The sequence below is a fragment of the Haematobia irritans genome, chromosome 3 (genome assembly GCF_050003625.1).
Source record: "Haematobia irritans isolate KBUSLIRL chromosome 3, ASM5000362v1, whole genome shotgun sequence".
Classification (NCBI taxonomy): Eukaryota; Metazoa; Arthropoda; class Insecta; order Diptera; family Muscidae; genus Haematobia; species Haematobia irritans.
The window spans coordinates 93144207-93216295 of NC_134399.1; positions in this window are offsets into that span (position 1 = coordinate 93144207).

Consider the following 72089-nt stretch of genomic DNA (forward strand, 5'->3'; position numbering starts at 1 on the left):
TCCTTAAATATGCGTCCTAGAGCGAAAAGGACTTTAATTCGTGACCACCCCCAAAAAATTGAAAAATCCACCCAAAACCTAAAAAAATTGAAATTTTTATATGAAAAACTTCTTTTGCCCATATCTCCTTAAATATGCGTCCTAGAGCGAAAAGGACTTTAATTCGTGACCACCCCCAAAAAATTGAAAAATCCACCCAAAACCTACAAAAATTGAAATTTTTATATGAAAAACTTCTTTTGCCCACATCTCCTTAAATATGCGTCCTAGAGCGACAAGGACTTTAATTCGTGACCACCCCCAAAAAATTGAAAAATCCACCCAAAACTTAAAAAAATTGAAATTTTTATATGAAAAACTTCTTTTGCCGATATCTCCTTAAATATGCGTCCTAGAGCGAAAAGGACTTTAATTCGTGACCACCCCCAAAAAATTGAAAAATCCACCCAAAACCTAAAAAAAATTGAAATTTTTATATGAAAAACTTCTTTTGCCCATATCTCCTTAAATATGCGTCCTAGAGCGAAAAGGACTTTAATTCGTGACCACCCCCAAAAAATTGAAAATCCACCCAAAACCTAAAAAAATTGAAATTTTTATATGAAAAACTTCTTTTGCCCATATCTCCTTAAATATGCCTCCTAGAGCGAAAAGGCCTTTAATTCGCGACCACCCCCAAAAAATTGAAAAATCCGCCCAAAACCTACAAAAATTGCAATTTTTATATGAAAAACTTCTTTTGCCCATATCTCCTTAAATATGCGTCCTAGAGCGAAAAGGACTTTAATTCGTGACCACCCCCAAAAAATTGAAAAATCCACCCAAAACCTAAAAAAATTGAAATTTTGCCCATATCTCCTTAAATATGCGTCCTAGAGCGAAAAGGACTTTAATTCGTGACCACCCCCAAAAAATTAAAAAATCCACCCAAAACCTAAAAAAAATTAAATTTTTATATGAACAACTTCTTTTGCCCATATCTCCTTAAATATGCGTTCTAGAGCGAAAAGGACTTTAATTCGTGACCACCCCCAAAAAATTGAAAAATCCACCCAAAACCTAAAAAAATTTAAATTTTTATATGAAAAACTTCTTTTGCCCATATCTCCTTAAATATGCGTCCTAGAGCGAAAAGGACTTTAATTCGTGACCACCCCCAAAAAATTGAAAAATCCACCCAAAACCTACAAAAATTGAAATTTTTATATGAAAAACTTCTTTTGCCCATATCTCCTTAAATATGCGTCCTAGAGCGAAAAGGACTTTAATTCGTGACCACCCCCAAAAAATTGAAAAATCCACCCAAAACCTACAAAAATTGAAATTTTTATATGAAAAACTTCTTTTGCCCATATCTCCTTAAATATGCGTCCTAGAGCGAAAAGGACTTTAATTCGTGACCACCCCCAAAAAATTGAAAAATCCACCCAAAACCTAAAAAAATTGACATTTTTATATGAAAAACTTCTTTTGCCCATATCTCCTTAAATATTCGTCCTAGAGCGAAAAGGACTTTAATTCGTGACCACCCCAAAAAATTGAAAAATCCACCCAAAACCTAAAAAAATTTAAATTTTTATATGAAAAACTTCTTTTGCCCATATCTCCTTAAATATGCGTCCTAGAGCGAAAAGGACTTTAATTCGTGACCACCCCCAAAAAATTGAAAAATCCACCCAAAACCTAAAAAAATTGACATTTTTATATGAAAAACTTCTTTTGCCCATATCTCCTTAAATATGCGTCCTAGAGCGAAAAGGACTTTAATTCGTGACCACCCCCAAAAATTTGAAAATCCTCCCAAAACCTAAAAAAATTGACATTTTTATATGAAAAACTTCTTTTGCCCATATCTCCTTAAATATGCGTCCTAGAGCGAAAAGGACTTTAATTCGTGACCACCCCCAAAAAATTGAAAAATCCACCCAAAACCTACAAAAATTGAAATTTTTATATGAAAAACTTCTTTTGCCCATATCTCCTTAAATATGCGTTCTAGAGCGAAAAGGACTTTAATTCGTGACCACCCCCAAAAAATTGAAAAATCCACCCAAAACCTAAAAAAATTTAAATTTTTATATGAAAAACTTCTTTTGCCCATATCTCCTTAAATATGCGTCCTAGAGCGAAAAGGACTTTAATTCGTGACCACCCCCAAAAAATTGAAAAATCCACCCAAAACCTACAAAAATTGAAATTTTTATATGAAAAACTTCTTTTGCCCATATCTCCTTAAATATGCGTCCTAGAGCGAAAAGGACTTTAATTCGTGACCACCCCCAAAAAATTGAAAAATCCACCCAAAACCTACAAAAATTGAAATTTTTATATGAAAAACTTCTTTTGCCCATATCTCCTTAAATATGCGTCCTAGAGCGAAAAGGACTTTAATTCGTGACCACCCCAAAAAATTGAAAAATCCACCCAAAACCTAAAAAAATTGAAATTTTTATATGAAAAACTTATTTTGCCCATATCTCCTTAAATATGCGTCCTAGAGCGAAAAGGACTTTAATTCGTGACCACCCCCAAAAAATTGAAAAATCCACCCAAAACCTACAAAAATTGAAATTTTTATATGAAAAACTTCTTTTGCCCATATCTCCTTAAATATGCGTCCTAGAGCGAAAAGGACTTTAATTCGTGACCACCCCCAAAAAATTGAAAAATCCACCCAAAACCTAAAAAAACTGAAATTTTTATATGAAAAACTTCTTTTGCCCATATCTCCTTAAATATGCGTCCTAGAGCGAAAAGGACTTTAATTCGTGACCACCCCCAAAAAATTGAAAAATCCACCCAAAACCTACAAAAATTGAAATTTTTATATGAAAAACTTCTTTTGCCCATATCTCCTTAAATATGCGTCCTAGAGCGAAAAGGACTTTAATTCGTGACCACCCCAAAAAAGTGAAAAATCCACCCAAAACCTACAAAAATTGAAATTTTTATATGAAAAACTTCTTTTGCCCATATCTCCTTAAATATGCGTCCTAGAGCGAAAAGGACTTTAATTCGTGACCACCCCCAAAAAATTGAAAAATCCACCCAAAACCTACAAAAATTGAAATTTTTATATGAAAAACTTCTTTTGCCCATATCTCCTTAAATATGCGTCCTAGAGCGAAAAGGACTTTAATTCGTGACCACCCCCAAAAAATTGAAAAATCCACCCAAAACCTAAAAAAACTGAAATTTTTATATGAAAAACTTCTTTTGCCCATATCTCCTTAAATATGCGTCCTAGAGCGAAAAGGACTTTAATTCGTGACCACCCCCAAAAAATTGAAAAATCCACCCAAAACCTAAAAAAATTGCAATTTTTATATGAAAAACTTCTTTTGCCCATATCTCCTTAAATATGCGTCCTAGAGCGAAAAGGACTTTAATTCGTGACCACCCCCAAAAAATTGAAAATCCACCCAAAACCTAAAAAAATTGAAATTTTTATATGAAAAACTTCTTTTGCCCATATCTCCTTAAATATGCCTCCTAGAGCGAAAAGGCCTTTAATTCGTGACCACCCCCAAAAAATTGAAAAATCCACCCAAAACCTACAAAAATTGCAATTTTTATATGAAAAACTTCTTTTGCCCATATCTCCTTAAATATGCGTCCTAGAGCGACAAGGACTTTAATTCGTGACCACCCCCAAAAAATTGAAAAATCCACCCAAAACTTAAAAAAATTGAAATTTTTATATGAAAAACTTCTTTTGCCGATATCTCCTTAAATATGCGTCCTAGAGCGAAAAGGACTTTAATTCGTGACCACCCCCAAAAAATTGAAAAATCCACCCAAAACCTAAAAAAAATTGAAATTTTTATATGAAAAACTTCTTTTGCCCATATCTCCTTAAATATGCGTCCTAGAGCGAAAAGGACTTTAATTCGTGACCACCCCCAAAAAATTGAAAAATCCACCCAAAACCTACAAAAATTGAAATTTTTATATGAAAAACTTCTTTTGCCCATATCTCCTTAAATATGCGTCCTAGAGCGACAAGGACTTTAATTCGTGACCACCCCCAAAAAATTGAAAAATCCACCCAAAACTTAAAAAAATTGAAATTTTTATATGAAAAACTTCTTTTGCCGATATCTCCTTAAATATGCGTCCTAGAGCGAAAAGGACTTTAATTCGTGACCACCCCCAAAAAATTGAAAAATCCACCCAAAACCTAAAAAAAATTGAAATTTTTATATGAAAAACTTCTTTTGCCCATATCTCCTTAAATATGCGTCCTAGAGCGAAAAGGACTTTAATTCGTGACCACCCCCAAAAAATTGAAAATCCACCCAAAACCTAAAAAAATTGAAATTTTTATATGAAAAACTTCTTTTGCCCATATCTCCTTAAATATGCCTCCTAGAGCGAAAAGGCCTTTAATTCGTGACCACCCCCAAAAAATTGAAAAATCCGCCCAAAACCTACAAAAATTGCAATTTTTATATGAAAAACTTCTTTTGCCCATATCTCCTTAAATATGCGTCCTAGAGCGAAAAGGACTTTAATTCGTGACCACCCCCAAAAAATTGAAAAATCCACCCAAAACCTAAAAAAATTTAAATTTTTATATGAATAACTTCTTTTGCCCATATCTCCTTAAATATGCGTCCTAGAGCGAAAAGGACTTTAATTCGTGACCACCCCCAAAAAATTGAAAAATCCACCCAAAACCTAAAAAAATTGAAATTTTTATATGAAAAATTTCTTTTGCCCATATCTCCTTAAATATGCGTCCTAGAGCGAAAAGGACTTTAATTCGTGACCACCCCCAAAAAATTGAAAAATCCACCCAAAATCTACAAAAATTTAAATTTTTATATGAAAAACTTCTTTTGCCCATATCTCCTTAAATATGCGTCCTAGAGCGAAAAGGACTTTAATTCGTGACCACCCCCAAAAAATTGAAAAATCCACCCAAAACCTAAAAAAATTGAAATTTTTATATGAAAAACTTCTTTTGCCCATATCTCCTTAAATATGCGTCCTAGAGCGAAAAGGACTTTAATTCGTGACCACCCCCAAAAAATTGAAAAATCCACCCAAAACCTAAAAAAATTTAAATTTTTATATGAAAAACTTCTTTTGCCCATATCTCCTTAAATATGCGTCCTAGAGCGAAAAGGACTTTAATTCGTGACCACCCCCAAAAAATTGAAAAATCCACCCAAAACCTAAAAAAATTGAAATTTTTATATGAAAAACTTCTTTTGCCCATATCTCCTTAAATATGCGTCCTAGAGCGAAAAGGACTTTAATTCGTGACCACCCCCAAAAAATTGAAAAATCCACCCAAAACCTAAAAAAATTTAAATTTTTATATGAAAAACTTCTTTTACCCATATCTCCTTAAATATGCGTTCTAGAGCGAAAAGGACTTTAATTCGTGACCACCCCCAAAAAATTGAAAAATCCACCCAAAACCTAAAAAAATTTAAATTTTTATATGAAAAACTTCTTTTGCCCATATCTCCTTAAATATGCGTCCTAGAGCGAAAAGGACTTCAATTCGTGACCACCCCCAAAAAATTGAAAAATCCACCCAAAACCTACAAAAATTGAAATTTTTATATGAAAAACTTCTTTTGCCCATATCTCCTTAAATATGCGTCCTAGAGCGAAAAGGACTTTAATTCGTGACCACCCCCAAAAAATTGAAAAATCCACCCAAAACCTAAAAAAATTGAAATTTTTATATGAAAAACTTCTTTTGCCCATATCTCCTTAAATATGCGTCCTAGAGCGAAAAGGACTTTAATTCGTGACCACCCCCAAAAAATTGAAAAATCCACCCAAAACCTAAAAAAATTGAAATTTTTATATGAAAAACTTCTTTTGCCCATATCTCCTTAAATATGCGTCCTAGAGCGAAAAGGACTTTAATTCGTGACCACCCCCAAAAAATTGAAAAATCCACCCAAAACCTACAAAAATTGAAATTTTTATATGAAAAACTTCTTTTGCCCACATCTCCTTAAATATGCGTCCTAGAGCGACAAGGACTTTAATTCGTGACCACCCCCAAAAAATTGAAAAATCCACCCAAAACTTAAAAAAATTGAAATTTTTATATGAAAAACTTCTTTTGCCGATATCTCCTTAAATATGCGTCCTAGAGCGAAAAGGACTTTAATTCGTGACCACCCCCAAAAAATTGAAAAATCCACCCAAAACCTAAAAAAAATTGAAATTTTTATATGAAAAACTTCTTTTGCCCATATCTCCTTAAATATGCGTCCTAGAGCGAAAAGGACTTTAATTCGTGACCACCCCCAAAAAATTGAAAATCCACCCAAAACCTAAAAAAATTGAAATTTTTATATGAAAAACTTCTTTTGCCCATATCTCCTTAAATATGCCTCCTAGAGCGAAAAGGCCTTTAATTCGTGACCACCCCCAAAAAATTGAAAAATCCGCCCAAAACCTACAAAAATTGCAATTTTTATATGAAAAACTTCTTTTGCCCATATCTCCTTAAATATGCGTCCTAGAGCGAAAAGGACTTTAATTCGTGACCACCCCCAAAAAATTGAAAAATCCACCCAAAACCTAAAAAAATTGAAATTTTGCCCATATCTCCTTAAATATGCGTCCTAGAGCGAAAAGGACTTTAATTCGTGACCACCCCCAAAAAATTAAAAAATCCACCCAAAACCTAAAAAAAATTAAATTTTTATATGAACAACTTCTTTTGCCCATATCTCCTTAAATATGCGTTCTAGAGCGAAAAGGACTTTAATTCGTGACCACCCCCAAAAAATTGAAAAATCCACCCAAAACCTAAAAAAATTTAAATTTTTATATGAAAAACTTCTTTTGCCCATATCTCCTTAAATATGCGTCCTAGAGCGAAAAGGACTTTAATTCGTGACCACCCCCAAAAAATTGAAAAATCCACCCAAAACCTACAAAAATTGAAATTTTTATATGAAAAACTTCTTTTGCCCATATCTCCTTAAATATGCGTCCTAGAGCGAAAAGGACTTTAATTCGTGACCACCCCCAAAAAATTGAAAAATCCACCCAAAACCTACAAAAATTGAAATTTTTATATGAAAAACTTCTTTTGCCCATATCTCCTTAAATATGCGTCCTAGAGCGAAAAGGACTTTAATTCGTGACCACCCCCAAAAAATTGAAAAATCCACCCAAAACCTAAAAAAATTGACATTTTTATATGAAAAACTTCTTTTGCCCATATCTCCTTAAATATTCGTCCTAGAGCGAAAAGGACTTTAATTCGTGACCACCCCAAAAAATTGAAAAATCCACCCAAAACCTAAAAAAATTGAAATTTTTATATGAAAAACTTCTTTTGCCCATATCTCCTTAAATATGCGTCCTAGAGCGAAAAGGACTTTAATTCGTGACCACCCCCAAAAAATTGAAAAATCCACCCAAAACCTAAAAAAATTGACATTTTTATATGAAAAACTTCTTTTGCCCATATCTCCTTAAATATGCGTCCTAGAGCGAAAAGGACTTTAATTCGTGACCACCCCCAAAAATTTGAAAATCCACCCAAAACCTAAAAAAATTGACATTTTTATATGAAAAACTTCTTTTGCCCATATCTCCTTAAATATGCGTCCTAGAGCGAAAAGGACTTTAATTCGTGACCACCCCCAAAAAATTGAAAAATCCACCCAAAACCTACAAAAATTGAAATTTTTATATGAAAAACTTCTTTTGCCCATATCTCCTTAAATATGCGTTCTAGAGCGAAAAGGACTTTAATTCGTGACCACCCCCAAAAAATTGAAAAATCCACCCAAAACCTAAAAAAATTTAAATTTTTATATGAAAAACTTCTTTTGCCCATATCTCCTTAAATATGCGTCCTAGAGCGAAAAGGACTTTAATTCGTGACCACCCCCAAAAAATTGAAAAATCCACCCAAAACCTACAAAAATTGAAATTTTTATATGAAAAACTTCTTTTGCCCATATCTCCTTAAATATGCGTCCTAGAGCGAAAAGGACTTTAATTCGTGACCACCCCCAAAAAATTGAAAAATCCACCCAAAACCTACAAAAATTGAAATTTTTATATGAAAAACTTCTTTTGCCCATATCTCCTTAAATATGCGTCCTAGAGCGAAAAGGACTTTAATTCGTGACCACCCCAAAAAATTGAAAAATCCACCCAAAACCTAAAAAAATTGAAATTTTTATATGAAAAACTTATTTTGCCCATATCTCCTTAAATATGCGTCCTAGAGCGAAAAGGACTTTAATTCGTGACCACCCCCAAAAAATTGAAAAATCCACCCAAAACCTACAAAAATTGAAATTTTTATATGAAAAACTTCTTTTGCCCATATCTCCTTAAATATGCGTCCTAGAGCGAAAAGGACTTTAATTCGTGACCACCCCCAAAAAATTGAAAAATCCACTCAAAACCTAAAAAAACTGAAATTTTTATATGAAAAACTTCTTTTGCCCATATCTCCTTAAATATGCGTCCTAGAGCGAAAAGGACTTTAATTCGTGACCACCCCCAAAAAATTGAAAAATCCACCCAAAACCTACAAAAATTGAAATTTTTATATGAAAAACTTCTTTTGCCCATATCTCCTTAAATATGCGTCCTAGAGCGAAAAGGACTTTAATTCGTGACCACCCCAAAAAAGTGAAAAATCCACCCAAAACCTACAAAAATTGAAATTTTTATATGAAAAACTTCTTTTGCCCATATCTCCTTAAATATGCGTCCTAGAGCGAAAAGGACTTTAATTCGTGACCACCCCCAAAAAATTGAAAAATCCACCCAAAACCTACAAAAATTGAAATTTTTATATGAAAAACTTCTTTTGCCCATATCTCCTTAAATATGCGTCCTAGAGCGAAAAGGACTTTAATTCGTGACCACCCCCAAAAAATTGAAAAATCCACCCAAAACCTAAAAAAACTGAAATTTTTATATGAAAAACTTCTTTTGCCCATATCTCCTTAAATATGCGTCCTAGAGCGAAAAGGACTTTAATTCGTGACCACCCCCAAAAAATTGAAAAATCCACCCAAAACCTAAAAAAATTGCAATTTTTATATGAAAAACTTCTTTTGCCCATATCTCCTTAAATATGCGTCCTAGAGCGAAAAGGACTTTAATTCGTGACCACCCCCAAAAAATTGAAAATCCACCCAAAACCTAAAAAAATTGAAATTTTTATATGAAAAACTTCTTTTGCCCATATCTCCTTAAATATGCCTCCTAGAGCGAAAAGGCCTTTAATTCGTGACCACCCCCAAAAAATTGAAAAATCCGCCCAAAACCTACAAAAATTGCAATTTTTATATGAAAAACTTCTTTTGCCCATATCTCCTTAAATATGCGTCCTAGAGCGACAAGGACTTTAATTCGTGACCACCCCCAAAAAATTGAAAAATCCACCCAAAACTTAAAAAAATTGAAATTTTTATATGAAAAACTTCTTTTGCCGATATCTCCTTAAATATGCGTCCTAGAGCGAAAAGGACTTTAATTCGTGACCACCCCCAAAAAATTGAAAAATCCACCCAAAACCTAAAAAAATTGAAATTTTTATATGAAAAACTTCTTTTGCCCATATCTCCTTAAATATGCGTCCTAGAGCGAAAAGGACTTTAATTCGTGACCACCCCCAAAAAATTGAAAAATCCACCCAAAACCTACAAAAATTGAAATTTTTATATGAAAAACTTCTTTTGCCCATATCTCCTTAAATATGCGTCCTAGAGCGACAAGGACTTTAATTCGTGACCACCCCCAAAAAATTGAAAAATCCACCCAAAACTTAAAAAAATTGAAATTTTTATATGAAAAACTTCTTTTGCCGATATCTCCTTAAATATGCGTCCTAGAGCGAAAAGGACTTTAATTCGTGACCACCCCCAAAAAATTGAAAAATCCACCCAAAACCTAAAAAAAATTGAAATTTTTATATGAAAAACTTCTTTTGCCCATATCTCCTTAAATATGCGTCCTAGAGCGAAAAGGACTTTAATTCGTGACCACCCCCAAAAAATTGAAAATCCACCCAAAACCTAAAAAAATTGAAATTTTTATATGAAAAACTTCTTTTGCCCATATCTCCTTAAATATGCCTCCTAGAGCGAAAAGGCCTTTAATTCGTGACCACCCCCAAAAAATTGAAAAATCCGCCCAAAACCTACAAAAATTGCAATTTTTATATGAAAAACTTCTTTTGCCCATATCTCCTTAAATATGCGTCCTAGAGCGAAAAGGACTTTAATTCGTGACCACCCCCAAAAAATTGAAAAATCCACCCAAAACCTAAAAAAATTGAAATTTTGCCCATATCTCCTTAAATATGCGTCCTAGAGCGAAAAGGACTTTAATTCGTGACCACCCCCAAAAAATTAAAAAATCCACCCAAAACCTAAAAAAAATTAAATTTTTATATGAACAACTTCTTTTGCCCATATCTCCTTAAATATGCGTTCTAGAGCGAAAAGGACTTTAATTCGTGACCACCCCCAAAAAATTGAAAAATCCACCCAAAACCTAAAAAAATTTAAATTTTTATATGAAAAACTTCTTTTGCCCATATCTCCTTAAATATGCGTCCTAGAGCGAAAAGGACTTTAATTCGTGACCACCCCCAAAAAATTGAAAAATCCACCCAAAACCTACAAAAATTGAAATTTTTATATGAAAAACTTCTTTTGCCCATATCTCCTTAAATATGCGTCCTAGAGCGAAAAGGACTTTAATTCGTGACCACCCCCAAAAAATTGAAAAATCCACCCAAAACCTACAAAAATTGAAATTTTTATATGAAAAACTTCTTTTGCCCATATCTCCTTAAATATGCGTCCTAGAGCGAAAAGGACTTTAATTCGTGACCACCCCCAAAAAATTGAAAAATCCACCCAAAACCTAAAAAATTGACATTTTTATATGAAAAACTTCTTTTGCCCATATCTCCTTAAATATTCGTCCTAGAGCGAAAAGGACTTTAATTCGTGACCACCCCCAAAAAATTGAAAAATCCACCCAAAACCTACAAAAATTGAAATTTTTATATGAAAAACTTCTTTTGCCCATATCTCCTTAAATATGCGTCCTAGAGCGAAAAGGACTTTAATTCGTGACCACCCCCAAAAAATTGAAAAATCCACCCAAAACCTAAAAAAATTGACATTTTTATATGAAAAACTTCTTTTGCCCATATCTCCTTAAATATGCGTCCTAGAGCGAAAAGGACTTTAATTCGTGACCACCCCCAAAAATTTGAAAATCCACCCAAAACCTAAAAAAATTGACATTTTTATATGAAAAACTTCTTTTGCCCATATCTCCTTAAATATGCGTCCTAGAGCGAAAAGGACTTTAATTCGTGACCACCCCCAAAAAATTGAAAAATCCACCCAAAACCTACAAAAATTGAAATTTTTATATGAAAAACTTCTTTTGCCCATATCTCCTTAAATATGCGTTCTAGAGCGAAAAGGACTTTAATTCGTGACCACCCCCAAAAAATTGAAAAATCCACCCAAAACCTAAAAAAATTTAAATTTTTATATGAAAAACTTCTTTTGCCCATATCTCCTTAAATATGCGTCCTAGAGCGAAAAGGACTTTAATTCGTGACCACCCCCAAAAAATTGAAAAATCCACCCAAAACCTACAAAAATTGAAATTTTTATATGAAAAACTTCTTTTGCCCATATCTCCTTAAATATGCGTCCTAGAGCGAAAAGGACTTTAATTCGTGACCACCCCCAAAAAATTGAAAAATCCACCCAAAACCTACAAAAATTTAAATTTTTATATGAAAAACTTCTTTTGCCCATATCTCCTTAAATATGCGTCCTAGAGCGAAAAGGACTTTAATTCGTGACCACCCCAAAAAATTGAAAAATCCACCCAAAACCTAAAAAAATTGAAATTTTTATATGAAAAACTTCTTTTGCCCATATCTCCTTAAATATGCGTCCTAGAGCGAAAAGGACTTTAATTCGTGACCACCCCCAAAAAATTGAAAAATCCACCCAAAACCTACAAAAATTGAAATTTTTATATGAAAAACTTCTTTTGCCCATATCTCCTTAAATATGCCTCCTAGAGCGAAAAGGCCTTTAATTCGTGACCACCCCCAAAAAATTGAAAAATCCGCCCAAAACCTACAAAAATTGCAATTTTTATATGAAAAACTTCTTTTGCCCATATCTCCTTAAATATGCGTCCTAGAGCGAAAAGGACTTTAATTCGTGACCACCCCCAAAAAATTGAAAAATCCACCCAAAACCTAAAAAAATTGAAATTTTGCCCATATCTCCTTAAATATGCGTCCTAGACGCGTCCTAGAGCGAAAAGGACTTTAATTCGTGACCACCCCCAAAAAATTAAAAAATCCACCCAAAACCTAAAAAAAATTAAATTTTTATATGAACAACTTCTTTTGCCCATATCTCCTTAAATATGCGTTCTAGAGCGAAAAGGACTTTAATTCGTGACCACCCCCAAAAAATTGAAAAATCCACCCAAAACCTAAAAAAATTTAAATTTTTATATGAAAAACTTCTTTTGCCCATATCTCCTTAAATATGCGTCCTAGAGCGAAAAGGACTTTAATTCGTGACCACCCCCAAAAAATTGAAAAATCCACCCAAAACCTACAAAAATTGAAATTTTTATATGAAAAACTTCTTTTGCCCATATCTCCTTAAATATGCGTCCTAGAGCGAAAAGGACTTTAATTCGTGACCACCCCCAAAAAATTGAAAAATCCACCCAAAACCTACAAAAATTGAAATTTTTATATGAAAAACTTCTTTTGCCCATATCTCCTTAAATATGCGTCCTAGAGCGAAAAGGACTTTAATTCGTGACCACCCCCAAAAAATTGAAAAATCCACCCAAAACCTAAAAAATTGACATTTTTATATGAAAAACTTCTTTTGCCCATATCTCCTTAAATATTCGTCCTAGAGCGAAAAGGACTTTAATTCGTGACCACCCCCAAAAAATTGAAAAATCCACCCAAAACCTACAAAAATTGAAATTTTTATATGAAAAACTTCTTTTGCCCATATCTCCTTAAATATGCGTCCTAGAGCGAAAAGGACTTTAATTCGTGACCACCCCCAAAAAATTGAAAAATCCACCCAAAACCTAAAAAAATTGACATTTTTATATGAAAAACTTCTTTTGCCCATATCTCCTTAAATATGCGTCCTAGAGCGAAAAGGACTTTAATTCGTGACCACCCCCAAAAATTTGAAAATCCACCCAAAACCTAAAAAAATTGACATTTTTATATGAAAAACTTCTTTTGCCCATATCTCCTTAAATATGCGTCCTAGAGCGAAAAGGACTTTAATTCGTGACCACCCCCAAAAAATTGAAAAATCCACCCAAAACCTACAAAAATTGAAATTTTTATATGAAAAACTTCTTTTGCCCATATCTCCTTAAATATGCGTTCTAGAGCGAATAGGACTTTAATTCGTGACCACCCCCAAAAAATTGAAAAATCCACCCAAAACCTAAAAAAATTGAAATTTTTATATGAAAAACTTCTTTTGCCCATATCTCCTTAAATATGCGTCCTAGAGCGAAAAGGACTTTAATTCGTGACCACCCCCAAAAAATTGAAAAATCCACCCAAAACCTACAAAAATTGAAATTTTTATATGAAAAACTTCTTTTGCCCATATCTCCTTAAATATGCGTCCTAGAGCGAAAAGGACTTTAATTCGTGACCACCCCCAAAAAATTGAAAAATCCACCCAAAACCTACAAAAATTTAAATTTTTATATGAAAAACTTCTTTTGCCCATATCTCCTTAAATATGCGTCCTAGAGCGAAAAGGACTTTAATTCGTGACCACCCCAAAAAATTGAAAAATCCACCCAAAACCTAAAAAAATTGAAATTTTTATATGAAAAACTTCTTTTGCCCATATCTCCTTAAATATGCGTCCTAGAGCGAAAAGGACTTTAATTCGTGACCACCCCCAAAAAATTGAAAAATCCACCCAAAACCTACAAAAATTGAAATTTTTATATGAAAAACTTCTTTTGCCCATATCTCCTTAAATATGCGTCCTAGAGCGAAAAGGACTTTAATTCGTGACCACCCCCAAAAAATTGAAAAATCCACCCAAAACCTAAAAAAACTGAAATTTTTATATGAAAAACTTCTTTTGCCCATATCTCCTTAAATATGCGTCCTAGAGCGAAAAGGACTTTAATTCGTGACCACCCCCAAAAAATTGAAAAATCCACCCAAAACCTACAAAAATTGAAATTTTTATATGAAAAACTTCTTTTGCCCATATCTCCTTAAATATGCGTCCTAGAGCGAAAAGGACTTTAATTCGTGACCACCCCAAAAAAGTGAAAAATCCACCCAAAACCTAAAAAAATTGAAATTTTTATATGAAAAACTTCTTTTGCCCATATCTCCTTAAATATGCGTCCTAGAGCGAAAAGGACTTTAATTCGTGACCACCCCCAAAAAATTGAAAAATCCACCCAAAACCTACAAAAATTGAAATTTTTATATGAAAAACTTCTTTTGCCCATATCTCCTTAAATATGCGTCCTAGAGCGAAAAGGACTTTAATTCGTGACCACCCCCAAAAAATTGAAAAATCCACCCAAAACCTAAAAAAACTGAAATTTTTATATGAAAAACTTCTTTTGCCCATATCTCCTTAAATATGCGTCCTAGAGCGAAAAGGACTTTAATTCGTGACCACCCCCAAAAAATTGAAAAATCCACCCAAAACCTAAAAAAATTGCAATTTTTATATGAAAAACTTCTTTTGCCCATATCTCCTTAAATATGCGTCCTAGAGCGAAAAGGACTTTAATTCGTGACCACCCCCAAAAAATTGAAAAATCCACCCAAAACCTAAAAAAATTGAAATTTTTATATGAAAAACTTCTTTTGCCCATATCTCCTTAAATATGCGTCCTAGAGCGAAAAGGACTTTAATTCGTGACCACCCCCAAAAAAATTGAAAAATCCACCCAAAACCTACAAAAATTGAAATTTTTATATGAAAAACTTCTTTTGTCCATATCTCCTTAAATATGCGTCGTAGAGCGAAAAGGACTTTAATTCGTGACCACCCCCAAAAAATTGAAAAATCCACCCAAAACCTACAAAAATTGAAATTTTTATATGAAAAACTTCTTTTGCCCATATCTCCTTAAATATGCGTCCTAGAGCGAAAAGGACTTTAATTCGTGACCACCCCCAAAAAATTGAAAAATCCACCCAAAACCTAAAAAAATTTAAATTTTTATATGAAAAACTTCTTTTGCCCATATCTCCTTAAATATGCGTCCTAGAGCGAAAAGGACTTTAATTCGTGACCACCCCCAAAAAATTGAAAAATTCACCCAAAACCTACAAAAATTGAAATTTTTATATGAAAAACTTCTTTTGCCCATATCTCCTTAAATATGCGTCCTAGAGCGAAAAGGACTTTAATTCGTGACCACCCCCAAAAAATTGAAAAATCCACCCAAAACCTAAAAAAATTTAAATTTTTATATGAAAAACTTCTTTTGCCCATATCTCCTTAAATATGCGTCCTAGAGCGAAAAGGACTTTAATTCGTGACCACCCCCAAAAAATTGAAAAATCCACCCAAAACCTAAAAAAATTGAAATTTTTATATGAAAAACTTCTTTTGCCCATATCTCCTTAAATATGCGTTCTAGAGCGAAAAGGACTTTAATTCGTGACCACCCCCAAAAAATTGAAAAATCCACCCAAAACCTAAAAAAATTGAAATTTTTATATGAAAAACTTCTTTTGCCCATATCTCCTTAAATATGCGTCCTAGAGCGAAAAGGACTTTAATTCGTGACCACCCCCAAAAAATTGAAAAATCCACCCAAAACCTAAAAAAATTGAAATTTTTATATGAAAAACTTCTTTTGCCCATATCTCCTTAAATATGCGTCCTAGAGCGAAAAGGACTTTAATTCGTGACCACCCCCAAAAAATTGAAAAATCCACCCAAAACCTAAAAAAATTGAAATTTTTATATGAAAAACTTCTTTTGCCCATATCTCCTTAAATATGCGTCCTAGAGCGAAAAGGACTTTAATTCGTGACCACCCCCAAAAAATTGAAAAATCCACCCAAAACCTAAAAAAATTGAAATTTTTATATGAAAAACTTCTTTTGCCCATATCTCCTTAAATATGCGTCCTAGAGCGAAAAGGACTTTAATTCGTGACCACCCCCAAAAAATTGAAAAATCCACCCAAAACCTAAAAAAATTTAAATTTTTATATGAAAAACTTCTTTTGCCCATATCTCCTTAAATATGCGTCCTAGAGCGAAAAGGACTTTAATTCGTGACCACCCCCAAAAAATTGAAAAATCCACCCAAAACCTAAAAAAATTGAAATTTTTATATGAAAAACTTCTTTTGCCCATATCTCCTTAAATATGCGTCCTAGAGCGAAAAGGACTTTAATTCATGACCACCCCCAAAAAATTGAAAAATCCACCCAAAACCTAAAAAAATTTAAATTTTTATATGAAAAACTTCTTTTACCCATATCTCCTTAAATATGCGTTCTAGAGCGAAAAGGACTTTAATTCGTGACCACCCCCAAAAAATTGAAAAATCCACCCAAAACCTAAAAAAATTTAAATTTTTATATGAAAAACTTCTTTTGCCCATATCTCCTTAAATATGCGTCCTAGAGCGAAAAGGACTTTAATTCGTGACTACCCCCAAAAAATTGAAAAATCCACCCAAAACCTAAAAAAATTGAAATTTTTATATGAAAAACTTCTTTTGCCCATATCTCCTTAAATATGCGTCCTAGAGCGAAAAGGACTTTAATTCGTGACCATCCCCAAAAAATTGAAAAATCCACCCAAAACCTAAAAAAATTGAAATTTTTATATGAAAAACTTCTTTTGCCCATATCTCCTTAAATATGCGTCCTAGAGCGAAAAGGACTTTAATTCGTGACCACCCCCAAAAAATTGAAAAATCCACCCAAAACCTAAAAAAATTGAAATTTTTATATGAAAAACTTCTTTTGCCCATATCTCCTTAAATATGCGTCCTAGAGCGAAAAGGACTTTAATTCGTGACCACCCCCAAAAAATTGAAAAATCCACCCAAAACCTACAAAAATTGAAATTTTTATATGAAAAACTTCTTTTGCCCACATCTCCTTAAATATGCGTCCTAGAGCGAAAAGGACTTTAATTCGTGACCACCCCCAAAAAATTGAAAAATCCACCCAAAACCTAAAAAAATTGAAATTTTTATATGAAAAACTTCTTTTGCCCATATCTCCTTAAATATGCGTCCTAGAGCGAAAAGGACTTTAATTCGTGACCACCCCCAAAAAATTGAAAAATCCACCCAAAACTTAAAAAAAATTGAAATTTTTATATGAAAAACTTCTTTTGCCCATATCTCCTTAAATATGCGTCCTAGAGCGAAAAGGACTTTAATTCGTGACCACCCCCAAAAAATTGAAAATCCACCCAAAACCTAAAAAAATTGAAATTTTTATATGAAAAACTTCTTTTGCCCATATCTCCTTAAATATGCCTCCTAGAGCGAAAAGGCCTTTAATTCGTGACCACCCCCAAAAAATTGAAAAATCCACCCAAAACCTACAAAAATTGCAATTTTTATATGAAAAACTTCTTTTGCCCATATCTCCTTAAATATGCGTCCTAGAGCGAAAAGGACTTTAATTCGTGACCACCCCCAAAAAATTGAAAAATCCACCCAAAACCTAAAAAAAATTGAAATTTTGCCCATATCTCCTTAAATATGCGTCCTAGAGCGAAAAGGACTTTAATTCGTGCCACCCCCAAAAAATTAAAAAATCCACCCAAAACCTAAAAAAATTTAAATTTTTATATGAAAAACTTCTTTTGCCCATATCTCCTTAAATATGCGTTCTAGAGCGAAAAGGACTTTAATTCGTGACCACCCCCAAAAAATTGAAAAATCCACCCAAAACCTAAAAAAATTGAAATTTTTATATGAAAAACTTCTTTTGCCCATATCTCCTTAAATATGCGTCCTAGAGCGAAAAGGACTTTAATTCGTGACCACCCCCAAAAAATTGAAAAATCCACCCAAAACCTACAAAAATTGAAATTTTTATATGAAAAACTTCTTTTGCCCATATCTCCTTAAATATGCGTCCTAGAGCGAAAAGGACTTTAATTCGTGACCACCCCCAAAAAATTGAAAAATCCACCCAAAACCTAAAAAAATTGAAATTTTTATATGAAAAACTTCTTTTGCCCATATCTCCTTAAATATGCGTCCTAGAGCGAAAAGGACTTTAATTCGTGACCACCCCCAAAAAATTGAAAAATCCACCCAAAACCTAAAAAAATTGACATTTTTATATGAAAAACTTCTTTTGCCCATATCTCCTTAAATATTCGTCCTAGAGCGAAAAGGACTTTAATTCGTGACCACCCCAAAAAATTGAAAAATCCACCCAAAACCTAAAAAAATTGAAATTTTTATATGAAAAACTTCTTTTGCCCATATCTCCTTAAATATGCGTCCTAGAGCGAAAAGGACTTTAATTCGTGACCACCCCCAAAAAATTGAAAAATCCACCCAAAACCTAAAAAAATTGACATTTTTATATGAAAAACTTCTTTTGCCCATATCTCCTTAAATATGCGTCCTAGAGCGAAAAGGACTTTAATTCGTGACCACCCCCAAAAATTTGAAAATCCACCCAAAACCTAAAAAAATTGACATTTTTATATGAAAAACTTCTTTTGCCCATATCTCCTTAAATATGCGTCCTAGAGCGAAAAGGACTTTAATTCGTGACCACCCCCAAAAAATTGAAAAATCCACCCAAAACCTACAAAAATTGAAATTTTTATATGAAAAACTTCTTTTGCCCATATCTCCTTAAATATGCGTTCTAGAGCGAAAAGGACTTTAATTCGTGACCACCCCCAAAAAATTGAAAAATCCACCCAAAACCTAAAAAAATTTAAATTTTTATATGAAAAACTTCTTTTGCCCATATCTCATTAAATATGCGTCCTAGAGCGAAAAGGACTTTAATTCGTGACCACCCCCAAAAAATTGAAAAATCCACCCAAAACCTACAAAAATTGAAATTTTTATATGAAAAACTTCTTTTGCCCATATCTCCTTAAATATGCGTCCTAGAGCGAAAAGGACTTGAATTCGTGACCACCCCCAAAAAATTGAAAAATCCACCCAAAACCTACAAAAATTGAAATTTTTATATGAAAACTTCTTTTGCCCATATCTCCTTAAATATGCGTACTAGAGCGAAAAGGACTTTAATTCGTGACCACCCCCAAAAAATTGAAAAATCCACCCAAAACCTACAAAAATTGAAATTTTTATATGAAAAACTTCTTTTGCCCATATCTCCTTAAATATGCGTCCTAGAGCGAAAAGGACTTTAATTCGTGACCACCCCAAAAAAGTGAAAAATCCACCCAAAACCTACAAACATTGAAATTTTTATATGAAAAACTTCTTTTGCCCATATCTCCTTAAATATGCGTCCTAGAGCGAAAAGGACTTTAATTCGTGACCACCCCCAAAAAATTGAAAAATCCACCCAAAACCTACAAAAATTGAAATTTTTATATGAAAAACTTCTTTTGCCCATATCTCCTTAAATATGCGTCCTAGAGCGAAAAGGACTTTAATTCGTGACCACCCCCAAAAAATTGAAAAATCCACCCAAAACCTACAAAAATTGACATTTTTATATGAAAAACTTCTTTTGCCCATATCTCCTTAAATATGCGTCCTAGAGCGAAAAGGACTTTAATTCGTGACCACCCCCAAAAATTTGAAAATCCACCCAAAACCTAAAAAAATTGACATTTTTATATGAAAAACTTCTTTTGCCCATATCTCCTTAAATATGCGTCCTAGAGCGAAAAGGACTTTAATTCGTGACCACCCCCAAAAAATTGAAAAATCCACCCAAAACCTAAAAAAAGTGAAATTTTTATATGAAAAACTTCTTTTGTCCATATCTCCTTAAATATGCGTCGTAGAGCGAAAAGGACTTTAATTCGTGACCACCCCCAAAAAATTGAAAAATCCACCCAAAACCTACAAAAATTGAAATTTTTATATGAAAAACTTCTTTTGCCCATATCTCCTTAAATATGCGTCCTAGAGCGAAAAGGACTTTAATTCGTGACCACCCCCAAAAAATTGAAAAATCCACCCTAAACCTAAAAAAATTTAAATTTTTATATGAAAAACTTCTTTTGCCCATATCTCCTTAAATATGCGTCCTAGAGCGAAAAGGACTTTAATTCGTGACCACCCACAAAAAATTGAAAAATTCACCCAAAACCTACAAAAATTGAAATTTTTATATGAAAAACTTCTTTTGCCCATATCTCCTTAAATATGCGTCCTAGAGCGAAAAGGACTTTAATTCGTGACCACCCCCAAAAAATTGAAAAATCCACCCAAAACCTACAAAAATTGAAATTTTTATATGAAAAACTTCTTTTGCCCATATCTCCTTAAATATGCCTCCTAGAGCGAAAAGGCCTTTAATTCGTGACCACCCCCAAAAAATTGAAAAATCCACCCAAAACCTACAAAAATTGAAATTTTTATATGAAAAACTTCTTTTGCCCATATCTCCTTAAATATGCGTCCTAGAGCGAAAAGGACTTTAATTCGTGACCACCCCCAAAAAATTGAAAAATCCACCCAAAACCTAAAAAAATTGAAATTTTTATATGAAAAACTTCTTTTGCCCATATCTCCTTAAATATGCGTCCTAGAGCGAAAAGGACTTTAATTCGTGACCACCCCCAAAAAATTAAAAAATCCACCCAAAACCTAAAAAAAATTAAATTTTTATATGAAAAACTTCTTTTGCCCATATCTCCTTAAATATGCGTCCTAGAGCGAAAAGGACTTTAATTCGTGACCACCCCCAAAAAATTGAAAAATCCACCCAAAACCTAAAAAAATTTAAATTTTTATATGAAAAACTTCTTTTGCCCATATCTCCTTAAATATGCGTCCTAGAGCGAAAAGGACTTTAATTCGTGACCACCCCCAAAAAATTGAAAAATCCACCCAAAACCTACAAAAATTGAAATTTTTATATGAAAAACTTCTTTTGCCCATATCTCCTTAAATATGCGTCCTAGAGCGAAAAGGACTTTAATTCGTGACCACCCCCAAAAAATTGAAAAATCCACCCAAAACCTAAAAATATTTAAATTTTTATATGAAAAACTTCTTTTGCCCATATCTCCTTAAATATGCGTCCTAGAGCGAAAAGGACTTTAATTCGTGACCACCCCCAAAAAATTGAAAAATCCACCCAAAACCTACAAAAATTGAAATTTTTATATGAAAAACTTCTTTTGCCCATATCTCCTTAAATATGCGTCCTAGAGCGAAAAGGACTTTAATTCGTGACCACCCCCAAAAAATTGAAAATCCACCCAAAACCTAAAAAAATTGAAATTTTTATATGAAAAACTTCTTTTGCCCATATCTCCTTAAATATGCCTCCTAGAGCGAAAAGGCCTTTAATTCGTGACCACCCCCAAAAAATTGAAAAATCCACCCAAAACCTAAAAAAATTGAAATTTTTATATGAAAAACTTCTTTTGCCCATATCTCCTTAAATATGCGTCCTAGAGCGAAAAGGACTTTAATTCGTGACCACCCCCAAAAAATTGAAAAATCCACCCAAAACCTACAAAAATTGAAATTTTTATATGAAAAACTTCTTTTGCCCATATCTCCTTAAATATGCGTCCTAGAGCGAAAAGGACTTTAATTCGTGACCACCCCAAAAAATTGAAAAATCCACCCAAAACCTACAAAAATTGAAATTTTTATATGAAAAACTTCTTTTGCCCATATCTCCTTAAATATGCGTCCTAGAGCGAAAAGGACTTTAATTCGTGACCACCACCAAAAAATTGAAAAATCCACCCAAAACCTACAAAAATTGAAATTTTTATATGAAAAACTTCTTTTGCCCATATCTCCTTAAATATGCGTCCTAGAGCGAAAAGGACTTTAATTCGTGACCACCCCCAAAAAATTGAAAAATCCACCCAAAACCTAAAAAAACTGAAATTTTTATATGAAAAACTTCTTTTGCCCATATCTCCTTAAATATGCGTCCTAGAGCGAAAAGGACTTTAATTCGTGACCACCCCCAAAAAATTGAAAAATCCACCCAAAACCTACAAAAATTGAAATTTTTATATGAAAAACTTCTTTTGCCCATATCTCCTTAAATATGCGTCCTAGAGCGAAAAGGACTTTAATTCGTGACCACCCCCAAAAAATTTAAAAATCCACCCAACACCTACAAAAATTGAAATTTTTATATGAAAAACTTCTTTTGCCCATATCTCCTTAAATATGCGTCCTAGAGCGAAAAGGACTTTAATTCGTGACCACCCCCAAAAAATTGAAAAATCCACCCAAAACCTACAAAAATTGAAATTTTTATATGAAAAACTTCTTTTGCCCATATCTCCTTAAATATGCGTCCTAGAGCGAAAAGGACTTTAATTCGTGACCACCCCCAAAAAATTGAAAAATCCACCCAAAACCTAAAAAAACTGAAATTTTTATATGAAAAACTTCTTTTGCCCATATCTCCTTAAATATGCGTCCTAGAGCGAAAAGGACTTTAATTCGTGACCACCCCCAAAAAATTGAAAAATCCACCCAAAACCTACAAAAATTGAAATTTTTATATGAAAAACTTCTTTTGCCCATATCTCCTTAAATATGCGTCCTAGAGCGAAAAGGACTTTAATTCGTGACCACCCCCAAAAAATTTAAAAATCCACCCAAAACCTACAAAAATTGAAATTTTTATATGAAAAACTTCTTTTGCCCATATCTCCTTAAATATGCGTCCTAGAGCGAAAAGGACTTTAATTCGTGACCACCCCCAAAAAATTGAAAAATCCACCCAAAACCTAAAAAAATTGAAATTTTTATATGAAAAACTTCTTTTGTCCATATCTCCTTAAATATGCGTCGTAGAGCGAAAAGGACTTTAATTCGTGACCACCCCCAAAAAATTGAAAAATCCACCCAAAACCTACAAAAATTGAAATTTTTATATGAAAAACTTCTTTTGCCCATATCTCCTTAAATATGCGTCCTAGAGCGAATAGGACTTTAATTCGTGACCACCCCCAAAAAATTGAAAAATCCACCCAAAACCTAAAAAAATTTAAATTTTTATATGAAAAACTTCTTTTGCCCATATCTCCTTAAATATGCGTCCTAGAGCGAAAAGGACTTTAATTCGTGACCACTCCCAAAAAATTGAAAAATTCACCCAAAACCTACAAAAATTGAAATTTTTATATGAAAAACTTCTTTTGCCCATATCTCCTTAAATATGCGTCCTAGAGCGAAAAGGACTTTAATTCGTGACCACCCCCAAAAAATTGAAAAATCCACCCAAAACCTACAAAAATTGAAATTTTTATATGAAAAACTTCTTTTGCCCATATCTCCTTAAATATGCCTCCTAGAGCGAAAAGGCCTTTAATTCGTGACCACCCCCAAAAAATTGAAAAATCCACCCAAAACCTACAAAAATTGAAATTTTTATATGAAAAACTTCTTTTGCCCATATCTCCTTAAATATGCGTCCTAGAGCGAAAAGGACTTTAATTCGTGACCACCCCCAAAAAATTGAAAAATCCACCCAAAACCTAAAAAAAATTGAAATTTTTATATGAAAAACTTCTTTTGCCCATATCTCCTTAAATATGCGTCCTAGAGCGAAAAGGACTTTAATTCGTGACCACCCCCAAAAAATTGAAAAATCCACCCAAAACCTACAAAAATTGAAATTTTTATATGAAAAACTTCTTTTGCCCATATCTCCTTAAATATGCGTCCTAGAGCGAAAAGGACTTTAATTCGTGACCACCCCCAAAAAATTGAAAAATCCACCCAAAACCTAAAAATATTTAAATTTTTATATGAAAAACTTCTTTTGCCCATATCTCCTTAAATATGCGTCCTAGAGCGAAAAGGACTTTAATTCGTGACCACCCCCAAAAAATTGAAAATCCACCCAAAACCTAAAAAAATTGAAATTTTTATATGAAAAACTTCTTTTGCCCATATCTCCTTAAATATGCCTCCTAGAGCGAAAAGGCCTTTAATTCGTGACCACCCCCAAAAAATTGAAAAATCCACCCAAAACCTACAAAAATTGCAATTTTTATATGAAAAACTTCTTTTGCCCATATCTCCTTAAATATGCGTCCTAGAGCGAAAAGGACTTTAATTCGTGACCACCCCCAAAAAATTGAAAAATCCACCCAAAACCTAAAAAAATTGAAATTTTGCCCATATCTCCTTAAATATGCGTCCTAGAGCGAAAAGGACTTTAATTCGTGACCACCCCCAAAAAATTAAAAAATCCACCCAAAACCTAAAAAAATTTAAATTTTTATATGAAAAACTTCTTTTGCCCATATCTCCTTAAATATGCGTTCTAGAGCGAAAAGGACTTTAATTCGTGACCACCCCCAAAAAATTGAAAAATCCACCCAAAACCTAAAAAAATTGAAATTTTTATATGAAAAACTACTTTTGCCCATATCTCCTTAAATATGCGTCCTAGAGCGAAAACGACTTTAATTCGTGACCACCCCCAAAAAATTAAAAAATCCACCCAAAACCTAAAAAAAATTAAATTTTTATATGAAAAACTTCTTTTGCCCATATCTCCTTAAATATGCGTCCTAGAGCGAAAAGGACTTTAATTCGTGACCACCCCCAAAAAATTGAAAAATCCACCCAAAACCTAAAAAAAATTGAAATTTTTATATGAAAAACTTCTTTTGCCCATATCTCCTTAAATATGCGTCCTAGAGCGAAAAGGACTTTAATTCGTGACCACCCCCAAAAAATTGAAAAATCCACCCAAAACCTAAAAAAATTGAAATTTTTATATGAAAAACTTCTTTTGTCCATATCTCCTTAAATATGCGTCGTAGAGCGAAAAGGACTTTAATTCGTGACCACCCCCAAAAAATTGAAAAATCCACCCAAAACCTACAAAAATTGAAATTTTTATATGAAAAACTTCTTTTGCCCATATCTCCTTAAATATGCGTCCTAGAGCGAATAGGACTTTAATTCGTGACCACCCCCAAAAAATTGAAAAATCCACCCAAAACCTAAAAAAATTTAAATTTTTATATGAAAAACTTCTTTTGCCCATATCTCCTTAAATATGCGTCCTAGAGCGAAAAGGACTTTAATTCGTGACCACTCCCAAAAAATTGAAAAATTCACCCAAAACCTACAAAAATTGAAATTTTTATATGAAAAACTTCTTTTGCCCATATCTCCTTAAATATGCGTCCTAGAGCGAAAAGGACTTTAATTCGTGACCACCCCCAAAAAATTGAAAAATCCACCCAAAACCTACAAAAATTGAAATTTTTATATGAAAAACTTCTTTTGCCCATATCTCCTTAAATATGCCTCCTAGAGCGAAAAGGCCTTTAATTCGTGACCACCCCCAAAAAATTGAAAAATCCACCCAAAACCTACAAAAATTGAAATTTTTATATGAAAAACTTCTTTTGCCCATATCTCCTTAAATATGCGTCCTAGAGCGAAAAGGACTTTAATTCGTGACCACCCCCAAAAAATTGAAAAATCCACCCAAAACCTAAAAAAATTGAAATTTTTATATGAAAAACTTCTTTTGCCCATATCTCCTTAAATATGCGTCCTAGAGCGAAAAGGACTTTAATTCGTGACCACCCCCAAAAAATTAAAAAATCCACCCAAAACCTAAAAAAAATTAAATTTTTATATGAAAAACTTCTTTTGCCCATATCTCCTTAAATATGCGTCCTAGAGCGAAAAGGACTTTAATTCGTGACCACCCCCAAAAAATTGAAAAATCCACCCAAAACCTAAAAAAATTTAAATTTTTATATGAAAAACTTCTTTTGCCCATATCTCCTTAAATATGCGTCCTAGAGCGAAAAGGACTTTAATTCGTGACCACCCCCAAAAAATTGAAAAATCCACCCAAAACCTACAAAAATTGAAATTTTTATATGAAAAACTTCTTTTGCCCATATCTCCTTAAATATGCGTCCTAGAGCGAAAAGGACTTTAATTCGTGACCACCCCCAAAAAATTGAAAAATCCACCCAAAACCTAAAAATATTTAAATTTTTATATGAAAAACTTCTTTTGCCCATATCTCCTTAAATATGCGTCCTAGAGCGAAAAGGACTTTAATTCGTGACCACCCCCAAAAAATTGAAAAATCCACCCAAAACCTACAAAAATTGAAATTTTTATATGAAAAACTTCTTTTGCCCATATCTCCTTAAATATGCGTCCTAGAGCGAAAAGGACTTTAATTCGTGACCACCCCCAAAAAATTGAAAATCCACCCAAAACCTAAAAAAATTGAAATTTTTATATGAAAAACTTCTTTTGCCCATATCTCCTTAAATATGCCTCCTAGAGCGAAAAGGCCTTTAATTCGTGACCACCCCCAAAAAATTGAAAAATCCACCCAAAACCTAAAAAAATTGAAATTTTTATATGAAAAACTTCTTTTGCCCATATCTCCTTAAATATGCGTCCTAGAGCGAAAAGGACTTTAATTCGTGACCACCCCCAAAAAATTGAAAAATCCACCCAAAACCTACAAAAATTGAAATTTTTATATGAAAAACTTCTTTTACCCATATCTCCTTAAATATGCGTTCTAGAGCGAAAAGGACTTTAATTCGTGACCACCCCCAAAAAATTGAAAAATCCACCCAAAACCTAAAAAAATTTAAATTTTTATATGAAAAACTTCTTTTGCCCATATCTCCTTAAATATGCGTCCTAGAGCGAAAAGGACTTTAATTCGTGACCACCCCCAAAAAATTGAAAAATCCACCCAAAACCTAAAAAAATTGAAATTTTTATATGAAAAACTTCTTTTGCCCATATCTCCTTAAATATGCGTCCTAGAGCGAAAAGGACTTTAATTCGTGACCATCCCCAAAAAATTGAAAAATCCACCCAAAACCTAAAAAAATTGAAATTTTTATATGAAAAACTTCTTTTGCCCATATCTCCTTAAATATGCGTCCTAGAGCGAAAAGGACTTTAATTCGTGACCACCCCCAAAAAATTGAAAAATCCACCCAAAACCTAAAAAAATTGAAATTTTTATATGAAAAACTTCTTTTGCCCATATCTCCTTAAATATGCGTCCTAGAGCGAAAAGGACTTTAATTCGTGACCACCCCCAAAAAATTGAAAAATCCACCCAAAACCTACAAAAATTGAAATTTTTATATGAAAAACTTCTTTTGCCCACATCTCCTTAAATATGCGTCCTAGAGCGAAAAGGACTTTAATTCGTGACCACCCCCAAAAAATTGAAAAATCCACCCAAAACCTAAAAAAATTGAAATTTTTATATGAAAAACTTCTTTTGCCCATATCTCCTTAAATATGCGTCCTAGAGCGAAAAGGACTTTAATTCGTGACCACCCCCAAAAAATTGAAAAATCCACCCAAAACTTAAAAAAAATTGAAATTTTTATATGAAAAACTTCTTTTGCCCATATCTCCTTAAATATGCGTCCTAGAGCGAAAAGGACTTTAATTCGTGACCACCCCCAAAAAATTGAAAATCCACCCAAAACCTAAAAAAATTGAAATTTTTATATGAAAAACTTCTTTTGCCCATATCTCCTTAAATATGCCTCCTAGAGCGAAAAGGCCTTTAATTCGTGACCACCCCCAAAAAATTGAAAAATCCACCCAAAACCTACAAAAATTGCAATTTTTATATGAAAAACTTCTTTTGCCCATATCTCCTTAAATATGCGTCCTAGAGCGAAAAGGACTTTAATTCGTGACCACCCCCAAAAAATTGAAAAATCCACCCAAAACCTAAAAAAAATTGAAATTTTGCCCATATCTCCTTAAATATGCGTCCTAGAGCGAAAAGGACTTTAATTCGTGCCACCCCCAAAAAATTAAAAAATCCACCCAAAACCTAAAAAAATTTAAATTTTTATATGAAAAACTTCTTTTGCCCATATCTCCTTAAATATGCGTTCTAGAGCGAAAAGGACTTTAATTCGTGACCACCCCCAAAAAATTGAAAAATCCACCCAAAACCTAAAAAAATTGAAATTTTTATATGAAAAACTTCTTTTGCCCATATCTCCTTAAATATGCGTCCTAGAGCGAAAAGGACTTTAATTCGTGACCACCCCCAAAAAATTGAAAAATCCACCCAAAACCTACAAAAATTGAAATTTTTATATGAAAAACTTCTTTTGCCCATATCTCCTTAAATATGCGTCCTAGAGCGAAAAGGACTTTAATTCGTGACCACCCCCAAAAAATTGAAAAATCCACCCAAAACCTACAAAAATTTAAATTTTTATATGAAAAACTTCTTTTGCCCATATCTCCTTAAATATGCGTCCTAGAGCGAAAAGGACTTTAATTCGTGACCACCCCCAAAAAATTGAAAAATCCACCCAAAACCTAAAAAAATTGACATTTTTATATGAAAAACTTCTTTTGCCCATATCTCCTTAAATATTCGTCCTAGAGCGAAAAGGACTTTAATTCGTGACCACCCCAAAAAATTGAAAAATCCACCCAAAACCTAAAAAAATTGAAATTTTTATATGAAAAACTTCTTTTGCCCATATCTCCTTAAATATGCGTCCTAGAGCGAAAAGGACTTTAATTCGTGACCACCCCCAAAAAATTGAAAAATCCACCCAAAACCTAAAAAAATTGACATTTTTATATGAAAAACTTCTTTTGCCCATATCTCCTTAAATATGCGTCCTAGAGCGAAAAGGACTTTAATTCGTGACCACCCCCAAAAATTTGAAAATCCACCCAAAACCTAAAAAAATTGACATTTTTATATGAAAAACTTCTTTTGCCCATATCTCCTTAAATATGCGTCCTAGAGCGAAAAGGACTTTAATTCGTGACCACCCCCAAAAAATTGAAAAATCCACCCAAAACCTACAAAAATTGAAATTTTTATATGAAAAACTTCTTTTGCCCATATCTCCTTAAATATGCGTTCTAGAGCGAAAAGGACTTTAATTCGTGACCACCCCCAAAAAATTGAAAAATCCACCCAAAACCTAAAAAAATTTAAATTTTTATATGAAAAACTTCTTTTGCCCATATCTCATTAAATATGCGTCCTAGAGCGAAAAGGACTTTAATTCGTGACCACCCCCAAAAAATTGAAAAATCCACCCAAAACCTACAAAAATTGAAATTTTTATATGAAAAACTTCTTTTGCCCATATCTCCTTAAATATGCGTCCTAGAGCGAAAAGGACTTTAATTCGTGACCACCCCCAAAAAATTGAAAAATCCACCCAAAACCTACAAAAATTGAAATTTTTATATGAAAAACTTCTTTTGCCCATATCTCCTTAAATATGCGTACTAGAGCGAAAAGGACTTTAATTCGTGACCACCCCCAAAAAATTGAAAAATCCACCCAAAACCTACAAAAATTGAAATTTTTATATGAAAAACTTCTTTTGCCCATATCTCCTTAAATATGCGTCCTAGAGCGAAAAGGACTTTAATTCGTGACCACCCCAAAAAAGTGAAAAATCCACCCAAAACCTACAAACATTGAAATTTTTATATGAAAAACTTCTTTTGCCCATATCTCCTTAAATATGCGTCCTAGAGCGAAAAGGACTTTAATTCGTGACCACCCCCAAAAAATTGAAAAATCCACCCAAAACCTACAAAAATTGAAATTTTTATATGAAAAACTTCTTTTGCCCATATCTCCTTAAATATGCGTCCTAGAGCGAAAAGGACTTTAATTCGTGACCACCCCCAAAAAATTGAAAAATCCACCCAAAACCTACAAAAATTGACATTTTTATATGAAAAACTTCTTTTGCCCATATCTCCTTAAATATGCGTCCTAGAGCGAAAAGGACTTTAATTCGTGACCACCCCCAAAAATTTGAAAATCCACCCAAAACCTAAAAAAATTGACATTTTTATATGAAAAACTTCTTTTGCCCATATCTCCTTAAATATGCGTCCTAGAGCGAAAAGGACTTTAATTCGTGACCACCCCCAAAAAATTGAAAAATCCACCCAAAACCTAAAAAAAGTGAAATTTTTATATGAAAAACTTCTTTTGTCCATATCTCCTTAAATATGCGTCGTAGAGCGAAAAGGACTTTAATTCGTGACCACCCCCAAAAAATTGAAAAATCCACCCAAAACCTACAAAAATTGAAATTTTTATATGAAAAACTTCTTTTGCCCATATCTCCTTAAATATGCGTCCTAGAGCGAAAAGGACTTTAATTCGTGACCACCCCCAAAAAATTGAAAAATCCACCCTAAACCTAAAAAAATTTAAATTTTTATATGAAAAACTTCTTTTGCCCATATCTCCTTAAATATGCGTCCTAGAGCGAAAAGGACTTTAATTCGTGACCACCCACAAAAAATTGAAAAATTCACCCAAAACCTACAAAAATTGAAATTTTTATATGAAAAACTTCTTTTGCCCATATCTCCTTAAATATGCGTCCTAGAGCGAAAAGGACTTTAATTCGTGACCACCCCCAAAAAATTGAAAAATCCACCCAAAACCTACAAAAATTGAAATTTTTATATGAAAAACTTCTTTTGCCCATATCTCCTTAAATATGCCTCCTAGAGCGAAAAGGCCTTTAATTCGTGACCACCCCCAAAAAATTGAAAAATCCACCCAAAACCTACAAAAATTGAAATTTTTATATGAAAAACTTCTTTTGCCCATATCTCCTTAAATATGCGTCCTAGAGCGAAAAGGACTTTAATTCGTGACCACCCCCAAAAAATTGAAAAATCCACCCAAAACCTAAAAAAATTGAAATTTTTATATGAAAAACTTCTTTTGCCCATATCTCCTTAAATATGCGTCCTAGAGCGAAAAGGACTTTAATTCGTGACCACCCCCAAAAAATTAAAAAATCCACCCAAAACCTAAAAAAAATTAAATTTTTATATGAAAAACTTCTTTTGCCCATATCTCCTTAAATATGCGTCCTAGAGCGAAAAGGACTTTAATTCGTGACCACCCCCAAAAAATTGAAAAATCCACCCAAAACCTAAAAAAATTTAAATTTTTATATGAAAAACTTCTTTTGCCCATATCTCCTTAAATATGCGTCCTAGAGCGAAAAGGACTTTAATTCGTGACCACCCCCAAAAAATTGAAAAATCCACCCAAAACCTACAAAAATTGAAATTTTTATATGAAAAACTTCTTTTGCCCATATCTCCTTAAATATGCGTCCTAGAGCGAAAAGGACTTTAATTCGTGACCACCCCCAAAAAATTGAAAAATCCACCCAAAACCTAAAAATATTTAAATTTTTATATGAAAAACTTCTTTTGCCCATATCTCCTTAAATATGCGTCCTAGAGCGAAAAGGACTTTAATTCGTGACCACCCCCAAAAAATTGAAAAATCCACCCAAAACCTACAAAAATTGAAATTTTTATATGAAAAACTTCTTTTGCCCATATCTCCTTAAATATGCGTCCTAGAGCGAAAAGGACTTTAATTCGTGACCACCCCCAAAAAATTGAAAATCCACCCAAAACCTAAAAAAATTGAAATTTTTATATGAAAAACTTCTTTTGCCCATATCTCCTTAAATATGCCTCCTAGAGCGAAAAGGCCTTTAATTCGTGACCACCCCCAAAAAATTGAAAAATCCACCCAAAACCTAAAAAAATTGAAATTTTTATATGAAAAACTTCTTTTGCCCATATCTCCTTAAATATGCGTCCTAGAGCGAAAAGGACTTTAATTCGTGACCACCCCCAAAAAATTGAAAAATCCACCCAAAACCTACAAAAATTGAAATTTTTATATGAAAAACTTCTTTTGCCCATATCTCCTTAAATATGCGTCCTAGAGCGAAAAGGACTTTAATTCGTGACCACCCCAAAAAATTGAAAAATCCACCCAAAACCTACAAAAATTGAAATTTTTATATGAAAAACTTCTTTTGCCCATATCTCCTTAAATATGCGTCCTAGAGCGAAAAGGACTTTAATTCGTGACCACCCCCAAAAAATTGAAAAATCCACCCAAAACCTACAAAAATTGAAATTTTTATATGAAAAACTTCTTTTGCCCATATCTCCTTAAATATGCGTCCTAGAGCGAAAAGGACTTTAATTCGTGACCACCCCCAAAAAATTGAAAAATCCACCCAAAACCTACAAAAATTGAAATTTTTATATGAAAAACTTCTTTTGCCCATATCTCCTTAAATATGCGTCCTAGAGCGAAAAGGACTTTAATTCGTGACCACCCCAAAAAAGTGAAAAATCCACCCAAAACCTACAAAAATTGAAATTTTTATATGAAAAACTTCTTTTGCCCATATCTCCTTAAATATGCGTCCTAGAGCGAAAAGGACTTTAATTCGTGACCACCCCCAAAAAATTGAAAAATCCACCCAAAACCTACAAAAATTGAAATTTTTATATGAAAAACTTCTTTTGCCCATATCTCCTTAAATATGCGTCCTAGAGCGAAAAGGACTTTAATTCGTGACCACCCCCAAAAAATTGAAAAATCCACCCAAAACCCAAAAAAACTGAAATTTTTATATGAAAAACTTCTTTTGCCCATATCTCCTTAAATATGCGTCCTAGAGCGAAAAGGACTTTAATTCGTGACCACCCCCAAAAAATTGAAAAATCCACCCAAAACCTACAAAAATTGAAATTTTTATATGAAAAACTTCTTTTGCCCATATCTCCTTAAATATGCGTCCTAGAGCGAAAAGGACTTTAATTCGTGACCACCCCCAAAAAATTTAAAAATCCACCCAAAACCTACAAAAATTGAAATTTTTATATGAAAAACTTCTTTTGCCCATATCTCCTTAAATATGCGTCCTAGAGCGAAAAGGACTTTAATTCGTGACCACCCCCAAAAAATTGAAAAATCCACCCAAAACCTAAAAAAATTGAAATTTTTATATGAAAAACTTCTTTTGTCCATATCTCCTTAAATATGCGTCGTAGAGCGAAAAGGACTTTAATTCGTGACCACCCCCAAAAAATTGAAAAATCCACCCAAAACCTACAAAAATTGAAATTTTTATATGAAAAACTTCTTTTGCCCATATCTCCTTAAATATGCGTCCTAGAGCGAAAAGGACTTTAATTCGTGACCACCCCCAAAAAATTGAAAAATCCACCCAAAACCTAAAAAAATTTAAATTTTTATATGAAAAACTTCTTTTGCCCATATCTCCTTAAATATGCGTCCTAGAGCGAAAAGGACTTTAATTCGTGACCACTCCCAAAAAATTGAAAAATTCACCCAAAACCTACAAAAATTGAAATTTTTATATGAAAAACTTCTTTTGCCCATATCTCCTTAAATATGCGTCCTAGAGCGAAAAGGACTTTAATTCGTGACCACCCCCAAAAAATTGAAAAATCCACCCAAAACCTACAAAAATTGAAATTTTTATATGAAAAACTTCTTTTGCCCATATCTCCTTAAATATGCCTCCTAGAGCGAAAAGGCCTTTAATTCGTGACCACCCCCAAAAAATTGAAAAATCCACCCAAAACCTACAAAAATTGAAATTTTTATATGAAAAACTTCTTTTGCCCATATCTCCTTAAATATGCGTCCTAGAGCGAAAAGGACTTTAATTCGTGACCACCCCCAAAAAATTGAAAAATCCACCCAAAACCTAAAAAAAATTGAAATTTTTATATGAAAAACTTCTTTTGCCCATATCTCCTTAAATATGCGTCCTAGAGCGAAAAGGACTTTAATTCGTGACCACCCCCAAAAAATTGAAAAATCCACCCAAAACCTACAAAAATTGAAATTTTTATATGAAAAACTTCTTTTGCCCATATCTCCTTAAATATGCGTCCTAGAGCGAAAAGGACTTTAATTCGTGACCACCCCCAAAAAATTGAAAAATCCACCCAAAACCTAAAAATATTTAAATTTTTATATGAAAAACTTCTTTTGCCCATATCTCCTTAAATATGCGTCCTAGAGCGAAAAGGACTTTAATTCGTGACCACCCCCAAAAAATTGAAAAATCCACCCAAAACCTACAAAAATTGAAATTTTTATATGAAAAACTTCTTTTGCCCATATCTCCTTAAATATGCGTCCTAGAGCGAAAAGGACTTTAATTCGTGACCACCCCCAAAAAATTGAAAATCCACCCAAAACCTAAAAAAATTGAAATTTTTATATGAAAAACTTCTTTTGCCCATATCTCCTTAAATATGCCTCCTAGAGCGAAAAGGCCTTTAATTCGTGACCACCCCCAAAAAATTGAAAAATCCACCCAAAACCTACAAAAATTGCAATTTTTATATGAAAAACTTCTTTTGCCCATATCTCCTTAAATATGCGTCCTAGAGCGAAAAGGACTTTAATTCGTGACCACCCCCAAAAAATTGAAAAATCCACCCAAAACCTAAAAAAATTGAAATTTTGCCCATATCTCCTTAAATATGCGTCCTAGAGCGAAAAGGACTTTAATTCGTGACCACCCCCAAAAAATTAAAAAATCCACCCAAAACCTAAAAAAATTTAAATTTTTATATGAAAAACTTCTTTTGCCCATATCTCCTTAAATATGCGTTCTAGAGCGAAAAGGACTTTAATTCGTGACCACCCCCAAAAAATTGAAAAATCCACCCAAAACCTAAAAAAATTGAAATTTTTATATGAAAAACTTCTTTTGCCCATATCTCCTTAAATATGCGTCCTAGAGCGAAAAGGACTTTAATTCGTGACCACCCCCAAAAAATTGAAAAATCCACCCAAAACCTAAAAAAATTTAAATTTTTATATGAAAAACTTCTGCCCATATCTCCTTAAATATGCGTCCTAGAGCGAAAAGGACTTTAATTCGTGACCACCCCCAAAAAATTGAAAAATCCACCCACAACCTAAAAAAATTGAAATTTTTATATGAAAAACTTCTTTTGCCCATATCTCCTTAAATATGCGTCCTAGAGCGAAAAGGACTTTAATTCGTGACCACCCCCAAAAAATTGAAAAATCCACCCAAAACCTACAAAAATCGAAATTTTTATATGAAAAACTTCTTTTGCCCATATCTCCTTAAATATGCGTCCTAGAGCGAAAAGGACTTTAATTCGTGACCACCCCAAAAAATTTAAAAATCCACCCAAAACCTACAAAAATTGAAATTTTTATATGAAAAACTTCTTTTGCCCATATCTCCTTAAATATGCGTCCTAGAGCGAAAAGGACTTTAATTCGTGACCACCCCCAAAAAATTGAAAAATCCACCCAAAACCTACAAAAATTGAAATTTTTATATGAAAAACTTCTTTTGCCCATATCTCCTTAAATATGCGTCCTAGAGCGAAAAGGACTTTAATTCGTGACCACCCCCAAAAAATTGAAAAATCCACCCAAAACCTAAAAAAACTGAAATTTTTATATGAAAAACTTCTTTTGCCCATATCTCCTTAAATATGCGTCCTAGAGCGAAAAGGACTTTAATTCGTGACCACCCCCAAAAAATTGAAAAATCCACCCAAAACCTACAAAAATTGAAATTTTTATATGAAAAACTTCTTTTGCCCATATCTCCTTAAATATGCGTCCTAGAGCGAAAAGGACTTTAATTCGTGACCACCCCAAAAAAGTGAAAAATCCACCCAAAACCTAAAAAAATTTAAATTTTTATATGAAAAACTTCTTTTGCCCATATCTCCTTAAATATGCGTCCTAGAGCGAAAAGGACTTTAATTCGTGACCACTCCCAAAAAATTGAAAAATTCACCCAAAACCTACAAAAATTGAAATTTTTATATGAAAAACTTCTTTTGCCCATATCTCCTTAAATATGCGTCCTAGAGCGAAAAGGACTTTAATTCGTGACCACCCCCAAAAAATTGAAAAATCCACCCAAAACCTACAAAAATTGAAATTTTTATATGAAAAACTTCTTTTTCCCATATCTCCTTAAATATGCCTCCTAGAGCGAAAAGGCCTTTAATTCGTGACCACCCCCAAAAAATTGAAAAATCCACCCAAAACCTACAAAAATTGAAATTTTTATATGAAAAACTTCTTTTGCCCATATCTCCTTAAATATGCGTCCTAGAGCGAAAAGGACTTTAATTCGTGACCACCCCCAAAAAATTGAAAAATCCACCCAAAACCTAAAAAAATTGAAATTTTTATATGAAAAACTTCTTTTGCCCATATCTCCTTAAATATGCGTCCTAGAGCGAAAACGACTTTAATTCGTGACCACCCCCAAAAAATTAAAAAATCCACCCAAAACCTAAAAAAAATTAAATTTTTATATGAAAAACTTCTTTTGCCCATATCTCCTTAAATATGCGTCCTAGAGCGAAAAGGACTTTAATTCGTGACCACCCCCAAAAAATTGAAAAATCCACCCAAAACCTAAAAAAAATTGAAATTTTTATATGAAAAACTTCTTTTGCCCATATCTCCTTAAATATGCGTCCTAGAGCGAAAAGGACTTTAATTCGTGACCACCCCCAAAAAATTGAAAAATCCACCCAAAACCTACAAAAATTGAAATTTTTATATGAAAAACTTCTTTTGCCCATATCTCCTTAAATATGCGTCCTAGAGCGAAAAGGACTTTAATTCGTGACCACCCCCAAAAAATTGAAAAATCCACCCAAAACCTAAAAATATTTAAATTTTTATATGAAAAACTTCTTTTGCCCATATCTCCTTAAATATGCGTCCTAGAGCGAAAAGGACTTTAATTCGTGACCACCCCCAAAAAATTGAAAAATCCACCCAAAACCTAAAAAAATTGAAATTTTTATATGAAAAACTTCTTTTGCCCATATCTCCTTAAATATGCGTCCTAGAGCGAAAAGGACTTTAATTCGTGACCACCCCCAAAAAATTGAAAATCCACCCAAAACCTAAAAAAATTGAAATTTTTATATGAAAAACTTCTTTTGCCCATATCTCCTTAAATATGCCTCCTAGAGCGAAAAGGCCTTTAATTCGTGACCACCCCCAAAAAATTGAAAAATCCACCCAAAACCTACAAAAATTGCAATTTTTATATGAAAAACTTCTTTTGCCCATATCTCCTTAAATATGCGTCCTAGAGCGAAAAGGACTTTAATTCGTGACCACCCCCAAAAAATTGAAAAATCCACCCAAAACCTAAAAAAATTGAAATTTTGCCCATATCTCCTTAAATATGCGTCCTAGAGCGAAAAGGACTTTAATTCGTGACCACCCCCAAAAAATTAAAAAATCCACCCAAAACCTAAAAAAATTTAAATTTTTATATGAAAAACTTCTTTTGCCCATATCTCCTTAAATATGCGTTCTAGAGCGAAAAGGACTTTAATTCGTGACCACCCCCAAAAAATTGAAAAATCCACCCAAAACCTAAAAAAAATTAAATTTTTATATGAAAAACTTCTTTTGCCCATATCTCCTTAAATATGCGTCCTAGAGCGAAAAGGACTTTAATTCGTGACCACCCCCAAAAAATTGAAAAATCCACCCAAAACCTAAAAAAATTTAAATTTTTATATGAAAAACTTCTGCCCATATCTCCTTAAATATGCGTCCTAGAGCGAAAAGGACTTTAATTCGTGACCACCCCCAAAAAATTGAAAAATCCACCCACAACCTAAAAAAATTGAAATTTTTATATGAAAAACTTCTTTTGCCCATATCTCCTTAAATATGCGTCCTAGAGCGAAAAGGACTTTAATTCGTGACCACCCCCAAAAAATTGAAAAATCCACCCAAAACCTACAAAAATCGAAATTTTTATATGAAAAACTTCTTTTGCCCATATCTCCTTAAATATGCGTCCTAGAGCGAAAAGGACTTTAATTCGTGACCACCCCAAAAAATTGAAAAATCCACCCAAAACCTACAAAAATTGAAATTTTTATATGAAAAACTTCTTTTGCCCATATCTCCTTAAATATGCGTCCTAGAGCGAAAAGGACTTTAATTCGTGACCACCCCCAAAAAATTGAAAATCCACCCAAAACCTACAAAAATTGAAATTTTTATATGAAAAACTTCTTTTGCCCATATCTCCTTAAATATGCGTCCTAGAGCGAAAAGGACTTTAATTCGTGACCACCCCCAAAAAATTGAAAAATCCACCCAAAACCTAAAAAAACTGAAATTTTTATATGAAAAACTTCTTTTGCCCATATCTCCTTAAATATGCGTCCTAGAGCGAAAAGGACTTTAATTCGTGACCACCCCCAAAAAATTGAAAAATCCACCCAAAACCTACAAAAATTGAAATTTTTATATGAAAAACTTCTTTTGCCCATATCTCCTTAAATATGCGTCCTAGAGCGAAAAGGACTTTAATTCGTGACCACCCCAAAAAAGTGAAAAATCCACCCAAAACCTAAAAAAATTTAAATTTTTATATGAAAAACTTCTTTTGCCCATATCTCCTTAAATATGCGTCCTAGAGCGAAAAGGACTTTAATTCGTGACCACTCCCAAAAAATTGAAAAATTCACCCAAAACCTACAAAAATTGAAATTTTTATATGAAAAACTTCTTTTGCCCATATCTCCTTAAATATGCGTCCTAGAGCGAAAAGGACTTTAATTCGTGACCACCCCCAAAAAATTGAAAAATCCACCCAAAACCTACAAAAATTGAAATTTTTATATGAAAAACTTCTTTTGCCCATATCTCCTTAAATATGCCTCCTAGAGCGAAAAGGCCTTTAATTCGTGACCACCCCCAAAAAATTGAAAAATCCACCCAAAACCTACAAAAATTGAAATTTTTATATGAAAAACTTCTTTTGCCCATATCTCCTTAAATATGCGTCCTAGAGCGAAAAGGACTTTAATTCGTGACCACCCCCAAAAAATTGAAAAATCCACCCAAAACCTACAAAAATTGAAATTTTTATATGAAAAACTTCTTTTTCCCATATCTCCTTAAATATGCGTCCTAGAGCGAAAAGGACTTTAATTCGTGACCACCCCAAAAAAGTGAAAAATCCACCCAAAACCTAAAAAAATTTAAATTTTTATATGAAAAACTTCTTTTGCCCATATCTCCTTAAATATGCGTCCTAGAGCGAAAAGGACTTTAATTCGTGACCACTCCCAAAAAATTGAAAAATTCACCCAAAACCTACAAAAATTGAAATTTTTATATGAAAAACTTCTTTTGCCCATATCTCCTTAAATATGCGTCCTAGAGCGAAAAGGACTTTAATTCGTGACCACCCCCAAAAAATTGAAAAATCCACCCAAAACCTACAAAAATTGAAATTTTTATATGAAAAACTTCTTTTGCCCATATCTCCTTAAATATGCCTCCTAGAGCGAAAAGGCCTTTAATTCGTGACCACCCCCAAAAAATTGAAAAATCCACCCAAAACCTACAAAAATTGAAATTTTTATATGAAAAACTTCTTTTGCCCATATCTCCTTAAATATGCGTCCTAGAGCGAAAAGGACTTTAATTCGTGACCACCCCCAAAAAATTGAAAATCCACCCAAAACCTAAAAAAATTGAAATTTTTATATGAAAAACTTCTTTTGCCCATATCTCCTTAAATATGCCTCCTAGAGCGAAAAGGCCTTTAATTCGTGACCACCCCCAAAAAATTGAAAAATCCACCCAAAACCTACAAAAATTGCAATTTTTATATGAAAAACTTCTTTTGCCCATATCTCCTTAAATATGCGTCCTAGAGCGAAAAGGACTTTAATTCGTGACCACCCCCAAAAAATTGAAAAATCCACCCAAAACCTAAAAAAATTGAAATTTTGCCCATATCTCCTTAAATATGCGTCCTAGAGCGAAAAGGACTTTAATTCGTGACCACCCCCAAAAAATTGAAAAATCCACCCAAAACCTAAAAAAATTGAAATTTTGCCCATATCTCCTTAAATATGCGTCCTAGAGCGAAAAGGACTTTAATTCGTGACCACCCCCAAAAAATTAAAAAATCCACCCAAAACCTAAAAAAATTTAAATTTTTATATGAAAAACTTCTTTTGCCCATATCTCCTTAAATATGCGTTCTAGAGCGAAAAGGACTTTAATTCGTGACCACCCCCAAAAAATTGAAAAATCCACCCAAAACCTTCAAAAATTGAAATTTTTATATGAAAAACTTCTTTTGCCCATATCTCCTTAAATATGCGTCCTAGAGCGAAAAGGACTTTAATTCGTGACCACCCCCAAAAAATTGAAAAATCCACCCAAAACCTACAAAAATTGAAATTTTTATATGAAAAACTTCTTTTGCCCATATCTCCTTAAATATGCGTCCTAGAGCGAAAAGGACTTTAATTCGTGACCACCCCCAAAAAATTGAAAAATCCACCCAAAACCTAAAAAAATTTAAATTTTTATATGAAAAACTTCGTTTGCCCATATCTCCTTAAATATGCGTCCTAGAGCGAAAAGGACTTTAATTCGTGACCACCCCAAAAAATTGAAAAATCCACCCAAAACCTAAAAAAATTTAAATTTTTATATGAAAAACTTCTTTTGCCCATATCTCCTTAAATATGCGTCCTAGAGCGAAAAGGACTTTAATTCGTGACCACCCCCAAAAAATTGAAAAATCCACCCACAACCTAAAAAAATTGAAATTTTTATATGAAAAACTTCTTTTGCCCATATCTCCTTAAATATGCGTCCTAGAGCGAAAAGGACTTCAATTCGTGACCACCCCCAAAAAATTGAAAAATCCACCCAAAACCTACAAAAATTGAAATTTTTATATGAAAAACTTCTTTTGCCCATATCTCCTTAAATATGCGTCCTAGAGCGAAAAGGACTTTAATTCGTGACCACCCCAAAAAATTGAAAAATCCACCCAAAACCTACAAAAATTGAAATTTTTATATGAAAAACTTCTTTTGCCCATATCTCCTTAAATATGCGTCCTAGAGCGAAAAGGACTTTAATTCGTGACCACCCCCAAAAAATTGAAAAATCCACCCAAAACCTACAAAAATTGAAATTTTTATATGAAAAACTTCTTTTGCCCATATCTCCTTAAATATGCGTCCTAGAGCGAAAAGGACTTTAATTCGTGACCACCCCCAAAAAATTGAAAAATCCACCCAAAACCTAAAAAAACTGAAATTTTTATATGAAAAACTTCTTTTGCCCATATCTCCTTAAATATGCGTCCTAGAGCGAAAAGGACTTTAATTCGTGACCACCCCCAAAAAATTGAAAAATCCACCAAAAACCTACAAAAATTGAAATTTTTATATGAAAAACTTCTTTTGCCCATATCTCCTTAAATATGCGTCCTAGAGCGAAAAGGACTTTAATTCGTGACCACCCCAAAAAAGTGAAAAATCCACCCAAAACCTACAAAAATTGAAATTTTTATATGAAAAACTTCTTTTGCCCATATCTCCTTAAATATGCGTCCTAGAGCGAAAAGGACTTTAATTCGTGACCACCCCCAAAAAATTGAAAAATCCACCCAAAACCTACAAAAATTGAAATTTTTATATGAAAAACTTCTTTTGCCCATATCTCCTTAAATATGCGTCCTAGAGCGAAAAGGACTTTAATTCGTGACCACCCCCAAAAAATTGAAAAATCCACCCAAAACCTAAAAAAACTGAAATTTTTATATGAAAAACTTCTTTTGCCCATATCTCCTTAAATATGCGTCCTAGAGCGAAAAGGACTTTAATTCGTGACCACCCCCAAAAAATTGAAAAATCCACCCAAAACCTACAAAAATTGAAATTTTTATATGAAAAACTTCTTTTGCCCATATCTCCTTAAATATGCGTCCTAGAGCGAAAAGGACTTTAATTCGAGACCACCCCAAAAAATTTAAAAATCCACCCAAAACCTACAAAAATTGAAATTTTTATATGAAAAACTTCTTTTGCCCATATCTCCTTAAATATGCGTCCTAGAGCGAAAAGGACTTTAATTCGTGACCACCCCCAAAAAATTGAAAAATCCACCCAAAACCTAAAAATATTTAAATTTTTATATGAAAAACTTCTTTTGCCCATATCTCCTTAAATATGCGTCCTAGAGCGAAAAGGACTTTAATTCGTGACCACCCCCAAAAAATTGAAAAATCCACCCAAAACCTACAAAAATTGAAATTTTTATATGAAAAACTTCTTTTGCCCATATCTCCTTAAATATGCGTCCTAGAGCGAAAAGGACTTTAATTCGTGACCACCCCCAAAAAATTGAAAATCCACCCAAAACCTAAAAAAATTGAAATTTTTATATGAAAAACTTCTTTTGCCCATATCTCCTTAAATATGCCTCCTAGAGCGAAAAGGCCTTTAATTCGTGACCACCCCCAAAAAATTGAAAAATCCACCCAAAACCTACAAAAATTGCAATTTTTATATGAAAAACTTCTTTTGCCCATATCTCCTTAAATATGCGTCCTAGAGCGAAAAGGACTTTAATTCGTGACCACCCCCAAAAAATTGAAAAATCCACCCAAAACCTAAAAAAATTGAAATTTTGCCCATATCTCCTTAAATATGCGTCCTAGAGCGAAAAGGACTTTAATTCGTGACCACCCCCAAAAAATTAAAAAATCCACCCAAAACCTAAAAAAATTTAAATTTTTATATGAAAAACTTCTTTTGCCCATATCTCCTTAAATATGCGTTCTAGAGCGAAAAGGACTTTAATTCGTGACCACCCCCAAAAAATTGAAAAATCCACCCAAAACCTAAAAAAATTTAAATTTTTATATGAAAAACTTCTTTTGCCCATATCTCCTTAAATATGCGTCCTAGAGCGAAAAGGACTTTAATTCGTGACCACCCCCAAAAAATTGAAAAATCCACCCAAAACCTACAAAAATTGAAATTTTTATATGAAAAACTTCTTTTGCCCATATCTCCTTAAATATGCGTCCTAGAGCGAAAAGGACTTTAATTCGTGACCACCCCCAAAAAATTGAAAAATCCACCCAAAACCTAAAAAAATTGAAATTTTTATATGAAAAACTTCGTTTGCCCATATCTCCTTAAATATGCGTCCTAGAGCGAAAAGGACTTTAATTCGTGACCACCCCAAAAAATTGAAAAATCCACCCAAAACCTAAAAAAATTTTATATGAAAAACTTCTTTTGCCCATATCTCCTTAAATATGCGTCCTAGAGCGAAAAGGACTTTAATTCGTGACCACCCCCAAAAAATTGAAAAATCCACCCACAACCTAAAAAAATTGACATTTTTATATGAAAAACTTCTTTTGCCCATATCTCCTTAAATATGCGTCCTAGAGCGAAAAGGACTTTAATTCGTGACCACCCCCAAAAATTTGAAAATCCACCCAAAACCTAAAAAAATTGAAATTTTGCCCATATCTCCTTAAATATGCGTCCTAGAGCGAAAAGGACTTTAATTCGTGACCACCCCCAAAAAATTAAAAAATCCACCCAAAACCTAAAAAAATTGAAATTTTTATATGAAAAACTTCTTTTGCCCATATCTCCTTAAATATGCGTCCTAGAGCGAAAAGGACTTTAATTCGTGACCACCCCCAAAAAATTGAAAAATCCACCCAAAACCTACAAAAATTGAAATTTTTATATGAAAAACTTCTTTTGCCCATATCTCCTTAAATATGCGTCCTAGAGCGAAAAGGACTTTAATTCGTGACCACCCCAAAAAATTGAAAAATCCACCCAAAACCTACAAAAATTGAAATTTTTATATGAAAAACTTCTTTTGCCCATATCTCCTTAAATATGCGTCCTAGAGCGAAAAGGACTTTAATTCGTGACCACCCCCAAAAAATTGAAAAATCCACCCAAAACCTAAAAAAATTGAAATTTTTATATGAAAAACTTCTTTTGCCCATATCTCCTTAAATATGCGTCCTAGAGCGAAAAGGACTTTAATTCGTGACCACCCCCAAAAAATTGAAAAATCCACCCAAAACCTAAAAAAACTGAAATTTTTATATGAAAAACTTCTTTTGCCCATATCTCCTTAAATATGCGTCCTAGAGCGAAAAGGACTTTAATTCGTGACCACCCCCAAAAAATTGAAAAATCCACCCAAAACCTAAAAAAATTGAAATTTTTATATGAAAAACTTCTTTTGCCCATATCTCCTTAAATATGCGTCCTAGAGCGAAAAGGACTTTAATTCGTGACCACCCCAAAAAAGTGAAAAATCCACCCAAAACCTACAAAAATTGAAATTTTTATATGAAAAACTTCTTTTGCCCATATCTCCTTAAATATGCGTCCTAGAGCGAAAAGGACTTTAATTCGTGACCACCCCCAAAAAATTGAAAAATCCACCCAAAACCTACAAAAATTGAAATTTTTATATGAAAAACTTCTTTTGCCCATATCTCCTTAAATATGCGTCCTAGAGCGAAAAGGACTTTAATTCGTGACCACCCCCAAAAAATTGAAAAATCCACCCAAAACCTAAAAAAACTGAAATTTTTATATGAAAAACTTCTTTTGCCCATATCTCCTTAAATATGCGTCCTAGAGCGAAAAGGACTTTAATTCGTGACCACCCCCAAAAAATTGCAAAATCCACCCAAAACCTACAAAAATTGAAATTTTTATATGAAAAACTTCTTTTGCCCATATCTCCTTCAATATGCGTCCTAGAGCGAAAAGGACTTTAATTCGTGACCACCCCAAAAAATTTAAAAATCCACCCAAAACCTACAAAAATTGAAATTTTTATATGAAAAACTTCTTTTGCCCATATCTCCTTAAATATGCGTCCTAGAGCGAAAAGGACTTTAATTCGTGACCACCCCCAAAAAATTGAAAAATCCACCCAAAACCTAAAAAAATTGAAATTTTTATATGAAAAACTTCTTTTGTCCATATCTCCTTAAATATGCGTCGTAGAGCGAAAAGGACTTTAATTCGTGACCACCCCCAAAAAATTGAAAAATCCACCCAAAACCTACAAAAATTGAAATTTTTATATGAAAAACTTCTTTTGCCCATATCTCCTTAAATATGCGTCCTAGAGCGAAAAGGACTTTAATTCGTGACCACCCCCAAAAAATTGAAAAATCCACCCAAAACCTACAAAAATTTAAATTTTTATATGAAAAACTTCTTTTGCCCATATCTCCTTAAATATGCGTCCTAGAGCGAAAAGGACTTTAATTCGTGACCACCCCCAAAAAATTGAAAAATCCACCCAAAACCTAAAAAAATTGAAATTTTTATATGAAAAACTTCTTTTGCCCATATCTCCTTAAATATGCGTCCTAGAGCGAAAAGGACTTTAATTCGTGACCACCCCAAAAAAGTGAAAAATCCACCCAAAACCTACAAAAATTGAAATTTTTATATGAAAAACTTCTTTTGCCCATATCTCCTTAAATATGCGTCCTAGAGCGAAAAGGACTTTAATTCGTGACCACCCCCAAAAAATTGAAAAATCCACCCAAAACCTACAAAAATTGAAATTTTTATATGAAAAACTTCTTTTGCCCATATCTCCTTAAATATGCGTCCTAGAGCGAAAAGGACTTTAATTCGTGACAACCCCCAAAAAATTGAAAAATCCACCCAAAACCTAAAAAAACTGAAATTTTTATATGAAAAACTTCTTTTGCCCATATCTCCTTAAATATGCGTCCTAGAGCGAAAAGGACTTTAATTCGTGACCACCCCCAAAAAATTGAAAAATCCACCCAAAACCTAAAAAAATTGAAATTTTTATATGAAAAACTTCTTTTGTCCATATCTCCTTAAATATGCGTCGTAGAGCGAAAAGGACTTTAATTCGTGACCACCCCCAAAAAATTGAAAAATCCACCCAAAACCTAAAAAAATTGAAATTTTTATATGAAAAACTTCGTTTGCCCATATCTCCTTAAATATGCGTCCTAGAGCGAAAAGGACTTTAATTCGTGACCACCCCAAAAAATTGAAAAATCCACCCAAAACCTAAAAAAATTTTATATGAAAAACTTCTTTTGCCCATATCTCCTTAAATATGCGTCCTAGAGCGAAAAGGACTTTAATTCGTGACCACCCCCAAAAAATTGAAAAATCCACCCACAACCTAAAAAAATTGACATTTTTATATGAAAAACTTCTTTTGCCCATATCTCCTTAAATATGCGTCCTAGAGCGAAAAGGACTTTAATTCGTGACCACCCCCAAAAATTTGAAAATCCACCCAAAACCTAAAAAAATTGAAATTTTGCCCATATCTCCTTAAATATGCGTCCTAGAGCGAAAAGGACTTTAATTCGTGACCACCCCCAAAAAATTAAAAAATCCACCCAAAACCTAAAAAAATTGAAATTTTTATATGAAAAACTTCTTTTGCCCATATCTCCTTAAATATGCGTCCTAGAGCGAAAAGGACTTTAATTCGTGACCACCCCCAAAAAATTGAAAAATCCACCCAAAACCTACAAAAATTGAAATTTTTATATGAAAAACTTCTTTTGCCCATATCTCCTTAAATATGCGTCCTAGAGCGAAAAGGACTTTAATTCGTGACCACCCCAAAAAATTGAAAAATCCACCCAAAACCTACAAAAATTGAAATTTTTATATGAAAAACTTCTTTTGCCCATATCTCCTTAAATATGCGTCCTAGAGCGAAAAGGACTTTAATTCGTGACCACCCCCAAAAAATTGAAAAATCCACCCAAAACCTAAAAAAATTGAAATTTTTATATGAAAAACTTCTTTTGCCCATATCTCCTTAAATATGCGTCCTAGAGCGAAAAGGACTTTAATTCGTGACCACCCCCAAAAAATTGAAAAATCCACCCAAAACCTAAAAAAACTGAAATTTTTATATGAAAAACTTCTTTTGCCCATATCTCCTTAAATATGCGTCCTAGAGCGAAAAGGACTTTAATTCGTGACCACCCCCAAAAAATTGAAAAATCCACCCAAAACCTAAAAAAATTGAAATTTTTATATGAAAAACTTCTTTTGCCCATATCTCCTTAAATATGCGTCCTAGAGCGAAAAGGACTTTAATTCGTGACCACCCCAAAAAAGTGAAAAATCCACCCAAAACCTACAAAAATTGAAATTTTTATATGAAAAACTTCTTTTGCCCATATCTCCTTAAATATGCGTCCTAGAGCGAAAAGGACTTTAATTCGTGACCACCCCCAAAAAATTGAAAAATCCACCCAAAACCTACAAAAATTGAAATTTTTATATGAAAAACTTCTTTTGCCCATATCTCCTTAAATATGCGTCCTAGAGCGAAAAGGACTTTAATTCGTGACCACCCCCAAAAAATTGAAAAATCCACCCAAAACCTAAAAAAACTGAAATTTTTATATGAAAAACTTCTTTTGCCCATATCTCCTTAAATATGCGTCCTAGAGCGAAAAGGACTTTAATTCGTGACCACCCCCAAAAAATTGCAAAATCCACCCAAAACCTACAAAAATTGAAATTTTTATATGAAAAACTTCTTTTGCCCATATCTCCTTCAATATGCGTCCTAGAGCGAAAAGGACTTTAATTCGTGACCACCCCAAAAAATTTAAAAATCCACCCAAAACCTACAAAAATTGAAATTTTTATATGAAAAACTTCTTTTGCCCATATCTCCTTAAATATGCGTCCTAGAGCGAAAAGGACTTTAATTCGTGACCACCCCCAAAAAATTGAAAAATCCACCCAAAACCTAAAAAAATTGAAATTTTTATATGAAAAACTTCTTTTGTCCATATCTCCTTAAATATGCGTCGTAGAGCGAAAAGGACTTTAATTCGTGACCACCCCCAAAAAATTGAAAAATCCACCCAAAACCTACAAAAATTGAAATTTTTATATGAAAAACTTCTTTTGCCCATATCTCCTTAAATATGCGTCCTAGAGCGAAAAGGACTTTAATTCGTGACCACCCCCAAAAAATTGAAAAATCCACCCAAAACCTACAAAAATTTAAATTTTTATATGAAAAACTTCTTTTGCCCATATCTCCTTAAATATGCGTCCTAGAGCGAAAAGGACTTTAATTCGTGACCACCCCCAAAAAATTGAAAAATCCACCCAAAACCTAAAAAAATTGAAATTTTTATATGAAAAACTTCTTTTGCCCATATCTCCTTAAATATGCGTCCTAGAGCGAAAAGGACTTTAATTCGTGACCACCCCAAAAAAGTGAAAAATCCACCCAAAACCTACAAAAATTGAAATTTTTATATGAAAAACTTCTTTTGCCCATATCTCCTTAAATATGCGTCCTAGAGCGAAAAGGACTTTAATTCGTGACCACCCCCAAAAAATTGAAAAATCCACCCAAAACCTACAAAAATTGAAATTTTTATATGAAAAACTTCTTTTGCCCATATCTCCTTAAATATGCGTCCTAGAGCGAAAAGGACTTTAATTCGTGACAACCCCCAAAAAATTGAAAAATCCACCCAAAACCTAAAAAAACTGAAATTTTTATATGAAAAACTTCTTTTGCCCATATCTCCTTAAATATGCGTCCTAGAGCGAAAAGGACTTTAATTCGTGACCACCACCAAAAAATTGCAAAATCCACCCAAAACCTACAAAAATTGAAATTTTTATATGAAAAACTTCTTTTGCCCATATCTCCTTAAATATGCGTCCTAGAGCGAAAAGGACTTTAATTCGTGACCACCCCAAAAAATTTAAAAATCCACCCAAAACCTACAAAAATTGAAATTTTTATATGAAAAACTTCTTTTGCCCATATCTCCTTAAATATGCGTCCTAGAGCGAAAAGGACTTTAATTCGTGACCACCCCCAAAAAATTGAAAAATCCACCCAAAACCTAAAAAAATTGAAATTTTTATATGAAAAACTTCTTTTGTCCATATCTCCTTAAATATGCGTCGTAGAGCGAAAAGGACTTTAATTCGTGACCACCCCCAAAAAATTGAAAAATCCACCCAAAACCTACAAAAATTGAAATTTTTATATGAAAAACTTCTTTTGCCCATATCTCCTTAAATATGCGTCCTAGAGCGAAAAGGACTTTAATTCGTGACCACCCCCAAAAAATTGAAAAATCCACCCAAAACCTAAAAAAATTTAAATTTTTATATGAAAAACTTCTTTTGCCCATATCTCCTTAAATATGCGTTCTAGAGCGAAAAGGACTTTAATTCGTGACCACCCCCAAAAAATTGAAAAATCCACCCAAAACCTAAAAAAATTTAAATTTTTATATGAAAAACTTCTTTTGCCCATATCTCCTTAAATATGCGTCCTAGAGCGAAAAGGACTTTAATTCGTGACCACCCCCAAAAAATTGAAAAATCCACCCAAAACCTACAAAAATTGAAATTTTTATATGAAAAACTTCTTTTGCCCATATCTCCTTAAATATGCGTCCTAGAGCGAAAAGGACTTTAATTCGTGACCACCCCCAAAAAATTGAAAAATCCACCCAAAACCTAAAAAAATTGAAATTTTTATATGGAAAACTTCGTTTGCCCATATCTCCTTAAATATGCGTCCTAGAGCGAAAAGGACTTTAATTCGTGACCACCCCAAAAAATTGAAAAATCCACCCAAAACCTAAAAAAATTGAAATTTTTATATGAAAAACTTCTTTTGCCCATATCTCCTTAAATATGCCTCCTAGAGCGAAAAGGCCTTTAATTCGTGACCACCCCCAAAAAATTGAAAAATCCACCCAAAACCTACAAAAATTGAAATTTTTATATGAAAAACTTCTTTTGCCCATATCTCCTTAAATATGCGTCCTAGAGCGAAAAGGACTTTAATTCGTGACCACCCCCAAAAAATTGAAAAATCCACCCAAAACCTAAAAAAACTGAAATTTTTATATGAAAAACTTCTTTTGCCCATATCTCCTTAAATATGCGTCCTAGAGCGAAAAGGACTTTAATTCGTGACCACCCCAAAAAATTTAAAAATCCACCCAAAACCTACAAAAATTGAAATTTTTATATGAAAAACTTCTTTTGCCCATATCTCCTTAAATATGCGTCCTAGAGCGAAAAGGACTTTAATTCGTGACCACCCCCAAAAAATTGAAAAATCCACCCAAAACCTAAAAAAATTGAAATTTTTATATGAAAAACTTCTTTTGTCCATATCTCCTTAAATATGCGTCGTAGAGCGAAAAGGACTTTAATTCGTGACCACCCCCAAAAAATTGAAAAATCCACCCAAAACCTACAAAAATTGAAATTTTTATATGAAAAACTTCTTTTGCCCATATCTCCTTAAATATGCGTCCTAGAGCGAAAAGGACTTTAATTCGTGACCACCCCCAAAAAATTGAAAAATCCACCCAAAACCTAAAAAAAAATTAAATTTTTATATGAAAAACTTCTTTTGCCCATATCTCCTTAAATATGCGTCCTAGAGCGAAAAGGACTTTAATTCGTGACCACTCCCAAAAAATTGAAAAATTCACCCAAAACCTACAAAAATTGAAATTTTTATATGAAAAACTTCTTTTGCCCATATCTCCTTAAATATGCGTCCTAGAGCGAAAAGGACTTTAATTCGTGACCACCCACAAAAAATTGAAAAATCCACCCAAAACCTACAAAAATTGAAATTTTTATATGAAAAACTTCTTTTGCCCATATCTCCTTAAATATGCCTCCTAGAGCGAAAAGGCCTTTAATTCGTGACCACCCCCAAAAAATTGAAAAATCCACCCAAAACCTACAAAAATTGAAATTTTTATATGAAAAACTTCTTTTGCCCATATCTCCTTGAATATGCGTCCTAGAGCGAAAAGGACTTTAATTCGTGACCACCCCCAAAAAATTGAAAAATCCACCCAAAACCTAAAAAAATTGAAATTTTTATATGAAAAACTTCTTTTGCCCATATCTCCTTAAATATGCGTCGTAGAGCGAAAAGGACTTTAATTCGTGACCACCCCCAAAAAATTAAAAAATCCACCCAAAACCTAAAAAAAATTAAATTTTTATATGAAAAGCTTCTTTTGCCCATATCTCCTTAAATATGCGTCCTAGAGCGAAAAGGACTTTAATTCGTGACCACCCCCAAAAAATTGAAAAATCTACCCAAAACCTAAAAAAATTGAAATTTTTATATGAAAAACTTCTTTTGCCCATATCTCCTTAAATATGCGTCCTAGAGCGAAAAGGACTTTAATTCGTGACCACCCCCAAAAAATTGAAAAATCCACCCAAAACCTACAAAAATTGAAATTTTTATATGAAAAACTTCTTTTGCCCATATCTCCTTAAATATGCGTCCTAGAGCGAAAAGGACTTTAATTCGTGACCACCCCCAAAAAATTGAAAAATCCACCCAAAACCTAAAAATATTTAAATTTTTATATGAAAAACTTCTTTTGCCCATATCTCCTTAATATGCGTCCTAGAGCGAAAAGGACTTTAATTCGTGACCACCCCCAAAAAATTGAAAAATCCACCCAAAACCTACAAAAATTGAAATTTTTATATGAAAAACTTCTTTTGCCCATATCTCCTTAAATATGCGTCCTAGAGCGAAAAGGACTTTAATTCGTGACCACCCCCAAAAAATTGAAAAATCCACCCAAAACCTAAAAAAATTGAAATTTTTATATGAAAAACTTCTTTTGCCCATATCTCCTTAAATATGCGTCCTAGAGCGAAAAGGACTTTAATTCGTGACCACCCCCAAAAAATTAAAAAATCCACCCAAAACCTAAAAAAAATTAAATTTTTATATGAAAAACTTCTTTTGCCCATATCTCCTTAAATATGCGTCCTAGAGCGAAAAGGACTTTAATTCGTGACCACCCCCAAAAAATTGAAAATCCACCCAAAACCTAAAAATATTTAAATTTTTATATGAAAAACTTCTTTTGCCCATATCTCCTTAAATATGCGTCCTAGAGCGAAAAGGACTTTAATTCGTGACCACCCCCAAAAAATTGAAAAATCCACCCAAAACCTACAAAAATTGAAATTTTTATATGAAAAACTTCTTTTGCCCATATCTCCTTAAATATGCGTCCTAGAGCGAAAAGGACTTTAATTCGTGACCACCCCCAAAAAATTGAAAAATCCACCCAAAACCTAAAAAAATTGAAATTTTTATATGAAAAACTTCTTTTGCCCATATCTCCTTAAATATGCGTCCTAGAGCGAAAAGGACTTTAATTCGTGACCACCCCCAAAAAATTGAAAAATCCACCCAAAACCTAAAAAAATTGAAATTTTGCCCATATCTCCTTAAATATGCGTCCTAGAGCGAAAAGGACTTTAATTCGTGACCACCCCCAAAAAATTAAAAAATCCACCCAAAACCTAAAAAAATTTAAATGTTTATATGAAAAACTTCTTTTGCCCATATCTCCTTAAATATGCGTTCTAGAGCGAAAAGGACTTTAATTCGTGACCACCCCCAAAAAATTGAAAAATCCACCCAAAACCTAAAAAAATTTAAATTTTTATATGAAAAACTTCTTTTGCCCATATCTCCTTAAATATGCGTCCTAGAGCGAAAAGGACTTTAATTCGTGACCACCCCTAAAAAATTGAAAAATCCACCCAAAACCTACAAAAATTGAAATTTTTATATGAAAAACTTCTTTTGCCCATATCTCCTTAAATATGCGTCCTAGAGCGAAAAGGACTTTAATTCGTGACCACCCCCAAAAAATTGAAAAATCCACCCAAAACCTAAAAAAATTGAAATTTTTATATGAAAAACTTCGTTTGCCCATATCTCCTTAAATATGCGTCCTAGAGCGAAAAGGACTTTAATTCGTGACCACCCCAAAAAATTGAAAAATCCACCCAAAACCTAAAAAAATTTAAATTTTTATATGAAAAACTTCTTTTGCCCATATCTCCTTAAATATGCGTCCTAGAGCGAAAAGGACTTTAATTCGTGACCACCCCCAAAAAATTGAAAAATCCACCCACAACCTAAAAAAATTGACATTTTTATATGAAAAACTTCTTTTGCCCATATCTCCTTAAATATGCGTCCTAGAGCGAAAAGGACTTTAATTCGTGACCACCCCCAAAAATTTGAAAATCCACCCAAAACCTAAAAAAATTGACATTTTTATATGAAAAACTTCTTTTGCCCATATCTCCTTAAATATGCGTCCTAGAGCGAAAAGGACTTTAATTCGTGACCACCCCCAAAAAATTGAAAAATCCACCCAAAACCTAAAAAAATTGAAATTTTTATATGAAAAACTTCTTTTGCCCATATCTCCTTAAATATGCGTCCTAGAGCGAAAAGGACTTTAATTCGTGACCACCCCCAAAAAATTGAAAAATCCACCCAAAACCTACAAAAATTGAAATTTTTATATGAAAAACTTCTTTTGCCCATATCTCCTTAAATATGCGTTCTAGAGCGAAAAGGACTTTAATTCGTGACCACCCCCAAAAAATTGAAAAATCCACCCAAAACCTAAAAAAATTTAAATTTTTATATGAAAAACTTCTTTTGCCCATATCTCCTTAAATATGCGTCCTAGAGCGAAAAGGACTTTAATTCGTGACCACCCCCAAAAAATTGAAAAATCCACCCAAAACCTACAAAAATTGAAATTTTTATATGAAAAACTTCTTTTGCCCATATCTCCTTAAATATGCGTCCTAGAGCGAAAAGGACTTTAATTCGTGACCACCCCCAAAAAATTGAAAAATCCACCCAAAATCTAAAAAAAATGACATTTTTATATGAAAAACTTCTTTTGCCCATATCTCCTTAAATATGCGTTCTAGAGCGAAAAGGACTTTAATTCGTGACCACCCCCAAAAAATTGAAAAATCCACCCAAAACCTACAAAAATTGAAATTTTTATATGAAAAACTTCTTTTGCCCATATCTCCTTAAATATGCGTCCTAGAGCGAAAAGGACTTTCATTCGTGACCACCCCCAAAAAATTGAAAAGTCCACCCAAAACCTAAAAAAATTGAAATTTTTATATGAAAAACTTCTTTTGCCCATATCTCCTTAAATATGCGTCCTAGAGCGAAAAGGACTTTAATTCGTGACCACCCCCAAAAAATTGAAAAATCCACCCAAAACCTAAAAAAATTGAAATTTTTATATGAAAAACTTCTTTTGCCCATATCTCCTTAAATATGCGTCCTAGAGCGAAAAGGACTTTAATTCGTGACCACCCCCAAAAAATTGAAAAATCCACCCAAAACCTAAAAAAATTGAAATTTTTATATGAAAAACTTCTTTTGCCCATATCTCCTTAAATATGCGTCCTAGAGCGAAAAGGACTTTAATTCGTGACCACCCCCAAAAAATTGAAAAATTCACCCAAAACCTAAAAAAATTGAAATTTTTATATGAAAAACTTCTTTTGCCCATATCTCCTTAAATATGCTTCCTAGAGCGAAAAGGACTTTAATTCGTGACCACCCCCAAAAAATTGAAAAATCCACCCAAAACCTACAAAAATTTAAATTTTTATATGAAAAACTTCTCTTGCCCATATCTCCTTAAATATGCGTCCTAGAGCGAAAAGGACTTTAATTCGTGACCACCCCCACAAAATTGAAAAATCCACCCAAAACCTAAAAAAATTTAAATTTTTATATGAAAAACTTCTTTTGCCCATATCTCCTTAAATATGCGTCCTAGAGCGAAAAGGACTTTAATTCGTGACCACCCCCAAAAAATTGAAAAATCCACCCAAAACCTAAAAAAAATTAAATTTTTATATGAAAAACTTCTTTTGCCCATATCTCCTTAAATATGCGTCCTAGAGCGAAAAGGACTTTAATTCGTGACCACCCCCAAAAAATTGAAAAATCCACCCAAAACCTACAAAAATTGAAATTTTTATATGAAAAACTTCTTTTGCCCATATCTCCTTAAATATGCGTCCTAGAGCGAAAAGGACTTTAATTCGTGACCACCCCCAAAAAATTGAAAAATCCACCCAAAACCTACAAAAATTGAAATTTTTATATGAAAAACTTCTTTTGCCCATATCTCCTTAAATATGCGTCCTAGAGCGAAAAGGACTTTAATTCGTGACCACCCCCAAAAAATTGAAAAATCCACCCAAAACCTAAAAAAAATGAAATTTTGCCCATATCTCCTTAAATATGCGTCCTAGAGCGAAAAGGACTTTAATTCGTGACCACCCCCAAAAAATTAAAAAATCCACCCAAAACCTAAAAAAATTTAAATTTTTATATGAAAAACTTCTTTTGCCCATATCTCCTTAAATATGCGTTCTAGAGCGAAAAGGACTTTAATTCGTGACCACCCCCAAAAAATTGAAAAATCCACCCAAAACCTAAAAAAATTGAAATTTTTATATGAAAAACTTCTTTTGCCCATATCTCCTTAAATATGCGTCCTAGAGCGAAAAGGACTTTAATTCGTGACCACCCCCAAAAAATTGAAAAATCCACCCAAAACCTAAAAAAATTGACATTTTTATATGAAAAACTTCTTTTGCCCATATCTCCTTAAATATGCGTCCTAGAGCGAAAAGGACTTTAATTCGTGACCACCCCCAAAAAATTGAAAAATCCACCCAAAACCTAAAAAAATTGACATTTTTATATGAAAAAATTCTTTTGCCCTTATCTCCTTAAATATGCGTCCTAGAGCGAAAAGGACTTTAATTCGTGACCACCCCAAAAAATTGAAAAATCCACCCAAAACCTAAAAAAATTGAAATTTTTATATGAAAAACTTCTTTTGCCCATATCTCCTTAAATATGCGTCCTAGAGCGAAAAGGACTTTAATTCGTGACCACCCCCAAAAAATTGAAAAATCCACCCACAACCTAAAAAAATTGACATTTTTATATGAAAAACTTCTTTTGCCCATATCTCCTTAAATATGCGTCCTAGAGCGAAAAGGACTTTAATTCGTGACCACCCCCAAAAATTTGAAAATCCACCCAAAACCTAAAAAAAATGACATTTTTATATGAAAAACTTCTTTTGCCCATATCTCCTTAAATATGCGTCCTAGAGCGAAAAGGACTTTAATTCGTGACCACCCCCAAAAAATTGAAAAATCCACCCAAAACCTAAAAAAATTTAAATTTTTATATGAAAAACTTCTTTTGCCCATATCTCCTTAAATATGCGTCCTAGAGCGAAAAGGACTTTAATTCGTGACCACCCCCAAAAAATTGAAAAATCCACCCAAAACCTACAAAAATTGAAATTTTTATATGAAAAACTTCTTTTGCCCATATCTCCTTAAATATGCGTCCTAGAGCGAAAAGGACTTTAATTCGTGACCACCCCCAAAAAATTGCAAAAATCCACCCAAAACCTACAAAAATTGAAATTTTTATATGAAAAACTTCTTTTGCCCATATCTCCTTAAATATGCGTCCTAGAGCGAAAAGGACTTTAATTCGTGACCACCCCAAAAAATTGAAAAATCCACCCAAAACCTAAAAAAATTGAAATTTTTATATGAAAAACTTCTTTTGCCCATATCTCCTTAAATATGCGTCCTAGAGCGAAAAGGACTTTAATTCGTGACCACCCCCAAAAAATTGAAAAATCCACCCAAAACCTAAAAAAACTGAAATTTTTATATGAAAAACTTCTTTTGCCCATATCTCCTTAAATATGCGTCCTAGAGCGAAAAGGACTTTAATTCGTGACCACCCCCAAAAAATTGAAAAATCCACCCAAAACCTACAAAAATTGAAATTTTTATATGAAAAACTTCTTTTGCCCATATCTCCTTAAATATGCGTCCTAGAGCGAAAAGGACTTTAATTCGTGACCACCCCCAAAAAATTTAAAAATCCACCCAAAACCTACAAAAATTGAAATTTTTATATGAAAAACTTCTTTTGCCCATATCTCCTTAAATATGCGTCCTAGAGCGAAAAGGACTTTAATTCGTGACCACCCCCAAAAAATTGAAAAATCCACCCAAAACCTACAAAAATTGAAATTTTTATATGAAAAACTCCTTTTGCCCATATCTCCTTAAATATGCGTCCTAGAGCGAAAAGGACTTTAATTCGTGACCACCCCCAAAAAATTGAAAAATCCACCCAAAACCTAAAAAAATTTAAATTTTTATATGAAAAACTTCTTTTGCCCATATCTCCTTAAATATGCGTCCTAGAGCGAAAAGGACTTTAATTCGTGACCACCCCCAAAAAATTGAAAAATTCACCCAAAACCTACAAAAATTGAAATTTTTATATGAAAAACTTCTTTTGCCCATATCTCCTTAAATATGCGTCCTAGAGCGAAAAGGACTTTAATTCGTGACCACCCCCAAAAAATTGAAAAATCCACCCAAAACCTAAAAAAATTGAAATTTTTATATGAAAAACTTCTTTTGCCCATATCTCCTTAAATATGCGTCCTAGAGCGAAAAGGCCTTTAATTCGTGACCACCCCCAAAAAATTGAAAAATCCACCCAAAACCTACAAAAATTGAAATTTTTATATGAAAAACTTCTTTTGCCCATATCTCCTTAAATATGCGTCCTAGAGCGAAAAGGACTTTAATTCGTGACCACCCCCAAAAAATTGAAAAATCCACCCAAAACCTAAAAAAATTGAAATTTTTATATGAAAAACTTCTTTTGCCCATATCTCCTTAAATATGCGTCCTAGAGCGAAAAGGACTTTAATTCGTGACCACCCCCAAAAAATTAAAAAATCCACCCAAAACCTAAAAAAAATTAAATTTTTATATGAAAAACTTCTTTTGCCCATATCTCCTTAAATATGCGTCCTAGAGCGAAAAGGACTTTAATTCGTGACCACCCCCAAAAAATTTAAAAATCCACCCAAAACCTACAAAAATTGAAATTTTTATATGAAAAACTTCTTTTGCCCATATCTCCTTAAATATGCGTCCTAGAGCGAAAAGGACTTTAATTCGTGACCACCCCCAAAAAATTGAAAAATCCACCCAAAACCTAAAAAAATTAAAATTTTTATATGAAAAACTTCTTTTGCCCATATCTCCTTAAATATGCGTCCTAGAGCGAAAAGGACTTTAATTCGTGACCACCCCCAAAAAATTGAAAAATCCACCCAAAACCTAAAAAAATTGAAATTTTTATATGAAAAACTTCTTTTGCCCATATCTCCTTAAATATGCGTCCTAGAGCGAAAAGGACTTTAATTCGTGACCACCCCCAAAAAATTGAAAAATCCACCCAAAACCTAAAAAAATTGAAATTTTTATATGAAAAACTTCTTTTGCCCATATCTCCTTAAATATGCGTCCTAGAGCGAAAAGGACTTTAATTCGTGACCACCCCCAAAAAATTGAAAAATCCACCCAAAACCTAAAAAAATTGACATTTTTATATGAAAAACTTCTTTTGCCCATATCTCCTTAAATATGCGTCCTAGAGCGAAAAGGACTTTAATTCGTGACCACCCCCAAAAATTTGAAAATCCATCCAAAACCTAAAAAAATTGACATTTTTATATGAAAAACTTATTTTGCCCATATCTCCTTAAATATGCGTCCTAGAGCGAAAAGGACTTTAATTCGTGACCACCCCCAAAAAATTGAAAAATCCACCCAAAACCTAAAAAAATTTAAATTTTTATATGAAAAACTTCTTTTGCCCATATCTCCTTAAATATGCGTCCTAGAGCGAAAAGGACTTTAATTCGTGACCACCCCCAAAAAATTGAAAAATCCACCCAAAACCTACAAAAATTGAAATTTTTATATGAAAAACTTCTTTTGCCCATATCTCCTTAAATATGCGTTCTAGAGCGAAAAGGACTTTAATTCGTGACCACCCCCAAAAAATTGAAAAATCCACCCAAAACCTAAAAAAATTTAAATTTTTGTATGAAAAACTTCTTTTGCCCATATCTCCTTAAATATGCGTCCTAGAGCGAAAAGGACTTTAATTCGTGACCACCCCCAAAAAATTGAAAAATCCACCCAAAACCTACAAAAATTGAAATTTTTATATGAAAAACTTCTTTTGCCCATATCTCCTTAAATATGCGTCCTAGAGCGAAAAGGACTTTAATTCGTGACCACCCCCAAAAAATTGAAAAATCCACCCAAAACCTACAAAAATTGAAATTTTTATATGAAAAACTTCTTTTGCCCATATCTCCTTAAATATGCGTCCTAGAGCGAAAAGGACTTTAATTCGTGACCACCCCAAAAAATTTAAAAATCCACCCAAAACCTACAAAAATTGAAATTTTTATATGAAAAACTTCTTTTGCCCATATCTCCTTAAATATGCGTCCTAGAGCGAAAAGGACTTTAATTCGTGACCACCCCCAAAAAATTGAAAAATCCACCCAAAATCTAAAAAAATTGAAATTTTTATATGAAAAACTTCTTTTGCCCATATCTCCTTAAATATGCGTCCTAGAGCGAAAAGGACTTTAATTCGTGACCACCCCCAAAAAATTGAAAAATCCACCCAAAACCTAAAAAAATTGACATTTTTATATGAAAAACTTCTTTTGCCCATATCTCCTTAAATATGCGTCCTAGAGCGAAAAGGACTTTAATTCGTGACCACCCCCAAAAATTTGAAAATCCACCCAAAACCTAAAAAAATTGACATTTTTATATGAAAAACTTCTTTTGCCCATATCTCCTTAAATATGCGTCCTAGAGCGAAAAGGACTTTAATTCGTGACCACCCCCAAAAAATTGAAAAATCCACCCAAAACCTAAAAAAATTTAAATTTTTATATGAAAAACTTCTTTTGCCCATATCTCCTTAAATATGCGTCCTAGAGCGAAAAGGACTTTAATTCGTGACCACCCCCAAAAAATTGAAAAATCCACCCAAAACCTACAAAAATTGAAATTTTTAGATGAAAAACTTCTTTTGCCCATATCTCCATAAATATGCGTCCTAGAGCGAAAAGGACTTTAATTCGTGACCACCCCCAAAAAATTGAAAAATCCACCCAAAACCTACAAAAATTTAAATTTTTATATGAAAAACTTCTTTTGCCCATATCTCCTTAAATATGCGTTCTAGAGCGAAAAGGACTTTAATTCGTGACCACCCCCAAAAAATTGAAAAATCCACCCAAAACCTACAAAAATTGAAATTTTTATATGAAAAACTTCTTTTGCCCATATTTCCTTAAATATGCGTCCTAGAGCGAAAAGGACTTTAATTCGTGACCACCCCCAAAAAATTGAAAAATCCACCCAAAACCTACAAAAATTGAAATTTTTATATGAAAAACTTCTTTTGCCCATATCTCCTTAAATATGCGTCCTAGAGCGAAAAGGACTTTAATTCGTGACCACCCCCAAAAAATTGAAAAATCCACCCAAAACCTACAAAAATTGAAATTTTTATATGAAAAACTTCTTTTGCCCATATCTCCTTAAATATGCGTCCTAGAGCGAAAAGGGCTTTAATTCGTGACCACCCCCAAAAAATTGAAAAATCCACCCAAAACCTAAAAAAATTTAAATTTTTATATGAAAAACTTCTTTTGCCCATATCTCCTTAAATATGCGTTCTAGAGCGAAAAGGACTTTAATTCGTGACCACCCCCAAAAAATTGAAAAATCCACCCAAAACCTACAAAAATTGAAATTTTTATATGAAAAACTTCTTTTGCCCATATCTCCTTAAATATGCGTCCTAGAGCGAAAAGGACTTTAATTCGTGACCACCCCCAAAAAATTGAAAAATCCACCCAAAACCTAAAAAAATTTAAATTTTTATATGAAAAACTTCTTTTGCCCATATCTCCTTAAATATGCGTCCTAGAGCGAAAAGGACTTTAATTCGTGACCACCCCCAAAAAATTGAAAAATCCACCCAAACCTACAAAAATTGAAATTTTTATATGAAAAACTTCTTTTGCCCATATCTCCTTAAATATGCGTCCTAGAGCGAAAAGGACTTTAATTCGTGACCACCCCCAAAAAATTGAAAAATCCACCCAAAACCTACAAAAATTGAAATTTTTATATGAAAAACTTCTTTTGCCCATATCTCCTTAAATATGCGTCCTAGAGCGAAAAGGACTTTAATTCGTGACCACCCCCAAAAAATTGAAAAATCCACCCAAAACCTAAAAAAATTGACATTTTTATATGAAAAACTTCTTTTGCCCATATCTCCTTAAATATGCGTCCTAGAGCGAAAAGGACTTTAATTCGTGACCACCCCCAAAAATTTGAAAATCCACCCAAAACCTAAAAAAATTGACATTTTTATATGAAAAACTTCTTTTGCCCATATCTCCTTAAATATGCGTCCTAGAGCGAAAAGGACTTTAATTCGTGACCACCCCCAAAAAATTGAAAAATCCACCTAAAACCTAAAAAAATTTAAATTTTTATATGAAAAACTTCTTTTGCCCATATCTCCTTAAATATGCGTCCTAGAGCGAAAAGGACTTTAATTCGTGACCACCCCCAAAAAATTGAAAAATCCACCCAAAACCTACAAAAATTGAAATTTTTAGATGAAAAACTTCTTTTGCCCATATCTCCTTAAATATGCGTCCTAGAGCGAAAAGGACTTTAATTCGTGACCACCCCCAAAAAATTGAAAAATCCACCCAAAACCTACAAAAATTGAAATTTTTATATGAAAAACTTCTTTTGCCCATATCTCCTTAAATATGCGTTCTAGAGCGAAAAGGACTTTAATTCGTGACCACCCCCAAAAAATTGAAAAATCCACCCAAAACCTACAAAAATTGAAATTTTTATATGAAAAACTTCTTTTGCCCATATCTCCTTAAATATGCGTCCTAGAGCGAAAAGGGCTTTAATTCGTGACCACCCCCAAAAAATTGAAAAATCCACCCAAAACCTAAAAAAATTTAAATTTTTATATGAAAAACTTCTTTTGCCCATATCTCCTTAAATATGCGTTCTAGAGCGAAAAGGACTTTAATTCGTGACCACCCCCAAAAAATTGAAAAATCCACCCAAAACCTACAAAAATTGAAATTTTTATATGAAAAACTTCTTTTGCCCATATCTCCTTAAATATGCGTCCTAGAGCGAAAAGGACTTTAATTCGTGACCACCCCCAAAAAATTGAAAAATCCACCCAAAACCTAAAAAAATTTAAATTTTTATATGAAAAACTTCTTTTGCCCATATCTCCTTAAATATGCGTCCTAGAGCGAAAAGGACTTTAATTCGTGACCACCCCCAAAAAATTGAAAAATCCACCCAAACCTACAAAAATTGAAATTTTTATATGAAAAACTTCTTTTGCCCATATCTCCTTAAATATGCGTCCTAGAGCGAAAAGGACTTTAATTCGTGACCACCCCCAAAAAATTGAAAAATCCACCCAAAACCTACAAAAATTTAAATTTTTATATGAAAAACTTCTTTTGCCCATATCTCCTTAAATATGCGTCCTAGAGCGAAAAGGACTTTAATTCGTGACCACCCCCAAAAAATTGAAAAATCCACCCAAAACCTAAAAAAATTTAAATTTTTATATGAAAAACTTCTTTTGCCCATATCTCCTTAAATATGCGTCCTAGAGCGAAAAGGACTTTAATTCGTGACCACCCCCAAAAAATTGAAAAATCCACCCAAACCTACAAAAATTGAAATTTTTATATGAAAAACTTCTTTTGCCCATATCTCCTTAAATATGCGTCCTAGAGCGAAAAGGACTTTAATTCGTGACCACCCCCAAAAAATTGAAAAATCCACCCAAACCCTAAAAAAATTTAAATTTTTATATGAAAAACTTCTTTTGCCCATATCTCCTTAAATATGCGTCGTAGAGCGAAAAGGACTTTAATTCATGACCACCCCCAAAAAATTGAAAAATCCACCCAAAACCTACAAAAATTGAAATTTTTATATGAAAAACTTCTTTTGCCCATATCTCCTTAAATATTCGTCCTAGAGCGAAAAGGACTTTAATTCGTGACCACCCCCAAAAAATTGAAAAATCCACCCAAACCTACAAAAATTGAAATTTTTATATGAAAAACTTCTTTTGCCCATATCTCCTTAAATATGCGTCCTAGAGCGAAAAGGACTTTAATTCGTGACCACCCCCAAAAAATTGAAAAATCCACCCAAAACCTACAAAAATTGAAATTTTTATATGAAAAACTTCTTTTGCCCATATCTCCTTAAATATGCGTTCTAGAGCGAAAAGGACTTTAATTCGTGACCACCCCCAAAAAATTGAAAAATCCACCCAAAACCTACAAAAATTGAAATTTTTATATGAAAAACTTCTTTTGCCCATATCTCCTTAAATATGCGTCCTAGAGCGAAAAGGACTTTAATTCGTGACCACCCCCAAAAAATTGAAAAATCCACCCAAAACCTAAAAAAATTTAAATTTTTATATGAAAAACTTCTTTTGCCCATATCTCCTTAAATATGCGTCCTAGAGCGAAAAGGACTTTAATTCGTGACCACCCCCAAAAAATTGAAAAATCCACCCAAACCTACAAAAATTGAAATTTTTATATGAAAAACTTCTTTTGCCCATATCTCCTTAAATATGCGTCCTAGAGCGAAAAGGACTTTAATTCGTGACCACCCCCAAAAAATTGAAAAATCCACCCAAAACCTACAAAAATTGAAATTTTTATATGAAAAACTTCTTTTGCCCATATCTCCTTAAATATGCGTCCTAGAGCGAAAAGGACTTTAATTCGTGACCACCCCCAAAAAATTGAAAAATCCACCCAAAACCTACAAAAATTGAAATTTTTATATGAAAAACTTCTTTTGCCCATATTTCCTTAAATATGCGTCCTAGAGCGAAAAGGACTTTAATTCGTGACCACCCCCAAAAAATTGAAAAATCCACCCAAAACCTACAAAAATTGAAATTTTTATATGAAAAACTTCTTTTGCCCATATCTCCTTAAATATGCGTCCTAGAGCGAAAAGGACTTTAATTCGTGACCACCCCCAAAAAATTGAAAAATCCACCCAAAACCTACAAAAATTGAAATTTTTATATGAAAAACTTCTTTTGCCCATATCTCCTTAAATATGCGTCCTAGACGAAAAGGACTTTAATTCGTGACCACCCCCAAAAAATTGAAAAATCCACCCAAAACCTAAAAAAATTTAAATTTTTATATGAAAAACTTCTTTTGCCCATATCTCCTTAAATATGCGTTCTAGAGCGAAAAGGACTTTAATTCGTGACCACCCCCAAAAAATTTAAAAATCCACCCAAAACCTACAAAAATTGAAATTTTTATATGAAAAACTTCTTTTGCCCATATCTCCTTAAATATGCGTCCTAGAGCGAAAAGGACTTTAATTCGTGACCACCCCCAAAAAATTGAAAAATCCACCCAAAACCTAAAAAAATTTAAATTTTTATATGAAAAACTTCTTTTGCCCATATCTCCTTAAATATGCGTCCTAGAGCGAAAAGGACTTTAATTCGTGACCACCCCCAAAAAATTGAAAAATCCACCCAAAACTACAAAAATTGAAATTTTTATATGAAAAACTTCTTTTGCCCATATCTCCTTAAATATGCGTCCTAGAGCGAAAAGGACTTTAATTCGTGACCACCCCCAAAAAATTGAAAAATCCACCCAAAACCTACAAAAATTGAAATTTTTATATGAAAAACTTCTTTTGCCCATATCTCCTTAAATATGCGTCCTAGAGCGAAAAGGACTTTAATTCGTGACCACCCCCAAAAAATTGAAAAATCCACCCAAAACCTAAAAAAATTGACATTTTTATATGAAAAACTTCTTTTGCCCATATCTCCTTAAATATGCGTCCTAGAGCGAAAAGGACTTTAATTCGTGACCACCCCCAAAAATTTGAAAATCCACCCAAAACCTAAAAAATTGACATTTTTATATGAAAAACTTCTTTTGCCCATATCTCCTTAAATATGCGTCCTAGAGCGAAAAGGACTTTAATTCGTGACCACCCCCAAAAAATTGAAAAATCCACCCAAAACCTAAAAAAATTTAAATTTTTATATGAAAAACTTCTTTTGCCCATATCTCCTTAAATATGCGTCCTAGAGCGAAAAGGACTTTAATTCGTGACCACCCCCAAAAAATTGAAAAATCCACCTAAAACCTACAAAAATTGAAATTTTTAGATGAAAAACTTCTTTTGCCCATATCTCCTTAAATATGCGTCCTAGAGTGAAAAGGACTTTAATTCGTGACCACCCCCAAAAAATTGAAAAATCCACCCAAAACCTACAAAAATTGAAATTTTTATATGAAAAACTTCTTTTGCCCATATCTCCTTAAATATGCGTTCTAGAGCGAAAAGGACTTTAATTCGTGACCACCCCCAAAAAATTGAAAAATCCACCCAAAACCTACAAAAATTGAAATTTTTATATGAAAAACTTCTTTTGCCCATATTTCCTTAAATATGCGTCCTAGAGCGAAAAGGACTTTAATTCGTGACCACCCCCAAAAAATTGAAAAATCCACCCAAAACCTACAAAAATTGAAATTTTTATATGAAAAACTTCTTTTGCCCATATCTCCTTAAATATGCGTCCTAGAGCGAAAAGGACTTTAATTCGTGACCACCCCCAAAAAATTGAAAAATCCACCCAAAACCTACAAAAATTGAAATTTTTATATGAAAAACTTCTTTTGCCCATATCTCCTTAAATATGCGTCCTAGAGCGAAAAGGGCTTTAATTCGTGACCACCCCCAAAAAATTGAAAAATCCACCCAAAACCTAAAAAAATTTAAATTTTTATATGAATAACTTCTTTTGCCCATATCTCCTTAAATATGCGTTCTAGAGCGAAAAGGACTTTAATTCGTGACCACCCCCAAAAAATTGAAAAATCCACCCAAAACCTACAAAAATTGAAATTTTTATATGAAAAACTTCTTTTGCCCATATCTCCTTAAATATGCGTCCTAGAGCGAAAAGGACTTTAATTCGTGACCACCCCCAAAAAATTGAAAAATCCACCCAAAACCTAAAAAAATTTAAATTTTTATATGAAAAACTTCTTTTGCCCATATCTCCTTAAATATGCGTCCTAGAGCGAAAAGGACTTTAATTCGTGACCACCCCCAAAAAATTGAAAAATCCACCCAAACCTACAAAAATTGAAATTTTTATATGAAAAACTTCTTTTGCCCATATCTCCTTAAATATGCGTCCTAGAGCGAAAAGGACTTTAATTCGTGACCACCCCCAAAAAATTGAAAAATCCACCCAAAACCTACAAAAATTGAAATTTTTATATGAAAAACTTCTTTTGCCCATATCTCCTTAAATATGCGTCCTAGAGCGAAAAGGACTTTAATTCGTGACCACCCCCAAAAAATTGAAAAATCCACCCAAAACCTAAAAAAATTGACATTTTTATATGAAAAACTTCTTTTGCCCATATCTCCTTAAATATGCGTCCTAGAGCGAAAAGGACTTTAATTCGTGACCACCCCCAAAAATTTGAAAATCCACCCAAAACCTAAAAAAATTGACATTTTTATATGAAAAACTTCTTTTGCCCATATCTCCTTAAATATGCGTCCTAGAGCGAAAAGGACTTTAATTCGTGACCACCCCCAAAAAATTGAAAAATCCACCTAAAACCTAAAAAAATTTAAATTTTTATATGAAAAACTTCTTTTGCCCATATCTCCTTAAATATGCGTCCTAGAGCGAAAAGGACTTTAATTCGTGACCACCCCCAAAAAATTGAAAAATCCACCCAAAACCTACAAAAATTGAAATTTTTAGATGAAAAACTTCTTTTGCCCATATCTCCTTAAATATGCGTCCTAGAGCGAAAAGGACTTTAATTCGTGACCACCCCCAAAAAATTGAAAAATCCACCCAAAACCTACAAAAATTGAAATTTTTATATGAAAAACTTCTTTTGCCCATATCTCCTTAAATATGCGTTCTAGAGCGAAAAGGACTTTAATTCGTGACCACCCCCAAAAAATTGAAAAATCCACCCAAAACCTACAAAAATTGAAATTTTTATAAGAAAAACTTCTTTTGCCCATATTTCCTTAAATATGCGTCCTAGAGCGAAAAGGACTTTAATTCGTGACCACCCCCAAAAAATTGAAAAATCCATCCAAAACCTACAAAAATTGAAATTTTTATATGAAAAACTTCTTTTGCCCATATCTCCTTAAATATGCGTCCTAGAGCGAAAAGGACTTTAATTCGTGACCACCCCCAAAAAATTGAAAAATCCACCCAAAACCTACAAAAATTGAAATTTTTATATGAAAAACTTCTTTTGCCCATATCTCCTTAAATATGCGTCCTAGAGCGAAAAGGGCTTTAATTCGTGACCACCCCCAAAAAATTGAAAAATCCACCCAAAACCTAAAAAAATTTAAATTTTTATATGAAAAACTTCTTTTGCCCATATCTCCTTAAATATGCGTTCTAGAGCGAAAAGGACTTTAATTCGTGACCACCCCCAAAAAATTGAAAAATCCACCCAAAACCTACAAAAATTGAAATTTTTATATGAAAAACTTCTTTTGCCCATATCTCCTTAAATATGCGTCCTAGAGCGAAAAGGACTTTAATTCGTGACCACCCCCAAAAAATTGAAAAATCCACCCAAAACCTAAAAAAATTTAAATTTTTATATGAAAAACTTCTTTTGCCCATATCTCCTTAAATATGCGTCCTAGAGCGAAAAGGACTTTAATTCGTGACCACCCCCAAAAAATTGAAAAATCCACCCAAACATACAAAAATTGAAATTTTTATATGAAAAACTTCTTTTGCCCATATCTCCTTAAATATGCGTCCTAGAGCGAAAAGGACTTTAATTCGTGACCACCCCCAAAAAATTGAAAAATCCACCCAAACCCTAAAAAAATTTAAATTTTTATATGAAAAACTTCTTTTGCCCATATCTCCTTAAATATGCGTCGTAGAGCGAACAGGACTTTAATTCATGACCACCCCCAAAAAATTGAAAAATCCACCCAAAACCTACAAAAATTGAAATTTTTATATGAAAAACTTCTTTTGCCCATATCTCCTTAAATATTCGTCCTAGAGCGAAAAGGACTTTAATTCGTGACCACCCCCAAAAAATTGAAAAATCCACCCAAACCTACAAAAATTGAAATTTTTATATGAAAAACTTCTTTTGCCCATATCTCCTTAAATATGCGTCCTAGAGCGAAAAGGACTTTAATTCGTGACCACCCCCAAAAAATTGAAAAATCCACCCAAAACCTACAAAAATTGAAATTTTTATATGAAAAACTTCTTTTGCCCATATCTCCTTAAATATGCGTTCTAGAGCGAAATGGACTTTAATTCGTGACCACCCCCAAAAAATTGAAAAATCCACCCAAAACCTACAAAAATTGAAATTTTTATATGAAAAACTTCTTTTGCCCATATCTCCTTAAATATGCGTCCTAGAGCGAAAAGGACTTTAATTCGTGACCACCCCCAAAAAATTGAAAAATCCACCCAAAACCTAAAAAAATTTAAATTTTTATATGAAAAACTTCTTTTGCCCATATCTCCTTAAATATGCGTCCTAGAGCGAAAAGGACTTTAATTCGTGACCACCCCCAAAAAATTGAAAAATCCACCCAAACCTACAAAAATTGAAATTTTTATATGAAAAACTTCTTTTGCCCATATCTCCTTAAATATGCGTCCTAGAGCGAAAAGGACTTTAATTCGTGACCACCCCCAAAAAATTGAAAAATCCACCCAAAACCTACAAAAATTGAAATTTTTATATGAAAAACTTCTTTTGCCCATATCTCCTTAAATATGCGTCCTAGAGCGAAAAGGACTTTAATTCGTGACCACCCCCAAAAAATTGAAAAATCCACCCAAAACCTACAAAAATTGAAATTTTTATATGAAAAACTTCTTTTGCCCATATTTCCTTAAATATGCGTCCTAGAGCGAAAAGGACTTTAATTCGTGACCACCCCCAAAAAATTGAAAAATCCACCCAAAACCTACAAAAATTGAAATTTTTATATGAAAAACTTCTTTTGCCCATATCTCCTTAAATATGCGTCCTAGAGCGAAAAGGACTTTAATTCGTGACCACCCCCAAAAAATTGAAAAATCCACCCAAAACCTACAAAAATTGAAATTTTTATATGAAAAACTTCTTTTGCCCATATCTCCTTAAATATGCGTCCTAGACGAAAAGGGCTTTAATTCGTGACCACCCCCAAAAAATTGAAAAATCCACCCAAAACCTAAAAAAATTTAAATTTTTATATGAAAAACTTCTTTTGCCCATATCTCCTTAAATATGCGTTCTAGAGCGAAAAGGACTTTAATTCGTGACCACCCCCAAAAAATTGAAAAATCCACCCAAAACCTACAAAAATTGAAATTTTTATATGAAAAACTTCTTTTGCCCATATCTCCTTAAATATGCGTCCTAGAGCGAAAAGGACTTTAATTCGTGACCACCCCCAAAAAATTGAAAAATCCACCCAAAACCTAAAAAAATTTAAATTTTTATATGAAAAACTTCTTTTGCCCATATCTCCTTAAATATGCGTTCTAGAGCGAAAAGGACTTTAATTCGTGACCACCCCCAAAAAATTGAAAAATCCACCCAAAACTACAAAAATTGAAATTTTTATATGAAAAACTTCTTTTGCCCATATCTCCTTAAATATGCGTCCTAGAGCGAAAAGGACTTTAATTCGTGACCACCCCCAAAAAATTGAAAAATCCACCCAAAACCTACAAAAATTGAAATTTTTATATGAAAAACTTCTTTTGCCCATATCTCCTTAAATATGCGTCCTAGAGCGAAAAGGACTTTAATTCGTGACCACCCCCAAAAAATTGAAAAATCCACCCAAAACCTAAAAAAATTGACATTTTTATATGAAAAACTTCTTTTGCCCATATCTCCTTAAATATGCGTCCTAGAGCGAAAAGGACTTTAATTCGTGACCACCCCCAAAAATTTGAAAATCCACCCAAAACCTAAAAAAATTGACATTTTTATATGAAAAACTTCTTTTGCCCATATCTCCTTAAATATGCGTCCTAGAGCGAAAAGGACTTTAATTCGTGACCACCCCCAAAAAATTGAAAAATCCACCCAAAACCTAAAAAAATTTAAATTTTTATATGAAAAACTTCTTTTGCCCATATCTCCTTAAATATGCGTCCTAGAGCGAAAAGGACTTTAATTCGTGACCACCCCCAAAAAATTGAAAAATCCACCCAAAACCTACAAAAATTGAAATTATTAGATGAAAAACTTCTTTTGCCCATATCTCCTTAAATATGCGTCCTAGAGTGAAAAGGACTTTAATTCGTGACCACCCCCAAAAAATTGAAAAATCCACCCAAAACCTACAAAAATTGAAATTTTTATATGAAAAACTTCTTTTGCCCATATCTCCTTAAATATGCGTTCTAGAGCGAAAAGGACTTTAATTCGTGACCACCCCCAAAAAATTGAAAAATCCACCCAAAACCTACAAAAATTGAAATTTTTATATGAAAAACTTCTTTTGCCCATATTTCCTTAAATATGCGTCCTAGAGCGAAAAGGACTTTAATTCGTGACCACCCCCAAAAAATTGAAAAATCCACCCAAAACCTACAAAAATTGAAATTTTTATATGAAAAACTTCTTTTGCCCATATCTCCTTAAATATGCGTCCTAGAGCGAAAAGGACTTTAATTCGTGACCACCCCCAAAAAATTGAAAAATCCACCCAAAACCTACAAAAATTGAAATTTTTATATGAAAAACTTCTTTTGCCCATATCTCCTTAAATATGCGTCCTAGAGCGAAAAGGGCTTTAATTCGTGACCACCCCCAAAAAATTGAAAAATCCACCCAAAACCTAAAAAAATTTAAATTTTTATATGAAAAACTTCTTTTGCCCATATCTCCTTAAATATGCGTCCTAGAGCGAAAAGGACTTTAATTCGTGACCACCCCCAAAAAATTTAAAAATCCACCCAAAACCTAAAAAAATTGAAATTTTTATATGAAAAACTTCTTTTGCCCATATCTCCTTAAATATGCGTCATAGAGCGAAAAGGACTTTAATTCGTGACCACCCCCAAAAAATTGAAAAATCCACCCAAAACCTAAAAAAATTGAAATTTGTATATGAAAAACTTCTTTTGCCCATATCTCCTTAAATATGCGTCCTAGAGCGAAAAGGACTTTAATTCGTGACCACCCCCAAAAAATTGAAGAATCCACCCAAAACCTAAAAAAATTGAAATTTTTATATGAAAAACTTCTTTTGCCCATATCTGCTTAAATATGCGTCCTAGAGCGAAAAGGACTTTAATTCGTGACCACCCCCAAAAAATTGAAAAATCCACCCAAAACCTAAAAAAATTTAAATTTTTATATGAAAAACTTCTTTTGCCCATATCTCCTTAAATATGCGTCCTAGAGCGAAAAGGACTTTAATTCGTGACCACCCCCAAAAAATTGAAAAATCCACCCAAAACCTAAAAAAATTGAAATTTTGCCCATATCTCCTTAAATATGCGTCCTAGAGCGAAAAGGACTTTAATTCGTGACCACCCCCAAAAAATTAAAAAATCCACCCAAAACCTAAAAAAATTGAAATTTTTATATGAAAAACTTCTTTTGCCCATATCTCCTTAAATATGCGTCCTAGAGCGAAAAGGACTTTAATTCGTGACCACCCCCAAAAAATTGAAAAATCCACCCAAAACCTACAAAAATTGAAATTTTTATATGAAAAACTTCTTTTGCCCATATCTCCTTAAATATGCGTCCTAGAGCGAAAAGGACTTTAATTCGTGACCACCCCAAAAAATTGAAAAATCCACCCAAAACCTACAAAAATTGAAATTTTTATATGAAAAACTTCTTTTGCCCATATCTCCTTAAATATGCGTCCTAGAGCGAAAAGGACTTTAATTCGTGACCACCCCCAAAAAATTGAAAAATCCACCCAAAACCTAAAAAAATTTAAATTTTTATATGAAAAACTTCTTTTGCCCATATCTCCTTAAATATGCGTCGTAGAGCGAAAAGGACTTTAATTCATGACCACCCCCAAAAAATTGAAAAATCCACCCAAAACCTACAAAAATTGAAATTTTTATATGAAAAACTTCTTTTGCCCATATCTCCT